The sequence below is a fragment of the Dermacentor andersoni genome, chromosome 1, assembly GCF_023375885.2.
Source record: "Dermacentor andersoni chromosome 1, qqDerAnde1_hic_scaffold, whole genome shotgun sequence".
In the NCBI taxonomy this organism is placed as follows: Eukaryota; Metazoa; Arthropoda; class Arachnida; order Ixodida; family Ixodidae; genus Dermacentor; species Dermacentor andersoni.
In genome coordinates, this window is record NC_092814.1 from 52854573 (window position 1) to 52926343 (window position 71771).

The 71771-nt window shown below is 47.3% G+C and overlaps 10 non-coding genes across 10 annotated transcripts; all 10 read left to right on the forward strand.

The window, feature by feature from the left end:
- Positions 1 to 11828: 11828 nt before the first annotated feature.
- On the forward strand, positions 11829 to 11901 carry TRNAR-ACG (transfer RNA arginine (anticodon ACG)). The gene has a single exon. It is a non-coding gene; the product is annotated as a tRNA-Arg (tRNA).
- A 4792-nt stretch (positions 11902 to 16693) lies between these two features.
- TRNAR-ACG (transfer RNA arginine (anticodon ACG)) lies at positions 16694 to 16766 on the forward strand. The gene has a single exon. It is a non-coding gene; the product is annotated as a tRNA-Arg (tRNA).
- A 69-nt stretch (positions 16767 to 16835) lies between these two features.
- On the forward strand, positions 16836 to 16908 carry TRNAR-ACG (transfer RNA arginine (anticodon ACG)). Its single transcript has one exon. It is a non-coding gene; the product is annotated as a tRNA-Arg (tRNA).
- A 69-nt stretch (positions 16909 to 16977) lies between these two features.
- TRNAR-ACG (transfer RNA arginine (anticodon ACG)) lies at positions 16978 to 17050 on the forward strand. The gene has a single exon. It is a non-coding gene; the product is annotated as a tRNA-Arg (tRNA).
- Positions 17051 to 17119: 69 nt separating this feature from the next.
- On the forward strand, positions 17120 to 17192 carry TRNAR-ACG (transfer RNA arginine (anticodon ACG)). The gene has a single exon. It is a non-coding gene; the product is annotated as a tRNA-Arg (tRNA).
- Positions 17193 to 17261: 69 nt separating this feature from the next.
- On the forward strand, positions 17262 to 17334 carry TRNAR-ACG (transfer RNA arginine (anticodon ACG)). The gene has a single exon. It is a non-coding gene; the product is annotated as a tRNA-Arg (tRNA).
- A 69-nt stretch (positions 17335 to 17403) lies between these two features.
- TRNAR-ACG (transfer RNA arginine (anticodon ACG)) lies at positions 17404 to 17475 on the forward strand. The gene has a single exon. It is a non-coding gene; the product is annotated as a tRNA-Arg (tRNA).
- Positions 17476 to 22450: 4975 nt separating this feature from the next.
- On the forward strand, positions 22451 to 22523 carry TRNAR-ACG (transfer RNA arginine (anticodon ACG)). Its single transcript has one exon. It is a non-coding gene; the product is annotated as a tRNA-Arg (tRNA).
- Positions 22524 to 27957: 5434 nt separating this feature from the next.
- Positions 27958 to 28030, forward strand: TRNAR-ACG (transfer RNA arginine (anticodon ACG)). The gene has a single exon. It is a non-coding gene; the product is annotated as a tRNA-Arg (tRNA).
- A 12034-nt stretch (positions 28031 to 40064) lies between these two features.
- Positions 40065 to 40137, forward strand: TRNAR-ACG (transfer RNA arginine (anticodon ACG)). Its single transcript has one exon. It is a non-coding gene; the product is annotated as a tRNA-Arg (tRNA).
- The last annotated feature ends 31634 nt before the right edge of the window (positions 40138 to 71771 follow it).

A 71771-nucleotide genomic window follows, 5' to 3' on the forward strand; every position in this document is an offset into this window, starting at 1 on the left:
ATTCCGCGGTCTCCGCGAGATGCCGCGACGAGCCCTCTCGCCATCAAAACGCCCTTGAAACTTTGTGCTCGGTGAGGCTCCTTGCGTTATGTGACTCCAGGTGCATAGGCGTTGCCACGAAATTCAGCCCGAGTTCACAATCTTCGCGCCGAAATGTCTTTTCGAGCATGAAAAAGACATTCTAGACAAAATCCAGAATGATTCCCGGCGCCGGGGGTTGTTTTGGTCGGCGGTGCATGGACAGCACGAAAAAATTTGGGGGGGGGGGGCTGAAGCCCTATATGCCCCCCCCCCTCCCCCCTGGCTACGCCCCTGATCGCTAGGTTTTATCAAACCCCACTTATGAAGTGCGAACTCGGAGTCCAAACTCTTTGCTTGCACTTCCCTGATTAGCTCCAAACTGGAACAGGCTTTCATCTCGTCGTAACCATGACGCTTTTTTCTCCCGGCCAAACCATTTTCTAAGCTCCTTTGTTTTTTTAGTGACTTCTAAGAAATGTACATCTGCAGGTATCAGGGGCGAAATTGGCGCTCGGGACGCAATTCCCGTTTGCTCGGAGGCTATACCGACTGACATAGCCGTGTTTAAACCCGCTGGCGTATCTCGGGCTTGGTATGAGGCCTTTTCACGTTAACGTTTTCATGCAGTTAACTAAATGGACTAAGCTCCAGGGCCGGTATTTTGTAGCGATGCCTTTTCCAATTCTATGCTTTTTCAGGCTTTTCGTGCTTGGCCAGTGGTCAGAGCGACGGTCTGCCAACATTATCAACGGGATCAGGCGGCCATGTGTGGTGGATGATAAGAATAGCGTAGAGTAGGGCATAAGGCATCGCTATAAAATAGCGGCCCAGTAGCAAAGCTTTTGTGACTAAAACATATCTGGCTGCTTACTTTGTGCATTCTTTTTTTGTTTTTTGTTTTTTTTTTTGCTCGCTCGCTCGTTGCTTTCATGCCTTGAAAACTTGCTTTGAAGTTGGCCTCTCAGAAATTGAAGTTTTTAGGGGTTGGGAGGCCAGCACTCGTTTCTAGACCTGTGCACTGCTTAGCTCATGACATTGGTCGTGGCAGGTGTGTGCTCATTCCTTTCGGCTAAAGTTGTTGTTTTTCTGATGTTCTTTGATGTTATTTCTCGATCAGGCGTATCGCGAGAGGTCTATTATTGGAGCCTCCATCAGCGTGAGACGTTACGCGGTTTTTGACGACACAGCAGTTCCCACACTTGGACGCCCATCTCAACAACACCGATTGCTCCCATTAAAGAATATATTTATTCGACAATGTATTTGTCTTGTGGTGCAAGGGCCAATGATGGCCCAAGAGCACTAGCTTATTTATTTAATTGTGCTGAAAAATACGCAACTTCTTCAGTGTCAACCAGGAAAGTGGAAAAGCGTAATGAGAGGTCGTTTACCGTGCGACCCAACCGGTATTGATTGGCGAGACAGGTGGAACGCGCTACCAACTAAAGGGAGATTAGCAAGATTGAGTGTTGTGTCCTCGTCACGATGCCGTAATTGCCGGTCGCGAGAAACACAATGGCACGCTCTGCGTGACTGTGCAGTTATAACGCGTATCTGTTGCGCGTTCAGTGTGCACACAGACGCGTGTGCCGATGGAAACTGCGCTCGTCGTTAGAAAAGTTGCATGGTGCTCGCGCAGCCGCAACGTTTCCTTTGCGGCGGCATTTCTTCCCTGCGTCCAGCGCTAAGCCAAAGTGAGCAATGTATCCTATCGTTTAACTCATTCCAAATCCGATAACAGATCCTTTTGAGTTTTTTGGTGTTTTGCTTGTGTTGGTTCTTGCACAGCAAGCATAGCAATCTGTATACGAACCTCTCCCAAGCAACGCACCCCTGAAAAGTCGGACGCCTGGTCGGGGGGTTGCTTGTACCCGTCTTATAAGCTAATGGATGTCCGGCGGTCGGGATCGAGCCATGCACCTCCCTTTCATGCGAGCGGGGCGCCCTACCCACTGGGCCAGGGCTGCGGAGTCTGGAGAAACGTTGGTCTCAAGTTACAGACAGGATCAATTAGCTGTTGACGGTTAATAACGTTCCTAACAACTCTGGTCAATCAAATTAATATTTCGCGCGGAAAGATGCACTTTACAACCTCTTTCATACTACTCGAACGGTTGATCAGTCATTTCTCATGCGTAGAGTAATAATGACTGTGAACCAATAAGTTTCTTCTGTGGGTTGAAACAACTATCTATGTTTCTCTTCTTCAGTTGTATCCTTGTGCTTTAGTGCGGAGTCGTGACTCTGCTCAGGCGTTCGCACCACCTGCAGCTCTTGCTCCTGATTGGTCCAGTGTGGAGAGCGTATATGTGCTTTGCTGAGCACTATTACCTCGAGGTCAGGTGTTTGCTTGCTTGCTTCCTTGCGTGTGTGCGTGCGTGCGTGTGTATTTCTGTGCGACAAGTGTTATATTATTGCGATAGCAAATATATAGACACTCCAGGAGCATTTATGCCGTCGGCGTCGCCGTGATGTTCCGCGTAAAGTCCAAGGGCGATAAAATGTCACAGTGCGCCGTATGTTGTATGTGCGAGTGAAAGCGTACCAGGGTGAGCCGGCGATCGCGCCTCAATCTGGCGCACGCAAGGGAGGAAAGCGGGAGGAATCGCGCTGTCTTCCGTCGCGCGCAAGGCTTCGGGGGCAGGGTAGCTAGGAAGGGGGGGGGAGGTCTACTCCGGGCGGCCCGGGCGGCCGCGCGTTCCCGCTCGCCCGGGCCGCTGTATCTTGAAAGCCATCTGCGACGTGGACACAGTCCGCCATGCGCTGTGTTTTCGCGACTTAGTTCGCGTTGATGCGAGAGGCAGCACGAAAGTCAATTCGCTCGCTTCTGCTGCCGCGCTTCCTCACTCCTGCATTTTGATAGCGAGTTTCCGCGGTCATCGAGTGAAATGGGTTCAAGCTGGCTTGTGCGCGCGTGACACCATGCTTGTTAATTTATTTAGTATGTATATGTGTACAAGTTTATACGGCCGATAAAACTACTCTTAAAAATAAGGTCGTCATATTATTTCACTGACTAGATACTAACACCTTGTCACAAAAAGCACTACCTTCTTAGTAATTTCAGGTAGTAAAATGATGGTTAGTACTTTTTACTGCCTGCTGAAGCTAGAAAAAGGCACTAACTCAGTACTAAACACTATCTTGGTAGCGCGGTTACGAACGCTACTGAAATATAATTACCAACAATACAATGGGGCATATTCGATTTAAAAGTCGCGCTTACATTGTCATATGAAGTCGGTGGTATTGTAAAAGCATAAGAAAGTAGAATAACAAATATTGTCACGTGGTGGTGACGTTAAGAACACAGTAGCAATACTGTGAAAGGCAAAACTAGATTTTATTGGGCGAACCTGTGCCCACAAAACAGGCTACACTTACAGCACAACGAAAGCGGCGAACACAGTCGGCGATCGTCGAAAAATCTGATCAGCGGGTCAAGCGCGTCGGCTTTTATAGAGCAGTCGTCGAATGTTCCAGGCTAATCGTTCGGACCCGCGTGCCTTCCACAAAGTTCTACACCATTCGCGTCACGCGATGAAATTAGATAACATAAGGTTCGGCGACAACAGACAGCGGATAGAAGCATCGATAACTTTCCAGAAACTTCGGATACATGCAGGCGCGTCCCACGCTGAGCGATTATATTTGTTAGGCGGCGAAACGTGGTTGCCCGATAAAGATAACTACACGTGTCAATACCCCCCTCTTAAAAAGCATCGTCCCGATGCTACAAATATAAGAGAGCGAAACACAAAAGGACACTTAATAAACATAAGTAACAAAACAACGAAAATAAACAAAGTCCAAAGGTCAGTTACGCGAAGCCCCAAAGTTCATTAACGCTGGTAGTACGGCTTGAGTCGCACAACGTGGACTATTTCAGGTCGTGAGCGGCGCCGCTGTGATAGCGAAATGCCGTCCGGCACGACCTCATAGTCCAGCGCGCCAATACGTCGGATGACCTTGTAGGGTCCGAAATAGCGTCGGAGTAGTTTCTCACTGAGTCCTCGTCGGCGTATCGGGGTCCAGACCCAAACACGGTCGCCAGGCTGGTACTGGACGAAGCGTCGTCGGAGGTTGTAGTGTCGGCTGTCGGTCCTCTGCTGGCTCTTGATTCGCAGGCGGGCGAGCTGTCGGGCTTCTTCGGCGCGCTGGAGATAGCTGGCGACGTCAACATTCTCTTCGTCAGTTACGTGCGGCAGCATGGCGTCAAGCGTCGTCGTCGGGTTCCTGCCATAAACCAGCTTAAACGGCGTGATCTGTGTTGTTTCTTGCACCGCCGTGTTGTACGCAAAGGTTACGTACGGCAGGACCGCGTCCCACGTCTTGTGTTCGACGTCGACGTACATTGCTAGCATGTCGGCGAGGGTCTTGTTCAGGCGCTCCGTGAGACCATTCGTCTGCGGATGGTAGGCAGTTGTCCTCCTGTGGCTTGTCTGGCTGTACTGCAGAATGGAGTGGGTGAGCTCTGCTGTAAAAGCCGTTCCTCTGTCGGTGATGAGGACTTCTGGGGCACCATGTCGCAGCAGGATGTTCTCGACGAAAAATTTCGCCACTTCGGCTGCGCTGCCTTTTGGTAGAGCTTTAGTTTCAGCAAAACGGGTGAGATAGTCCGTCGCCACGACGATCCACTTATTCCCGGATGTTGATATCGGAAACGGCCCCAACAAATCCATCCCGATCTGCTGGAATGGTCGGCGAGGAGGTTCGATCGGCTGTAGTAATCCTGCTGGCCTTGTCGGTGGTGTCTTGCGTCGTTGACAGTCTCGGCATGTCTTGACGTAACGGGCGACGTCGGCGGTCAGACGCGGCCAATAATACCTTTCCTGTATTCTCTGCAGCGTCCGGGAGAATCCGAGGTGCCCAGCGGTTGGATCGTCGTGTAGGGCGTGCAATATTTCTGGACGCAGCGCTGACGGTACAACAAGAAGGTAGCTGGCGCGGACTGGTGAGAAGTTCTTCTTCACGAGCAGGTTGTTTTGTAGCGTGAACGAAGACAACCCGCGCTTAAATGCCCTAGGGACAACGTCGGTGTTCCCTTCCAAATACTCGACGAGACCTTTTAGCTCCGGGTCGGCTCGTTGCTGTTTAGTGAAGTCTTCCGCGCTTACTATCCCAAGGAAGGCGTCGTCGTCCTCGTCGTCTTGCGGCGGGGGATCGATGGGGGCGCGCGATAAGCAGTCGGCGTCGGAGTGTTTTCTTCCGGACTTGTATATTACCGTGACGTCATATTCTTGTAGTCTGAGGCTCCACCGCGCCAGCCGTCCTGAAGGGTCCTTTAGGTTAGCTAGCCAACACAATGCGTGATGGTCACTGACGACTTTGAATGGCCTGCCATAGAGGTAAGGACGGAATTTAGCTGTAGCCCAAATGATGGCGAGGCATTCCTTTTCAGTCGTAGAATAGTTGCTTTCCGCTTTTGACAGCGACCGGCTAGCATACGATATCACTCTTTCAAGTCCTTCTTTCCTCTGGACTAGGACGGCACCGAGGCCTAGGCTACTGGCGTCAGTGTGGATTTCGGTATCGGCGTCCTCGTCGAAGTGTGCAAGTACCGGCGGCGACTGCAGGCGTCGTTTGAGTTCTTGAAATGCCTTGGCCTGCGGCGTATCCCACTTGAACGCGACATCACATTTGGTTAGATGTGTTAGCGGCTCCGCGATGCGTGAAAAGTCCTTGACAAAGCGCCTATAGTAGGCACACATGCCAAGGAATCTGCGCACTGCCTTCTTGTCGGTTGGCTGCGGGAACTTTGCGATGGCAGCAGTCTTCTGTGGGTCGGGGCGTACTCCTGATTTGCTGATCACGTGGCCTAGGAACAGAAGCTCATCGTAAGCGAAGCGGCACTTTTCCGGCTTCAGAGTGAGCCCTGATGACTTGATGGCTTCTAACACTGTCGCAAGCCGCCTAAGGTGGTCGTCAAAATTTCCGGCGAAGACAACGACGTCATCCAGGTAAACAAGGCACGTCTGCCACTTCAGTCCGGCTAACACCGTGTCCATGACGCGCTGAAACGTTGCAGGCGCCGAGCACAGTCCGAATGGCATGACCTTGAACTCGTAGAGGCCGTCTGGCGTGATGAAGGCAGTCTTTTCGCGGTCTCTTTCGTCGACTTCTATTTGCCAGTAGCCAGACTTGAGGTCCATCGACGAGAAGTATTTAGCGTTGCAGAGCCGATCCAATGCGTCGTCTATCCGTGGAAGGGGGTACACATCCTTCTTCGTGATCTTGTTTAGTCGACGATAATCGACGCAGAAGCGTAGGGTTCCGTCCTTTTTCTTTACCAGGACTACAGGAGAGGCCCACGGGCTTTTCGACGGCTGGATGATGTCGTCGCGCAGCATTTCGTCGACTTGTTGCCTAATAGCTTCACGTTCTCGCGTCGAAACTCGGTAAGGGCTCTGGCGTAGTGGTCGAGCGCACTCTTCGGTTATTATGCGATGCTTTGCGACTGGTGTTTGTCGAATCCTCGATGACGTCGAAAAGCAGTCTTTGTATCGCCGTAGAAGACTTCTGATCTGTTGCTGCTTACTCAGAGGAAGACTTGGATTCACGTCGAAGTCTGGTTCGGGGACAATGCTCATCGGGGTAGATGCGGCTGAATCCGAGAGGACAAAGGCATTGCTGGTTTCCACAATTTCCTCGATGTATGCGATTGTCGTGCCCTTGTTGATGTGCTTGAACTCTTGGCTGAAGTTGGTTAGCATAACTTCCACTTGCCCTCCGTGGAGTCGAGCGATCCCTCTTGCGACGCAAATTTCACGGTCGAGCAGTAGATGTTGGTCGCCCTCGATGACGCCTTCTACGTCAGCGGGTGTTTCAGTGCCGACGGAAATAATAATGCTGGAGCGCGGCGGGATGCTCACTTGATCTTCGAGCACACTCAAGGCGTGGTGACTACGACAGCTCTCCGGCGGTATCGCTTGATCTTGCGACAGCGTTATCGATTTCGACTTCAGGTCGATGACTGCGCCATGTTGATTCAGGAAGTCCATGCCGAGAATGACGTCTCGTGAACACTGTTGGAGGACAACGAAGGTGGCAGGGTAAGTCCGGTCATGAACGGTAATTCTTGCCGTGCAGATCCCAGTCGGCGTAATCAGGTGTCCTCCAGCGGTCCGAATTTGAGGGCCTTCCCATGCAGTCTTAACTTTCCTCAACTGGGCGGCGATGGGTCCACTCATGACGGAGTAATCGGCTCCTGTGTCTACTAAAGCGGTGACTGCGTGGCCGTCGAGAAGCACGTCGAGGTCGGTGGTTCTCTGTCTTGCGTTACAGTTAGGTCTTGGCGTCGGATCACGGCTGCGTCGTGTTGAACTGAAGTTGGAACGTCGCGTCGTCAAGTCGTCTTTCATCGGTGTAGTCCTCGCTTCCTGATTTCGTCGGGACGGCGGCGTGTCGTTATGTCGTCGAGGTAGTTTCGTCGGTGTCTTCGTCGGCGGCGGAGGATCTTCGTCAGTTCGACGAACAGCAACCTCACCTCCATCGGTTGCTGCTTTTAGTTTTCCGGATATGGGCTCGCTGACCGGCCCCGGGCTGGGCCAGTGTATGGTCGGCGCTGCGGCGACAGGTAGCGGCCTGGTGATGGCGAACGCGACGGTCGTCGAGAGCTCCACTGAGTAGCGGCGAGGTAGTCCGCGATATCGCGAGGGCGTTCACCTTGCTGCGGGCGCGGAGCGTTGACGGCGAAACCTCGCAGTCCCATCTCCCGGTATGGGCATCGGCGATACACATGGCCGGCTTCTCCGCAGTGATAGCAGAGCGGGCGGTGGTCGGGGGCTCGCCAAATGTCCGTCTTCCTCGCGTAGGTGCGCTGGGCGACGGGTGGGCGTGCTGGCGGCGGCGGCGGCGGCGGACGACGGAATTGCGTCGTTGCAGGGCCCTGGCGTGGTCGCGGAGGGGGACCTTGACGGCGTGCGACGGCGGCGTATGTCATCGCTTCTGGCTGGGGCTGCGGTAATTGTGGTTGCAGCTCGGGAACTCCAAGCGACCGGTGCACCTCTTCTTTCACGATGTCGGCGATCGAAGCCACTTGAGGCTGCGACGAAAGCAGGACCTTGCGCAGTTCTTCGCGCACAATGGCCCTGATGGTCTCCTGAAGGTCGACGGAATCGAGTCCTTGGATGGCGTGCTGCGGCGTGAGCCCCTGGCGGTTATATTGCCGCGTGCGCATCTCCAGAGTTTTCTCGATCGTCGATGCCTCTGCGGAAAACTCAGCTACGGTCTTCGGCGGGTTACGAATGAGTCCTGCGAAAAGTTCTTGCTTGACGCCCCGCATTAGGAAGCGGACTTTTTTCTCCTCTGACATTTCCGGGTCGGCGTGCCGGAAAAGACGGGCCATCTCCTCCGTGAAGATCGCGATCGTCTCGTTTGGCAGCTGCACTCTGGTTTCTAGTAGTGCTTGGGCTCGCTCTTTTCGCACGACGCTTGTAAACGTTTGCAAGAAGCTGCTTCGGAACAGGTCCCACGTCGTTATGGTGGCTTCTCGATTCTCGAACCAGGTCCTGGCGGCGTCTTCCAGTGCGAAATAGACATGCCGCAGCTTGTCGTCGCTGTCCCAACTGTTAAACGTAGCTACCCTCTCATACGTCTCGAGCCAGGTTTCCGGGTCCTCGAATGTTGATCCGCGGAACGTCGGAGGTTCCCTGGGCTGCTGCAGCACGATGGGGGACGCTGGGGCTGCCATTGGGGTTGCCTTGTCCACAATCTTCTTGGTCTTCTCAGGTAGAAGTCCGTGCTCCGGGGGCAGCTGTTGAAGACGGCGGCTTGCTCGATGCTCCGGGACTACGTTGGTGTTCACTTTGCGGTCCGGGCTTGGATCACGGCTTGTCGGGGGCGTCCGGTACATGAACGAAAGCACCTCCACCAGATGTCACGTGGTGGTGACGTTAAGAACACAGTAGCAATACTGTGAAAGGCAAAACTAGATTTTATTGGGCGAACCTGTGCCCACAAAACAGGCTACACTTACAGCACAGCGAAAGCGGCGAACACAGTCGGCGATCGTCGAAAAATCTGATCAGCGGGTCAAGCGCGTCGGCTTTTATAGAGCAGTCGTCGAATGTTCCAGGCTAATCGTTCGGACCCGCGTGCCTTCCACAAAGTTCTACACCATTCGCGTCACGCGATGAAATTAGATAACATAAGGTTCGGCGACAACAGACAGCGGATAGAAGCATCGATAACTTTCCAGAAACTTCGGATACATGCAGGCGCGTCCCACGCTGAGCGATTATATTTGTTAGGCGGCGAAACGTGGTTGCCCGATAAAGATAACTACACGTGTCAATATATGAAAAAAAAAAGGAACTGCATCATTTCTCTATATATTAAGGCATCAATTAATGGTATATATACATAATGTTTAATAAAAGGAAAATGAGACATCCACCTAAGCGTAGCTAAGTGCTACAGAGGAAATCCATACGGGTTCCTTTGTAGCACTTTTACGTCAAACTCTTGCCTTTGCTTCTGAGTTGTTGAGAAATTCGACTTTGTCTGCCGTCTGCTAGCCGCCTGGTTAGCTCTGATGGTAGAGCGGCTGCCCCGGAAAGACGGTGGTCCCGGGTTCGAGTCTCGGACCCAGGACGAATTTTTCTTCAGCTGCGAAGCTTTTCTTTCGAGCAACCCGTATGGGTTTCCTAGCACTTAGCTACGCTTGGGTGGATGTCTCATTTTCCCTTTATTAATTACCTCTCTCCACCTTGCGGGTTTCCGCAGAACTATTACGTCATACATAATGTTTACCAGAGACAACTAAGACGCACTGACTCAGAGTAATGTAATGAATATCTCCAACAAGCCACGATAAGCAAGAACACACATACAGAACGATAACGGTGCTACGCAAAACTTGCTCGAACAGCAACTTAGAGTATTTATAACCCTATAGTTCGAGGGAGCACATGTTGCACCGGTGAGCGCCTATCGGTACTTGGTTTAATAATCAAAGATTTGTGCACTAATTTCTAAATCCTACTGTATGCATATATTTGTGCTACGGGGTCACACATAATTGTTAGTCCAGCATAATGAACAACACTACAGTTTATCTCAATTTTGCATAAGACTGTCGCAATCACAGCATAATAGGCTACGGCCAGACGAGGTAGTAGTTGCTTAGTATTTACTTAGTAAAAACTACTAAGAAGCCTTTCTGGCTAGTATACAGAACTAGTAAGAAGGTAGTGAAATATTTAATCTAGTAAACGCGTGCATTTACTAGCTATTTACTAGCTTTATTTTTAAGAGTGTACTATCCTTACTTCGTATAGCTGTTCACTAATTGTTTGCTATCACAATTGATCGACGCTTCGCCTCGCGGCCGGAACCAACATTTTTTTATTCCCCCGTGAAAATTTGTTAGGGAAGTACTCTACCCTTCACCACTATAATTTCCAAGTGAAAAAAAAGAAAAAAGGCTTAGCGCCCACAGATAGCAAAGACGAGCCTTATACCAATATACCGTGTTATGGCCTATACGCAATATGTAATGTAATGCAATTGCACACGACTAACACGATATTCTGTGGTCGAACACTGCAGTGGTACGTGAAGGGGGAAGAGCCATCGTCTCGCGATACGCAGTCGGCAGCAGAGCGGAGACCGGTAGTCGCTGTAAGTGCCTGTGTGTGTGCGTGTGTGTGCGTGCGTGTGCGGGCGTTGTGTGTACGTGCATGTGTGTTTTCGTCCGTGTTTTCGTCCGTATTTTCCTTGCACATGTACCGTTCATGGAATGGAATGCCAACGTGTCCAGGCTGCCTCACTGCAGTATAAGGTGACACCCTGCAGCTATAGTGCCCAGCGCTCTGCAGCCTCTGCAGTCACCCATACAACGCAAACGGCCCGATCTAAAGTCCCTCAATGGACGTGCGTCTTTCAACTGCGCTTGTTGCGCGAAGCGAGCGAACCACTAATCAGGAGCATCGGCGAAACTGGTTGTCGCGGCCAGAACGAGTCCCGGTTGTGCTTCTCTCAGCGCCACCGAAAGCGGCGTTGTTTCCATGTGTGTCGGAACCACTGCTGCGAGAGAGGCCGTCTGGCAGGGAGCCTAACGACTCTCTCCGCTGTAAAAGCGGCACGCTGCACCAAGAGCCATTGTGGTCCGTGCGGATCCTCGAAAGCGCGCACTCGGGGCCCCCAGCGTGGTGCCCCCGGAAACGGGTCGACCCGCAAGGATACAGACGGTGTGTCGTCGTAGCCGAAATGACCCCGAGGCGATCGTGACCCGCGGCGGAGGCGTCCGCTTTCGGTCGCAACAGTTTCCTGGTCTCCCTCATGCTCGATATCAACTGCACTCGACCATGGATGGCCGTCGGTTCTCTTGTGCGCGGCGGCCTGTCGTGCCTTTCGAGTCTTTCTTTTTCCACTTGACCGCAGTTTCCCCTCTGCACTTCGACACGAATACGTAAGGGATAGCTACTAACGCAAGGATGCAAATCTAAGTGTACTATAATCTCTCTATGCATAGAAAACCGCGCGGCCAGTGGTCGTGTAAGACACAATGTTGTTTCGTGCACAGAGATTCATTTAAGACGGGAGGAAGTAGGTGCAAACGAGGAAACAAAGCTCTAAAGTGGAAACGGGCAAATTTTGTGTAGAGAGAGGAATATACCTGGGGTTGGGCAAATTTAATGTCTAGACTTACGACAGTGCTTCAAAGATGAGCAGTACTATGAATGAATTCATGATATGGCGGTATCCTGCCAGATATATCACTTTCCTGACACGCACGCGCGTACGCAGAGTACTGCTTCCGGAAGAAGTGTTGCCAGCACCACTTACCCGTCTCCTTCCCATGCGGGCCTGTGGCGCAACGGATAACGCGTCTGACTACGGATCAGAAGATTCCAGGTTCGAATCCTGGCAGGCTCGGCGAAAACTTTTGCTGTAAAGTAGGCTTGATCGAAACGCCAGTAACGCGAATCTTTTTTTTTTTTTTTCTCATTAAGCGAAAACATACTTTGGCATAACGCCGTAAACAAAATGCGGTGCATTTGTACTTTCACTACGCGGTGTTCACACCGCATGTCACTCTAGCCAAACACTATAGCTCTGCGGCAGGTCTGACGGGAAGCTACGCGAACTGGATCAAAAGTGCTATGGCGGCCCATGTTTTCCCCTTATACCACATATTGGCATAAGACTCGTCTTTGCCCATCAGTGCCTCGCCACGCTGTCGATCGCTTGTCTGCGTCGTAAATCGACGGAAGCGATAACTGTATGCAAACTCGTTTTACACAGCTTTCTCAACGATCAACATGGCAACGATGAACTTGAAGTGGTTGCTTTTCTGTGCGCGCCTACTGCTCATTTTGGTGAACATTCAGATTTTACAGAAGCCCATATATGAGCATCTATGACATGGCCTGACCACTTCATGCAAAACTGGAACTGGTTTTGGGCGGCGTATAGGGGAACCTGTGTGATATTTTTGGTACAACCGCGTCCTTCAAAATGGGGGTATATTCTTGGCCCGCAAGGACTTGAAAGATGCAGAAAATGGTTTCAACCAGGACTCTGTAGCATCGGGAATGTTGTACGCGCTTCACTTATTCAGCTGCAGTCAGGTACGTAACAATGAGCTGCGGAAAGCCAAGGGACAACCCTGGGCGTACTGTGAGAGGGGGTGCAGCTCCGCCGAGTGCTTATTTCGGGAGCTCGGCTGGAGCTGCACATATGTACAGTCAACCATAAAAGCATTACGGATCACGGGATCTCGGGAAACGTGGAATTTTCGAGCAGCCCGTAACAGTGGTCGGTAAAACCGAACATCGCAATGTTGTTCACATGTACTGGTATAGCCTCTAAATGCGAACACTAGGCTGCGTTGTGAGGCTGCGCAGATGTTCAGCTTTTTCTCAGATATCGCGTTTAGTAAAATTTTGCGGTTCAGTGTACATATACATGCGGATATGTGTGCACATAGCTCAAAAACACGGCGCGTCTTCGTATCAGCATCGCATGAACTTCAGTCACGTTTAAAGTGAGGCGATTACCTACATCTCTATGAAGCTCATTATGAGATGCTTTCAAAGATACCGACATGCATACGACTGTGGTGCATCACTGTACAACGAAATGATAATTAAATTTGGTAAACTTTTGATCTTGGGATATAGACATTTTTACGGCGCCATATGACGCCTTCTAGTGTAGCCGAGTGCCTGAATCACAGCAAAAGGGGAATGGGCTTGTGCTAAATCTATTGGCTGGATATGATGACATATGGCACATGTGAAGAGACGTGTGGGTACACATGAAAAATTATTGCTCCGACACGATATTCGATATCAGCGTTTATCTTGCAGTACCTGCAGTAAGAGGAAGGAGCGCGTTCGCGTTTGGCACGGACAGTGCTTCTTAGCAAATAAATGATTCATAGATGAATGAATATTTTTACTCATTGAGCTACTGAGCCTTCTAAAAAAAAAAAGACATGTGTTTAGCTCCGATTGGAATGCGATAAGCCGAGAACATTCCCCGTGCAAACACATGTACTCATGTTGTGGAGAGCACAGAGATTAAAAAGGCATTGTTTCAGTGGAAATGTTGTTCTGAGCACGTGAAGCATAGTGAAATGTACCTAACCGACTGCTGCTTTGTTGAAGCACGAGGTACTTTGGGCGCAAAACATTAATTACAATTATCCATATTTACCCTTATGAATAACACGTTGACTGATTAGCTCATATAACAATAGCGTATAGCTTAGTGGGCAGACCTTCATGTACACGTAGCTTTGTCGTCGCCGCTTATGCATCTCCGGAGACTATCGCTCCTTTGCATTTTCAGAAGAACCGATGGTTGCGAGAGGCGATAAAACAATGGATAGATTAAAACAAAAAACAGTGTTCTCCACACATTGCTGGCGCACTTTTTTATTTTGCCTAATTACACAATTAGTTATTAGTAACTTCTCAAATATTACAATCAGAGCAGAATTGTCAATCAGAAAGTTATAGGCCATCATGAAAAATTCCGGATTCAACTTTCTGTTGCTCAATACGTGCTACATAAAAGTTTTTTCCAAGCGTCAAAGAAAACCCGAATAACACAAGAAAGTGCAGCGCGACTAATCGCGCGGCACATTTTGCGTGCTTTTGCGGCCTTGCAGCCTTACACGAATTCATGTAATTCATGTAATTGATGTAAATTCATGTAATTCACGCCACGCAGGGCATGCTGTGGACCTCGGTGCAGTATGGTTTACTGCAGTCGCACATTCTGCCACGTAAAGCGTTCACAAAAATATTAGCGACTGTTTTCAGAGTATCTCTCGAATTCATGTTAAATAAAGGTTTTCTTTTGTTGAACGTGCTTAGCCTGCTCTATTGTGAGCGGTATGGTGTACCACCTTTACAACAAAGCGACTTGTATAACAAACTATTTTGAAGGTCTCGAGAACTTTGTCATAAAGATGTTTGACTGTAATATACGGGGTGATAATCTTTAAGTTTCCCGCTATTTACAATAAATCGCCTGTTGCAGATAGCAGAAATCTGGTCCTTGAGCTGGTTTATTCAGAGAGGCGGACATTACTAGCACGATAAATCAGAACACATATTTAACGAACTAACAAAATTAACTAATGATCTTCTTAATTAATTACTTTACGGCGCATATTGCAATTTGCGAAATGTAGCCGGTGAGTTTTCAAGGCATGTGCACTTGGATGGAATTTCCAGAATGACACCAGTTTGGAGATATGCGCCATCAAACTTGCCGTGAAAGTGCACTCTTGTTCGGCCTACCTTTTAAATAAAACGCTCTTTCATGCATTGATGCACAAAAGTAAATGGAACGCCCCTGTATTTCGTCCCATACTTTGGAAAATAATCTCTTGGAACTGGTGTCGCATTAGTTAATTATTGTTTATTAGTTGAGTATGTGTTTCGATTTCTCATGCTGGTAATGTACACCTTTTCGAATAATCCAGGTGAAGGGCAAGAATCACGCTACCTGCCAAGGCCATTTCTAAATATTCCGGAAAACTTAAAAATGACCACCTCGTAGAAGCACACCGCGAGAAAGCGTGCATACACAGAGCCCTTGGAGAAGCACCCTAACAAGAGCGCGTCATCTAGAAACTGACGGAGACCAAGGACACTGGACCAAGTCAGCGCTCTGCAGGGTCACGTGTTGGGCCCTACCTTTTTTAAGCGAGAAAATGTACGGAGAGTTGCCTTGCGAAGGCTGTGCAGCTCGACGTGCTCTCTCCTAGTTTCCTTCCTTCCTTCATGAGGCCGCATCGAAAGGTATGAGGATTACGGCTGCGATAATGATCGTGAGAGAGCATAGGAATCTGACGTTCTTTGTTCGAGCAGTCCTCTGAAAAAACTCCGTGTCCTTCCACTGTGGGAAGAAGGGTGACCAGCGAAGCTGCGTATGTGGGCCCCTTAATGGCGAACTGCACCTCCGCCGGCCCGGTATTGCACAATCTTCGGGATCGGCCCACGTATGGGGAGTGCTTAACACCTACTTCACCTCCGCAGTGGGTCGGCCCGGTATTGCACTATCTTCGGTATCGGCCCACGTATAGGGAGTTTTGGTACCCGCCGTGGTTGCTCAGTGGCTATGGTGTTGGGCTGTTGAGCACGAGGTCGCGGGTTCGGATCCCGGCCACGGAGGCAGCATTTCGATGGGGGCGAAATGCGAAAAAAACCCGTGTACTTAGATTTAGGTGCACGTTAAAGATCCCCAGGTGGTCGAAATTTCCGGAGCCCTCCACTACGGCGTGCCTCATAATCAGAAAGTGGTTTTGGCACGTAAAACCCCATAATTTAATAGGGAGTTTTGGGTGTACACACTGACACTATCCTGAAGGAACTAGCCCTTAACAGTTTCGCTGCCTTCACAGCTTCGCTGTAAAATTGGTCACGTGTTTGTGTGTCTTAATTAATTAATCAATGACGACGAGCGCGGGAGCAGTGGCACGAGCGCGTTCGCGCGGTAGCGCCGAAGGGCACCAACGAGCCAGCTGTGGATGAACACGACGACGCTCAAGCCAATTCTGATAATGATAGTTTTAGGTTAACAGATGTACACGATCCTGGATGGAGTAGGTCTTAACAGCTTCGGTGTAAAAAAGCCAGCGAAAGCATGACCACCAGCAAGCAAGCCAGCAAGGCGATCCCTGTGGAAGTTACTTAGTGCGGATTATGAGTGCAATTAGGGTTCGAGTAGTAGTTTTCTTTTTTTTGCACCCCCACTGGGGGGCTTGCGTATTCGGATCAAACCTAACGTTTTCATTCTAACCAATTTTAAGACTCAATTTCAATCTTGGCAACACCGCTTAGAAGGCTGAGGTTGTCCTGGGCTTGTGGCGCAACGGATAACGCGTCTGACTACGGATCAGAAGATCAGAAGCGTGTCCTGGGCCTGCTTTGGGCAAGCGTGTCCTGGGCCTGTGGCGCAACCGTGGGTATTTAAAACCGCTTCAGCTGCGCCCACGGTTGCGCCACAGGCCCAGGACACGCTTGCCCAAAGCAGGCCCAGGACACGCTTGCCCAAAGCGGGCAAGCGTGTCCAAAGCGGGCAAGCGCTTGCCCAGGCCCAGGACACGCTTGCCCAAATCGGGCAAGCGTTTTTAATTACTTTATGTAGTGTGGATTTGTGATTGTATCGCTTTGTTTCAATCCTGAGAAAGGTAATAAATAAAAAAAATGGGCCTGTGGCGCAACGGATAACGCGTCTGACTACGGATCAGAAGATTCCAGGTTCGAATCCTGGCAGGCTCGTTAAATTTCGTCGTGTCCTTTCTTTCCACCTATTTTTTTAAGCATTGCAATTTAGACGAACGCTGTCCTGGGCCTGTGGCGCAACGGATAACGCGTCGGACTACGGATCAGAAGATTCCAGGTTCGAATCCTGGCAGGCTCGTTAATGTTTTTCATGTCCTTTCTTTCCCCCTATTTTTTTCAGCATTGCAATTTGGGCGAACGTTGTCCTGGGCCTGTGGCGCAACGGATAACGCGTCTGACTACGGATCAGAAGATTCCAGGTTCGAATCCTGGCAGGCTCGATAAATTTTTTCGTGTCCTTTCTTTCCCCCTATTTCTTTAAGCATTGCAATTTAGGCGAACGCTGTCCTGGGCCTGTGGCGCAACGGATAACGCGTCTGACTACGGATCAGAAGATTCCAGGTTCGAATCCTGGCAGGCTCGTTAAATTTTTTCGTGTCCTTTCTTTCCCCCTATTTTTTTAAGCATTGCAATTTAGGCGAACGCTGTCCTGGGCCTGTGGCGCAACGGATAACGCGTCTGACTACGGATCAGAAGATTCCAGGTTCGAATCCTGGCAGGCTCGTTAAATTTTTTCGTGTCCTTTCTTTCCCCCTATTTTTTTAAGCATTGCAATTTAGGCGAACGCTGTCCTGGGCTGTGGCGCAACGGATAACGCGTCTGACTACGGATCAGAAGATTCCAGGTTCGAATCCTGGCAGGCTCGTTAAATTTTTTCGTGTCCTTTCTTTCCCCCTATTTTTTTAAGCATTGCAATTTAGGCGAACGCTGTCCTGGGCCTGTGGCGCAGCATTCTGCTTCCGGCTCCCGAGCTGAACGGATCGCGGGATCATGAGCTCCAGTGGAGCGGCTTATGCGGCTGTTAGCCGCGGCAACAGGCTTTCGACATCGGAAGATAAGGACTACCAGATTATTTTGCCTCGCCTACCTACAGGACGCATCGTGTTAAACACAGTTTTTTTGCACGGCGACACTCGTGTTCGCCCGTTTCGCGTAGAGGATTTTCGGGACGCGCTTCAAGCTCTTGGTATGCTCTCTGGCGTCGTCGCCCTTGGAGCGTACCAAATCAACCACGTATGGGCGGTGACGATGAAGACAGCCGAGATGGCCCAAAAGCTGGCTGCACTGAAGGAGCTTCAGGTCAAGGGGCGTCGCTGCCTGGTCATCGACCCTAAAGAACAGCAGGTGAAGCTTCGTCTTCACTGGCTTCTTCATGGTGTGGATGATGAAGACGTAAAGACTGCGCTGGCTTCCTTTGGCAAAGTCACGGAAGTAACCCGGGAGCGCTGGCGGGTGGATGGCGTTTCCGACAAGGGCTCGACGACCCGAGCTGTGCTGCTGCAGCTGAAGGCTGGACTGAAAGTCGACGACCTGCCCCATCAGATCCGCGTCGCCGGCGAGCTTGCGCTGGTCGTAGCCCCAGGTCGCCCCATGCAGTGCCTGCGCTGCCGGGGCTCTGGTCACGTTCGTCGAGAATGTAAGGTTCCCCGTTGCTCCCGGTGCAGGCTTTTCGGACACAACGACACGGACTGTGTACGTTCATACGCAGCAGCCGCGGGGTCGGCGGAGAGCGAGCCGTTGACATCAGACCACATGATGGACGTGACCGAGGCCGAGGATGCGGCCAAGGGAGCTGGAAGCGGCAATGCGGTGGCAGAAGCGAGCGGGACGACGACGCCGACTAAAGGAGGACCGAATAATGTCCCTCCTCCCGACGAGCCAGAAACCGCACTAATCAGCGTCAGGGTGACCCAGAAAGAAAATGAGAGCCGCCAGCCGGCTACTGATACTACGGAGGCAGCGGAAAACGACAACGCGACCCCTGCTAGCGCCCGCGTCGAAAGCGTCTCGGCACCGGTGAAGAGGTCCCTGCAGCAGGAGGAGAAAGTTGACGGAAAGGCCAGCGGTGACTCCGAGGCGCCGCCCGCTAAGACGCTACCCGGCAGGCGCTCCACCCTCAAGCCTAAGCCTAACCTGGAGGCTGACCGTAGGCTAACCCCGAAGCCGACCAAGGACGACCTCGGACGACGGCCACCGGATGGCCACGGAGGCGTCTAGCGGTCAGCTAGACGTTAAGGTGAGCACCATGCTCCGGGCCTTCTCCCCTCCCGTTTAAATCAGTAATGGCTACCAACCCGTCGCTTAGCCTCGGCACGCTAAACGTTCGAGGTCTGGCCGCCAAAAGGAAACAGAGTCAGGTGTATCGACTGCTAGTGGACCACGACCTCGACGTTTTAGCAGTGCAAGAAACCAAGGTAGACGGCGAGGAGGAGACCGGGAGCATGGTGCAAAGGTTCACGTACAACTACTATACGGTAGTGAGCCACGCCTTAGGGACTTCGGCGGGGTGTGTCTTGTTCGTGAGGAAGCTTCCAGGCCTGGTTATAGACGGTTACTTCTCGTGCTCTTCCGGTCGACTTGTCGTTTGTGATTTCAGCTATTGCGATGTCCAATGGCGCGTGCTGTGTATTTATGCGCCTAATACGGTGCAAGAAAGGGTAAATTTCTTTTTGAACTTGAAGCACCACTTCTGTGCACAAAATGATAGCCTGTGTTGGGGACTTCAATTGTGTATTAAACATCGAAGACAGGTCTACGCGACGCGTAATTTACGACAAAAGCAGCGATATCATGGCGCAGATCATACATGAATTTGCATTAGAGGATATCGCTCAGTGTTTCGGGGCTGACCGAGAAGTGAAGTACACCCACTTCCAGGGAACAAGTCATGCACGATTAGACCGTATCTACCTGTCATATCATTTAGTAGAAAAATGCCAGTGCTATGCAGTTACTGCCGTATCCTTTTCTGACCACTGCCTGGTAAAATGCAGGGTGGGCCGCAAAAAAGAACGAAACGAATTCGTCTGGGAACTGTGGAAAATGAATGCTGAGCTCCTACGGGATGATACCTTTAACGAGACGGTAGTGAATGCTCTGAATTCTTTTGGAAAAGACAGTTCTATGAAATTGGGCGAGGAGTGGGAGCTGTCGAAACAAACTATTAAAATCAAGGCAATTGAAAGAAGTAGCGTACTACGATATGAAGAGAAGGCAAGAGAAAGGGATTTAAAAACATTACTGGAAAAATTTGTGACGCTCGAATGCATGCAACCCGGAGCTTATCAAGAAGATATGCGTGCTATTAAGAAAAAGCTCGAGGTTTTCGATGAAGAGCGTTATCGAGGCGCGCTCGTGCGTGCGAGAGCAGAAAGACTAGCATGCGGGGAAATGCCTTCGAAAAGAGCACTGGGATTAGAAAAAAAGCACTCCAGACGCAAAAAGATTGAGGCCATCCAATATAACGGGGTGGTAGTAACTGATACGAAGAATATAGGGCGTGCTTTCTTTGAACATTTCCAAAAGCTTTTCGCATTCAGGCCCGTCAGCATGCAAAGATTCAAGGACTTATTTTTGCAGCGAATGCCACAGCTGTCGAGTGACGTTAAAGAAACGTTGGAAGGACGAATAACTGAACAGGAAGTGATAAAGGCCATCGAAGACCTGAACCCTGGCAAGTCACCAGGTCCAGACGGTCTTTGTGCCGCTTGGTACAAATCGTTCAAAAGCCACCTAGCTCCTATCTTGACCGCAATTTTCAATGAAGCATACGAAATGAAAATATTTCCACCATCTTTCGGCCAGTCCCATACAGTACTAATACCTAAAACAGAAGAGACCGAGAAGCTCAAGCAACTTTCCTCCTATAGACCCATAGCGCTTACTAACTGCGACTACAAAATACTGATGAAGGTGCTGGCACGGCGTATGCAGTCAGTCATTAAGGAAGTAGTCGGCCACACCAAACGTGTGGCATTCGCGGAAGAACCATCTTCACTAACATTCACAAGATGAAGTGTGTGCTGGAGTGTTGTGATGCCATGTGTGATGCAGTAGCGATCCTCCAGCTTGACTTGGAGAAAGCATTTGATTGCGTTTCACACGAGATATTGCTCACCATCCTTGAACATGTTAATTTTGGCCACATAATCACTGAGGGGGTGACCATGGCGTACCGGAGTTGCTATACGAGACTTATAATTAATCAAATGCTGGGGGCCCCCATTAACGTGAAGCGCTCCGTTCGCCAGGGTTGTCCACTCAGCCCACTCCTGTTTTGTGTTTACATAGAAACGCTATGTCAGGCCATCATTGAAAATGAATACATTAAGGGATTTTGCCTCCAAGCAGCAGAGGTGAAGTTATTGGCATATGCTGACGATGTGGCCGTATGTTGTAAAGATACGCAAAGTGTATTGAACGCTGTGAGTATCGTCAGACAGTTTGGTAATGCCACTAATAGCTTCGTGAACTGGCAGAAATGTTTGGGGTTTTGGCACGGGGGATGGGCGTCCACCCCAGACCACTTTTCGAACGTCACCTGGGTCACGACGCCAGTTAAGTACCTTGGCGCACCCCTTGATGCCTACAAGGACAGTAGCGAGTACTGGAAGGAGCGGACAAAAGAATTAAAAGAAAAAGCCGACCGATGGAACGCCGGTCACCTGTCAATGTTCGCGAAAGCAACAGCGTGCAACATGTTTCTCGTAACAAAGATCTGGTACGTAATGCAGGTCCTACAGTGCTCTCGGATTAATGTGCAGAAACTGCACCGCGTGTTCGCTGTTTTCGTGTGGGCATCGAGCTGGGAGCGATGTAGCCGAGATAATCTCTTTCGGCGCGTGAAGGATGGTGGTCTCGGGTTGGCGCACCTCTTCTTGCGTCAACTAGTAAACAGGTTCTTCTTTTTTCGAGACACAAATGACCCATTTCTACGCACCGCTATCCAAATGAGGTTGTCAAGATCACTTCCCGAATTCGTTGTAGGCACCGAAATAATGCCAGGACCAGTTCGTGGTTTCTTTAGGGAAATAATTCAGAGTGTTTCCTTTTTGCGTGTTCGTTTTTCTAATGCATATTTGTGGAGTGTAAAACGGAAAAAGTTATATCGTGATTTATGTGACAGTGTATTGCTTGTACCCATGTACAGAGCCCTGTACAGTGGAGGCCCAGGCCTAGATGTATTGAAAAGGGTGAAGAAGATGCCAGTTCAACCAGCCACTAAATCGTTCTTCTTTAAATTACACACAGGTACTCTACCTGTTAAAATCTTTCTTGAACAACGTGGGTTCTACATGCCATGGGGAACCCACTGCCTTATATGTAAAAAAGAAGAAAGCATAGATCATGTCTTCATCCACTGTTGGGAAGGGGTCTTTTTCTGGGACGTGTTACAAAGGACTCTAAAAAAAGAGCTACCTATAGATCCCCACGGAATCAGGTTTCTGCCAGTATATGACGACGAAGGTTTCCCGTACGACCTGATCATGCTTACGGGCCTCCACTGTTTATGGCGCGCAAGAATGTCGGGTTACCATTGTGACCCGGATGCCCGACCGGCGCGTCTGTACTTTTGTGAATCCATGCAATGGTATGTGGAAGTGCAGAAGTTGCAACAGCCTGTTCCTGAGTGGCTGTCGAGGTTTGAACCCCTTACAGCACTAAAGGAATTTTAATCCGACAACGTCGTGCCACAGTAGCGGACGGCAACGAATGTAAATATTACTGTTCTTTTTTCTGTTTGTGTATTCATTCGTATTTGCTTCTTTGGTCTTTGTTTATATAATTTAGGAATTTGTGTTGTGATATGTCGAGAACTGGCAATAAAGAAAAAAAAAAAAGGGCCTGTGGCGCAACGGATAACGCGTCTGACTACGGATCAGAAGATTCCAGGTTCGAATCCTGGCAGGCTCGTTAAATTTTTTCGTGTCCTTTCTTTCCCCCTATTTTTTTAAGCATTGCAATTTAGGCGAACGCTGTCCTGGGCCTGCGGCGCGGATTATACTTCCGGCCGTGATAGCAAACGGACGCGTGTGGAATTTTCACCGCCGGAGCGGTATCAGCGGCCCAGTCGGGCCGCGGAAACAGGTTTTTTGCTGATGAAGCCCTGGACTATCAAGTTATTCTGCCGTCGCTGCCAACAGGTGCGTCTGTAGCGAATACTTTTTCCTCACGGGGATTTGAAAGCCAGGCCTTACCGTGTAGAAGACTTTCGGGACACGTTGGTTCATCTCGGAGTGCTTCCTGAAGTGATAGCTTTAGGGGCGTTCCAGATGAACCATGTTTGGGCCGTCACTTTTAAAAGTGCAGAAGCTACGAAGAAGATGGTAGAAATTGGGGAAGTTCTGGTCAAGGAGAAACGGTGCCTTGTGGTTGACCCCGAAAATCAAGAAGTGCGCATCAAGCTCTCCTGGGTGCTACATAATGTTCCGGACGAAGAAGTGCGCTCTGCTCTAGCACCGTACGGGAAAGCAAGCGATATCTACAAGGAGCGCTGGCGAGTGCACGGAATAGCAGACAAAGGCTCGTCTACGCGCACGGTTGGTCTGAAGCTCAAGCCTGGTGTAACTCTAGAAGATTTACCCCATCAGTAGCGCGTTGCAGGAATCATGGCTCTACTCGTTGCGCCGGGACGCCCACCGCTATGCTTGAGGTGCCATGCCACAGGCCATATCAGGCGCGACTGCCGGGTACCGCGTTGTGCCAAATGTCGGCGATATGGCCACGATGAAAGCGTCTGCGTGCGAACCTACGCAAACGTGGCCGGAGTCAAAGCAAGTGATGAACTGTCGACGGAACATCTAATGGACGAGGCAGACGCGGCCGAAACTACCCCCGAGGCAGACAGCTCACGAACTATTGGTGCAGCAAACGTGTCACATGTGAAGCAAAAGGCTGCAGTCATTATTGCGGAAGACACAGCCATCGCTTCAACAGAGGCTGTAGAGACACAGGCGATGGGCGCTCCAACGAGCCAACACATTGCACCTGGCGCGAGTGTCGAGCAAAGCCCTGAGACTACAGACGTCATTATGGCAAGTACCAGCAGCCCTGCACCAAAACGACTCCATGAGGACGGCAAAGAAGGGCACAAGACCGACCAGAATGCAACGGATGAGCCGCCTGTGAAAACGACACCCCATCGAAGGACTACATTTAAACCCGCACCGAAAATACCGCTCGAGCCACGGCCCGAGCGGAAACCGCCGGCCCCGCCTGCGACGTGACAAGGTGTCGAGCTTTCTTTTTTTCCAACCGGACACTATCAGCGGAAGGGACTGGAAAGACAGTGCGTTGACGTCGTCACGGCGAAGTCTAAATTCTAATCAAAATGGCTGGAACGACTGGGATTTTCTATAAAAAATGTGAGTGTTTTGCCGTCTTGTGATAAGCAAGGGATACTATGCGGTTTGTGTTTATAAAAAAAAAAATGGCTGTTACTCTCCAAACGCCTCTTTATGTAGGCACTCTTAACGTGCGGGGCCTGTCGACACGGAGAAAACAATACCAGCTGAGTCGACTTTTTATGGAAAATGAATTGGACGTAATTGCCATACAGGAAACGAAGATCGAAAGTCAGGAAGGAACAAACCGCATGGTTGAACCTTTTAGGGCGTACTACAATGTATGCGTTGCGCATGCAGTAGGTACAGCCGGTGGTTGTGCGCTGTTCTTGAAGCACTCCACAGGTATATCTGTTGATAGTGTGTACGCGTGTGACACTGGACGACTTATTGTATGTGACATAACGTTGCAAGCCCAGAAGTTCCGAATAGTTTGTTTACATGCCCCAAATGCACCAAGTGAGCGCAGATTGTTTTTTGAAAGTGTTGAACATTATCTGAATTGTGACAGGGCAATTATAATGATGGGGGACTTTAATTGCGTATCCAGAGTAGAAGACAGGACAAGAGATGCACCGATACGAGATGCGAGTGTGTCGGTACTAAATGCGCTGACTGAAGGTCACCTGTTAGAAGATGTAGGGTGCTTCCTGTCAAATGGCACATTGCCTCGGTTTACCCACTACCAGGGGGACAGCCACGCTAGATTAGATCGTATTTATGTTTCGGCAGATTTGGCACCCGTCTGCAATAAGTATGACATTAAAAACGTTTTCTTTAGCGACCATAGTTTGGTTGTGTGCGCACTAGGTCCGAGGAAACCGGCGAAATTTAACTGGCAGCTGTGGAAATGCAATGTTAAACTCCTCAATGATGAGGTATATATGAAGGAAACAAAAGAAAAAATTGGAGACCTACTGGCAAATGAACCGGAGTGTTATGCGGAGGCATGGGAACATTTTAAGGAAAACGCAAAAATCTCAGCCATCGAAAGAGCCGGGGCATTGCGGAGGAAGCAAAACAAAGAAGAAACTGAGCTCCAAAGCCAGCTTGATTTTTATTTGAATGCAGAAGCTAGAGCCCCGGGTAACTTTGCCAGAGAAATAAAAGAAATTAAAAGCAAACTAGAAATTATTAATACAGAAAAGTACAGGGGCGCAGTTGTACGAGCGCGTGCGGAAAAAATGTATATGGGTGAAACCCCGACCAAACGCGCTCTATCAGATGAAAAAAGCTATGCGTCGCGCAACGAAATAAAAGCGATAATGTACAGAGATGAAGTTGTGCAAGACGAGGAACTGATACGTCGCGCATTTGTTGATTATTATCGGGATTTAGTTGGCCACGAACCACAGATTGTGGAAGGTTTTCAAAGCGATTTCTTGAGACACATGCCAAAACTTGAAGCAGAAGTTAAAACGAATCTCGAAGCACCAATCAGCGTTGCAGAAATTGAGGGGGCAATTGATGAATTGAGTGCAGGGAAATCGCCAGGCCCTGATGGTTTTGGCTCAGAATTCTACAAGGCTTTTAAAACTGAGATAGCAGTTGTCCTGCATAACGTAATAAAGGAGGCATACAGAACACAGAAGTTGCCTCCTTCTTTCAGGCAGAGCCATGTTGTACTTTTTCCAAAAACAGAGGATCCAGCTGCCTTGCTCTCTGTACGAGCGTATCGACCGATAACTCTAACGAACACGGACTACAAGATCTTCGTTAAAGTTTTGGGTAGGAGACTGCAAAGTGTTATAACCAGGCTTGTGGGGCCGCATCAGACTTGCGGCATAAAAGGAAGGTCCATTGTAACAAACATACACGTGGCTAGAACCGTCCTGGAGTGCTGTGATGCGTACTGTGGTAAGGTCGCCATGGTACAACTGGATTTAGAGAAGGCATTCGACAGAGTTGTGCATAAAGTCCTTTTCAACATTCTAGAACACATCAATGTCGGGAAGGTCCTATCAGAATAGAAATGTGTTACGCAGACATTTCTAGCAGGATAAAAATTAATAAATCATTAACTGCCAGTTTCCAGATAAAGTCCTCTGTTAGGCAGGGATGCCCTTTGTCTCCTTTACTGTTCGCGCTGTACCTGGAACCTTTCTGTTTGAAAATCATGTCATCGAGTGCAATAAGAGGTTTTAGGTTGAGCACAAGCGAGGTTAAGCTATTTACGTACGCTGACGATATTGCAGTTTTCTGTTCTGACCAAGAAAGTGTCAGGAATGCCATCAGTGTGGCGAAGAGTTTTTGTAAAGCGACCGGAAGCGTTATCAACTGGAGCAAATCTTTGGGCTTTTGGCATGGGGATTGGGACGACACCCCGGACATCTTTGAAAGCATGCAGTGGACGGTTTCGCCAACGAAATACCTCGGGGTGCCTTTAAATCACTACAAAGACACTAGTGATTATTGGAGAAATGAAGCGGAACAAATAAAAGAAAAATCGACAAAATTTGGAGGGAGAGACTTATCTATATTTGCAAGGTCAACAGTATGTAACCTTTTTCTTGTAGCCAAGATTTGGTACGTTCTGCAAGTACTGTGTGCGACGAGAGCAAGCATTCAAAGACTCCACAGGGTGCTAGCAGTGTATATATGGGGATCAACTTGGGAACGTACAAGCCGTACAAATTTATTCCGGTCAGTGAAAAGTGGCGGACTGGGCTTGGCGCATTGGTTTCTAAAACAGGTAGTGTCCAGATTTCTCTTTATGCGAGAGCAAAGCAATGCTTTCCTACGTACTGTGTTTCAAATGCGATTGTGTGACGTTATGCCAGCGTTTATTGTGTCGTCTGATCGGGTTGATGGGCCGAAAGTACGAGGCTTCCTGCGAGAAGTCGTCTGGTCTTACGAGTTCCTCGCAGCATGGTTCTCATTACAGTATCTAAGCAATGTCACACGAAAGAAACTGTACAAAGATGTTGTTGATGTATGTATGCCAGAACCACTGTATCGCACCATGTTAACAGGAGCAGGCAAAGACGTACTGAAAAGGGTGAAGCGGATGCCAGTACGGTCCACGGTGAAAACGTTCTTCTTTTACTTGCACACCGGAACTCTGCGCGTTAAACCGTGGTTAGAGCAGAAGGGTATCTTCGTGCCTTGGACGATAAACTGCTTATTGTGCAAGCAACCAGAAACTATCGACCATATTTTTCTTGATTGCGTAGATGCCACCTTCTTATGGGACATACTGCAACGTACTTTAAAAAAAGTTACCGATTACCCCATATGGCATCCGCTTCCTCCCAACCGATAATGATGAAGGGGTGCCGTATGACATGTTTATGGCTTTATGTCTTCACAGCATCTGGAAAACAAGAATGGCAGTGTATCATGCAGATATGAACGCCCAGCCAGCCAGAGAGTACTTCAAAGAAAGTATCGCGTTTATTCGTGAGATATATAAAGCACAGATTGATCCACCAGCATGGATGCCTGTATTAGATGCTCTTGTCAACCTGAAGCGGTTTTAAATACCCACGCTTGCCCAAAGCGGGCAAGCGTTTTTAATTACTGTATGTAGTGTGAATTTGTGATTGTATCGCTTTGTTTCAATCCTGAGAAAGGTAATAAAAAAAAAAGGCCTGTGGCGCAACGGATAACGCGGCTGACTACGGATAAGGAGATTCCATGTTCGAATCCTGGCAGGCTCGTTAAATTTTTTCGTGTCCTTTTTTCTTATTTTTTTAAACGTTGCAATTTATGCTAACGCCGACCTGGGCCTGTGGCGCAACGGATAACGCGTCCGACTACGGATCAGGAGATTCCAGGTTCGAATCCTGACAGGCTCGTTAAATTTTTTCGTGTCCTTTTTTTCTTATTTTTTTAAACGTTGCAATTTATGCTAACGCCGACCTGGGCCTGTGGCGCAACGGATAACGCGTCTAACTACGGATCCGAAGACTCCAGGTTCGAATCCTGGCAGGCTCGTAAAATTTTTTTTGTGTCCTTTTTTTTTCTATTTTTTTAAACATTGCAATTTAAGCGAACGCCCCCCTGGGCCTGTGGCGCAACGGATAACGCATCTGACTACGGATCAGAAGATTCCAGGTTCGAATCCTGGCAGGCTCGTTAAATTTTTTCGTGTCCTTCTTGTTTCTTCCTATTTTTTTAAACATTGCAATTTAGGCTAACGTCGTCCTGGGCCTGTGGCGCAACATTCTGCTTCCGGCTCCCGAGCTGAACGGATCGTAGGATCATGGGCTCCAATGGAGCGGCATATGCGGCTGTTAGCCGCGGCAACAGGCTATCGACGGAGGATGATAAGGATTACCAGAGTATTTTGTCTCGGCTAACTACAGGACGCATCGTTTTCAACACACTTTTTTTGTACGGCGACGCTCGTGTTCGCCCGTTCCGTGTAGAAGTTTTCCGGGACGCGCTTCAAGCTGTTGGTATGCTCTCTGGCGTCGTCGCCCTTGGAGCGTACCAGATCCACCATGTATGCGCGGTAGCGATGAAGACAGCCGAGGCTGCTCAAAAGCTGGCGGCACTAAAGGAACTGCAGGTGAAGGGGCGTCGCTGCCTGGTCATCGATCCCAAGGAACAACAGGTGAAGCTTCGTATCCACTGGCTTCTGCATGGGTTGGATGACGAAGACGTTAAGACCGCACTGTCCTCCTTTGGCAAAGTGACGGAAGTGACCCGCTAGCGCTGGCGAGTGGATGGCGTTTCCGACAAGGGCTCGACAACCCGAGCAGTACTGCGGCAGCTCAAAACTGGGATGAAGGTTGACGACCTGCCCCACCAGATACGCGTCGCCGGCGAGCTCGCGCTGGTGGTAGCCCCAGGACGCCCCATGCAGTGCCTGCGCTGCCGGGGCTCTGGACACGTTCGACGCGAATGTAAGGTTCCCCGTTGCTCTCAGTGCAGGCGCTTCGGACACAACGACGCGAACTGTGTACTATCGTACACAGTAGCCGCGGGTTCGGCGGAGAGCGAGCCGTCGACATCAGACCACACGATGGACGTGACAGAGGCGGAGGAAGCGGCCAAGGGAGCTGGAAACGGCAACGTGGAGGCAGAAACTAGCGGGACGACTACGCCGACCGAAGGAGAACGGAATAATATTCCTGCCCCCAAGGAGCCAGCAGCTACACTCAAGAGCGTGGGGATGGACCCGCAAGGAGAGCCGCCAGTCGGCTACGGATACTACGCAGGCAGAGGGAGACGACAACGCGACCCCTGCTGGCGCCCGCGTCGAAGGCGTCTCGGTACCGGTCAAGAGGTCCCTGCAGCAGGAGGAGAAAGTCGACGTAAAGGCCTGTGGTGACTCCGAGCCACCGCCCGTTAAGACGCTTTCCGGAAGGCGCTCCACCCTCAAGCTCAAACCGAACCTGGAGGCTGAACGTAGACCCACCACGAAGCCGACCAAAGACGAACTCGTGCGACGGCCACCGGATGGCCACGGAGGCGTCTAGCGCTCAGCTAGACGTTAAGGTGAGCACCATGCTCCGGGCCTTCTCCCCTCCGGTTTACATCAGTAATGGCTACCAACCCATCGCTTAGCCTCGGCACGCTAGACGTTCGAGGTCTGGCCGCCAAAAGGAAACAGTCAGCTGGTTTACAGACTACTAGTGGACCACGTCCTCGACGTTTTAGCTGTGCAAGAAACCAAAGTGGACGGCGAGGAGGAGACCGGGAGCATGGTGCAAAGGTTCGCGTATAACTATTATACGGTAGTGAGCCACGCCTTAGGGACTTCGGCAGGGTGTGTGCTGTTCGTGAGGAAGCTCCCTGGTGTTGTCATAGATCGTTACTTCTCGTGAACTTCTGGTCGACTTGTCTTTTGTGACTTCATCTATTGCAATGTCCAATGGCGCGTGTTATGCGCCTAATACTGTGCAAGAGAGGGCAAATTTCTTTTCTAGTTTAAAGCATCATTTCCATGTGCACAAAATGATAGCCTGTGTAGGGGATTTCACCTGCTTATTGAACGCTGAAGATAGATCTACGCGACGGGTAGTTTATGACAAAAGTAGTGATATCCTGGCACAGATTATACCTGAATTCGAATTAGAAGATGTCGCTGAGTGTTTTCGGGCTGACCGAGACGTGATGTGCACTCACTTTCAGGGAACAAGTCACGCACGATTAGACCGTATCTATCTTTCATACGATTTAGTAGAAAAATGCCAGTGCTATGCAGTTACTGCATTATCATTTTCTGACCACTGCCTGGTAAAATGCAGGGTGGGCAGCAAGAAAGAACAAACTCATTCGTCTGGGAACTGTGGAAAATGAATACTGAGCTGCTACGGGATGAAACTTTTAACGAAAATGTAGTGGCTGCGAGGCGGCGGCGAGGCAAGCCCTCGACGTCCCTTCATGGGAGGCTTAGGCCTGGCCATCAGAAAGTGCTGGTTGTACAATAAAGTTTATTCCTCCTCCTACTCCTCCTCCTCCTCCTCCTCCTCTGAATTCTTTTGCAACAGACAGTTCTATAACGTTTGGCGAGGAATGGGAGTTGTTGAAGCAAACCATTAAAATGAAGGCAACTGAAAGAAGTAGCGTACTGCGTTGTGAAGAAAAGGCCAGAGAAAAGGATTTAAATACATTGCTGGAAAAATTTGCGAAGCTCGACTGCATGCAACCGGGTGCTTATCAAGAAGATATGCGCGCTGTTAAGAAGCTCGAGATGTTCGACGAAGAGCGCTATAGAGGCACGCTCGTGCGCGCGATAGCAGAAAGACTAACATGCGGGGAAACGCCAACGAAAAGAGCACTGGGTCTAGAAAAAAAGCACTCCAGGCGTAAGCAGATTGAGGCCATCGAATATGAAGGCGTGATAATAACCGATAACAATAATATAGGGAGTGCTTTCTTTGAGCATTACAAAAAGCTTTTTGCATTAAGGCCTGTCAACATGCACGATTTCAAGCATCTATTTTTTGCAGCGAATGCCACAGCTGTCCAGCGAAGTTAAAGAAACGTTAGAACGACCAATAACAGAACATGAAGTGATGAAAGCCATCGAAGACCTGAATTCTGGCAAGTCACCAGGTCCAGACGGTCTTTGTACCGCTTGGTACAAATCGTTTAAAGGCCACCTAGCTCATATCTTAACCGCAGCTTTCAATGAAGCATATGAACTGAAAATATTTCCACCATCCTTTGGCCAGTCCCATACAGTACTAATACCGAAAATAGAAGAGACCGAAAAGCTCAAGCAACTTTCCTCCTACAGACCCATAGCGCTTACTAACTGCGACTGCAAAATATTGATGAAAGTGCTGGCACGACGGGTCCAGTCAGTTAAGGAGGTAGTCGGCCCACACCAGTCGTGTGGCATTCGTGGAAGAACCATTTTCACTAACATTCATAAGATGAAGTGTGTGCTGGAGTGTTGTGATGCCATGTGCGATGCAGTAGCGATCCTCCAGCTTGACTTGGAGAAAGCGTTTGATTGCGTTTCTCACGAGATATTGCTCACCATCCTTGAACATGTTAATTTTGGCCACAAAATCACTGAGGGGGTGACCATGGCGTACCGGAGTTGCTACACGAGACTTATAATTAATTAGACGCTGGGGGCCCCCATTAACGTGAAGCGCTCTGTTCGCCAGGGTTGTCCACTCAGTCCACTCCTGTTTTGTGTCTACATAGAAACGCTATCACAGGCCATCATCGAAAATGAATGCATTAAGGGGTTTCGTCTTCAAACCGCAGAGGTGAAGCTATTGGCATACGCCGACGATGTGGCTGTATGCTGTAAAGATAAGCAAAGTGTATTGAATACTGTTAGTATCGTCAGAAGGTTTGGTACCGTCACTAATAGTTCGTGAACTGGCAGAAATGTTAGGGATTTTGGCATGGAAGATGGGCGTCTACACCAGACCTCTTTTCGAACGTAAACTGGGTCATGACGCCAGTTAAGTACCTTGGCGCACCCCTTGATACCTACAAGGACAGTAGCGAGTACTGGAAGGAGCGAATAAAAGAACTAAAAGGAAAAGCCGACCGATGGAACGCCGGTCACCTGTCAATGTTCGCGAGATCTACAGCGTGCAACATGTTTCTCGTGACAAAGATCTGGTACGTAATGCAGGTCCTACAGTGCTCTCGTATTAATGTGCAGAAACTGCACCGCGTGTTCGCGGTATTCATATGGGCATCGAGCTGGGAGCGATGCAGCCGAGATAATCTCTTCCGGCGTGTGAAGGATGGCGGTTTGGGGTTGGCGCACCTCTTCTTGCGTCAACTCGTGAACAGATTTTTCTTCTTTCGAGATACAAACGACCAATTTCTTCGCACGGTGATCCAAATGAGGCTGTCAAGAGCACCTCCCGAATTCGTTGTAAATACCGAAATAATGCTAGGACCAGTCCGTAGTTTCTTTCTGGAAATAGTTCAGAGTGTTTCTTTTTTGCGTGTTCGCTTTTCAAGTGCATACTTGGGGAGTGCAAAACGGAAAAAGCTATATCGTGGTTTGTGTGACAGTGTGTTGCTTATACCCATTTACACAGCCGTGTACAGTGGAGACCCAGGCCTAGACGTACTGAAAAGAGTGAAGATGATGTCAGTTCAACCAGCCACGAAATAATTTTTCTTTAAATTACATACCGGTACTTTACCTGTTAAAATCTTCCTGGAACACATTGCCTTATTTGTAAAAAACAGGAAACTAGAGATCATGTCTTCATCCACTGTTGGGAAGGGGTCTTTTTCTGGGACGTGTTGCAAAGAAATCTTAAAAAGGAGTTACCGTTAGATCCCCACGGAATCAGGTTTCTACCAGTAAAAGACGACGACGGTTTCCCGTACGACCTCGTCATGCTTACGGGCCTCCACTGTTTATGGCACGCAAGAATTGCGGGCTACCATTGTGATGCGGATGCCCGACCGACACGTGTATACTTCCGTGAATGCATGCAGCGGTACGTGGAAGTGCAGAAGTTGCAACAGCCTGTCCCTGAGTGGCTGTACAGGGTTGAACCCCTGACGGCACTCAAGGAACTTTAATGAGACAACGTCATGCTACAGTAGCGGACGGCAACGCATGTGTATAGTACTGTTTATTGTTCGGTTTTTGTATTCATTCCCTTTTTTTGTTTGGTCTTGTATATTTTTTTTTGCATATATTTAAGGAATGTGTGTTGTTGTGATATGTCGAGGACTGGCAATAAAGAAAAAAAAGGGCCTGTGGCGCAACGGATAACGCGTCTAACTACGGATCAGAAGATTGCAGGGTCGATCCTGGCAGGCTCGTTAAATTTTTGTGTCCTTTTTTCCCTATTTTTTAAACATTGAAATCTAGGATACGGAACATATTTCGCGAAAACAAATAGTTGCACATATTACAACAAACAAATGAGCAAGCGAAAATGTAAGAAATCAGCACATCGTTTTTAGCCGTCAATACCAACTCGCACAAAACAACGGTTATGGAATGACCACATTAGTCGTGGTTCAGCAGCCGCGTCTGGCCGTGGTAACACGTCTTCTGTCGCCCCACCGGGCTATCGGTATGTACTACCGACTTTGCCATCAGGCGAAACTGTGAAGGAGTGTTTGTTCTTACCCTGGGACGTTGCCGGGAGACCATACCGCCTCGAAGGTTTCCGTGACCCGCTGCAAGAACTCTGTGCACTGAAAGACGTGACCGGTACTGGGCCCTTCCAAATGACACATATGTGGCTCATCAAGCTACGAACTCCAGAGGGGAAGGAAGTGCTGGTTAAAGCGGGTGGCCTGGAGGTTAAAGGGCGCTTTTGGGCCGTCATTGACCCTGTGCAGCAAGACATCACACTCAAAGTGCACTGGGTTCCATTCCACGTTACCGGGGAAGCATTGAAGAGGGCTTTCGACCGCTATGGCGAAGTGAAAGAAGTACGACAAAAGGATTGGAAGGTGAGGTGCTTCGAGCAAGCCGAGTCTACCACGCGTATTGTGCGGATGACGCCCCGAGAGAACTTAACACCGGACGCTCTGCCCCATTTGTTCAAGATCTTTGGTGGCTCAGTGCTGGTCGTCGTCCCCGGGAGAGCTCCAATTTGCCTTCCGTGTCGACGCAAAGGACACATTAGAAGAGACTGCAGAGTGCCAAGGTGTCTGAGTGCCGAGAATTCGACCATGAAGCACATGATTGTGTGTGTACGTATGCAAGAATTACTGGCAGCACGCAACTTGACGACGAAGGTCTCGAATTGATCGAGGAGGAGGAGGTAACGGAGAAACTGACAGCGTCCTTGGAAACTCCGATTGAACAGGTGGCAAGTGTCGTGAAAAAGGTGGCAACGCCATCCGCGTCGACACAGGACGCCACAGCAGGAAGAAAGCAGAGAGAAAGAAGAATGAACGAAGAAGAGGAGACACCGCCTGCACACGAAGAAACTGACCATGGGTGTGACGCGTTTAACGTGGAGATGGACGCGGAGCTAGAGACGCTATATGAGACGCCGGATGAGACGGCCACTGTGGAGTCTGCCACGCATTCCAAGCGGCACCGAAGTGATGCTCCAGACGAGGAGACGCCGGCGGACAATGTTCAACGCCTGAAGCCGCAGTGGATGGTGGTCTGGTCGACCCGGGCCAAGAAAGGGAAGTACGCCCCAACGCAAAGGTGAGCGTCGCTCACCCGAGAAGAACAGGCGACGCAATGGCCAACGCGACTTGCGTCACGGGTGCCCGTTGAAGCTGTCGTGCCGACAGGTATGATCGATTTGGGAAGGTTGCTATTCTCTGGGGGCCTTACCGTTGTTTTACTCTTGCTGTTTGAAACGGCTATGTCGTTAGCTCCATTGCGCGTAGGAACGCTCAACGCTAGAGGTCTCAGGGCGAGACGGTGGCAGCGTCAGCTCCGACACGTAATGTTGGAAGAAGATTTAGATATATTGGCGATTCAAGAGACTAAAATAGAGATTGAGAGTCAGAATGACGGTATGGTTGCACAGTTTAGTGACCGCTATACTGTATGCGTTAGCCATGCTGTTGGCACAACAACCGGTTGCTATGTGTTCATTAAGAAAGGTGTAGGTATAGTTGAAGAAACAGATATAAGTTGTCAGAGTGGACAATTCGTGCTGTGCAATTTTGTATATTACAACATAAAATTCCGAACATTATGTGTGCATGCACCAACGAAAGTGAATGACCGGCTAAGTTTCTTTCAAGAAATATCGCAATATGTGAAAACAGACAGATGTTTGATAGTGTTAGGAGATTTCAATTTAGTTGTTTTCAGCTCGGACGACCGTTCGAGTGATGGATACTGGGCTGATAAGAGCGTTGTCTTTCTGAGGGGCGAGGGGGGGCATTGGAAGAGCTCTGTTGGAGGACATTGCACATTGCGCGCATGGAGGCAATAATCGGCATTATACTCATTTTCAAGGCAATAGGCATGCAAAGTTAGACAGAGATTATCTTTCGCAAGAAATCGCCACACTGTGCGATGATTACAAGGTGCTGAACCTAGCATTTACCGACCATTGTTTAGTAGCCTTCACGATAGGGAAAAAGATCACGGCAAAACCTAGAATGAAATGGGAAACATGGAAACTAAACGCGAAACTCTTAAAAGACGATCAATTTCTAGAAAGTGTACGCACAGAAATTGCTAAAGCAAATAATGACTGTGAAAAATGGTGGGGTGAGCGATGGGAGCGATTTAAAGAATTCGTAAAAATGAACGCCATAGAGCGAGCAGTACAAATACGTCTTGAAGAGCGCCAAGAAGAAAACCTTTAAAGAAACGCTTCAGGAATTGGTGGATGCTGAAACTGCAACGCCAGGCACCTTTATGGAAGAAATAAGGGAAACAAAGAATAAAATTGAGGCTTCGACACGGAAAAATACCGTGGCGCACTTATTCGTGCAGGAATGGGAAAGATCTTGTCTGATGAAATGCCAACAAAGCGTCCTTTGGGAACTGAGAAAAAGTATGCGAGGAGAAACGAGATAGTTGAGATTAAATACAAAGGGAAAATATCTATAGATGCCGAAGAAATCAATTATGCGCTTAAGGAATCTTACAGGGAGCTCTTCAAGTGTAGAATACCGAGCAAGCCTGGGTATGAAAGCCATCTTCTAACCACTCTACCTAGGTTAGACGCCGAAGGAACTGAAAGATTATCAGAAGATATCACAGCAAAGGAGATCGAAATGGCCATTGAAGACCTTAACCCTGGAAAATCACCAGGACCTGACGGCTTAACAGCAGTTTTTTACAAAGCCTTTTGCTCGAAGATAGCCATCGTATTAGAACGTGTTTTTATGGAGGCGTATCAAGAAGGTCGTCTGCCACCGTCCTTTAAAAGGGCGTATACAGTCTTGATACTAAAAAGCGATGACGCGAATAAACTTAACAAAGTAACAGGCTATAGGCCAATTACGCTGACAAACGTAGATTATAAAGTTTTAATGAAGATATTTGCGCGGAGACTACAAGGGGTCATTGGTGCTTTAGTAGGACCGCATCAGACCTGCGGGATAAGAGGGAGGTCTATATTTACTTATATCCATGTGGCTCGCAGCATACTTGAAACTTGTGATGCAGATCTTAGGAAAGTCGCTATGTTACAAATTGATGTAGAATAGGCATTCGCCACAGTGTGTCACAATCTCCTGTTTACAATTCTTGGTTATGTGGGAGTTGGATCACGGATAACAGAGGGAGTTAAAGTGGCATACAATAATTGTACAACTAACCTCATTATCAACCATAAGCGGACTGAAAGGATTGAAGTGCGTTCCTCTGTTCATCAGGGGTAACCCCTGTAACCTCTTTTGTTCGCAATGTATCTAGAGGCTCTCTGTAAAATAATTATTGATAGTCCGGATGTGCGGAGTGTTAGCCTAGAAGGGTGTGAGGTGCGTTTATTAGTTTACGCTGATGATGTTGTTGTTTTCTGCGCTGATAAGGAGATTGTTCAAGTGGCCATGACAATTATGCGTGAGTTTTGTGACATGACAGACAGCAATATAAACCTGAATAAGTGGGTCGGTTTGTGGCATAGCCGGTGGCAAACAAAGCCGCGTGTTTTTGAAGGTATGCAGTGGACGCTCACGCCTGGGATTTATCTTGGTGTACCGTTAGGCACACATCGAGATACCAAAGATTTATGGAATGGCAAAGTGCAGGAATTAAAAGCTCAAACTGATAAGTGGGCCGGGCGTGACCTCTCCATATTCGCACGTGTGGCTATTTGCAGAATCTTCTTGGTGAGCAAGCTGTGGTATCTTATGCAAGTCCTGAGCTGTTCCCGATCCAATTTTAAGAAATTCCATGGAGCATTTGCTGTGTTTGTGTGGCAGTCTGGATATGAAAGAACAAGCAGGAACAATTTGTTTCGCAAGTTGGGTCAGGGGAGCTTGTCATTACCGAATTTATACTTAGACCAACTGGTTTCTAGATTTTTGTTCTTACTAGACGCGACCAATCCTTTCTTGCGAACAGTTATTCAAGTCCGATTGACCAATGTCTTATCTAACTTTGTTGTCTTGATGAGGGAGGGTGGTTGTTACGCAATGAGTAAATTTTTACGTGAGCTGGTCGTAGCATTTAGATTTTTAAACCACAACTTTTCCATAGAATATTTGGCTACAGTGAGACGTAAGCGGATAAGCCCGGATTTAATACACATTATGTTCCCAGAACCATTATATCGATTAATGTACCGCGAGCCAGGATAAAGATGTGCTAAAACATGTGAAACGAATGATTGTACCAGGGGGAGTGAAAACACCCTTCTTTAAACTACTTACTAATACCTTGCCTGCGAAAACATGGCCAGAAGAAAGAGGAGACTATTTACGTGTCGTAATTTACGTAATTGCGTGTCGTGCATCGAACCTGACATCCTGCGAACGGCAAATTCAAATTACATTAAACAAACTAAAGCAGTGGGCGTCTGAAAACGGTTTTCGCTTTTCAACTGAAAAAACTATTAGTGTTGTCTTTTCACAAAAAAGCGGCCTACAACCAGATCCCATGCTTAAGCTACAAGAAGCCACACTACCTGTAAAACAAGAACACAAGTTTCTGGGTGTTCTATTTGATAAAAAGTTAAACTTCCTGGCACACATAAATAGCCTTAAAATTAGAGCGAACAATGCTCTTAACATCCTCAAAGTCCTGTCCCGGAAGCGCTGGGGCTCCGACCGTGAATGCCTGCTACGCATCTACCGTACTTTGGTGCGCAGCATATTAGATTATGGTAACATCATATACGGTTCAGCTAGACAGTCCTACGTCCGTCGACTTGATCCAGTTCATAACCTTGGACTGCGACTGGCAAGTGGCGCTTACAGAACATCGCCTGTCCAGAGTTTGTATATTGACTGTAATGAACCTCCTCTACAGCAGCGTAGAGTGCTACTAACTTGTTCTTACGTACTCAGAATCCAGTCCTCACCACAACACATATGCTTCAACATTGTCGCACAGTGTAACTCAGGTTTACACTATACAAACAAACCAAACATGATTAAGCCGCTTGTCCTACGGTATGAGGAATATATTCGCGATTATAACAGTCCTCGCGAAGTCCTTCAGGTTGCGAGAAAACCCCAGCGTTTGCCGCCGTGGCACGTTTTCGCACCGTTATGTGATTGGACATTGACACATTTAAAGAAAAAAGACACCCCACATGAACACATTATACAAGAATTCCGCTTTCTACAGGACAAATATGAAAATTACACAGAATTTTACACTGATGGCTCTAAAACAAGAGAACACGTGGGTGTGGAGGCCGTAACAGAACATTGGGAAGTAAGTATTCGTTTGCCACAGCATGCCTCTGTCTACACAGCTGAAGTCTATGCAATATGGACTGTGGTTAAAAAGATCATCGCTGAAAAACACGAAAACACAATCATATACACTGACTCATTAAGCACGCTGGAGGCTCTTCACATGAAATCCGAATGTGAACCCCTGATAGGGGATATCTTAAACATGATTACAATAAACAAATACGGCACGTCAATTAGGTTTTGCTGGGTACCAAGCCATGTTGGTATACCGGGTAACGAAGCAGCGGATAGATGCGCATCAATGGCAGAGCACAAAGACATCATAAACACAACACTTCCATACAAAGATAGTATCCGTGCCATTAGGAAGGCCTTAACGTCAAAGTGGCAACACGAATGGGACCATTGTACAGAAAACAAGTTGCATCTTATTAAACCTGTAATTGGCGAGTGGAAATCATGCAATCACCAGCAACGGTTCTACGAGGTGATCTTGTGTCGACTTCGAATTGGACACACACATCTGACGCACAATTTCCTCCTCCGAAAAGAAAACCCGCCAACCTGCGAAAAATGCCTTGAATCTCTTACAGTCATACACATCCTAATAACATGTCCACACATCGACACACTGAGACGGAGGTTTTTACACAGCCTGTATAATTTGCACGCGCCATTACACCCTGCCCTATTACCAGCAGATGACCCCCTAGTGCCATTTGCTAACTTGTTCGACTTTTTAGAAAAAAAAACTGGTGATTTACACCAACTATAATGTAATACAGGTTTACTTACTCTAATGTTGCGTTTAATTTTGTCTTGTGTCTGGCGCAGCGTGGCCTTAGTTGCCTTTGCGCCATTAAACCCAAACTAACCAACCAACTAACCAACCAACTAACCAACTATTTACCATGGGGGGCTAACTGTTTGATTTGCAAGAAACCAGAAACTATAGAACACGTTTTTCTAGACTGTTGGACTGCGGTATTTTTTTGGGATATTATGCAAATAACTATAAAAAAAGAATTGCCGTTAACACCTCATGGTATTCGTTGTCTAGCCACAGTGCAAGACAGTATACGTTATAACATGTTCTTTCTTGTCGGCCTTCACAGTATCTGGAGAAACCGCATGGCTGTAAGGAACTGTGATATAAATGTGAGAACAGTAAATTCCTACTTTGCTCAAAATACGAGTAAACTGCGGGAAGTGTTTCAGAAATTAACGTATGACGATGAACTGTTGGTATTGATGGATGCCGTTGCCAAAATGAAAGTTTTGTAATCTCAACCGCAAGCTGAAAGCGCAGCGGTGGGAAAGTGAATATTGTCAGATGGTGGCAGCAGTGTGGTATTGATGTATTTGCCGATTGTCTGTAAATAAAAAAAAATTAGAAGGACGAGGCCGGCCTGGGCCTGTGGCGCAACGGATAACGCGTCTGACTACGGATCAGAAGATTCCAGGTTCGAATCCTGGCAGGCTCGTTAAATTCTTTCGTCACCTTTCTTTCCCTATTTTTTAAAACATTGCAATCTAGGATACTGCACATATTTCGCGAAAACAAATAGTTGCACGCATTACAACAAACGAATGAGTAAGCAAAAATTTAAGAAATCAGCACATAGTTTTTAACCGTCAATACCAACTCGCACAGAACAACGGTTACGGAATGACCACATTAGTCGAGGTTTACATGGTTCCAACAGCGAACATGATTTTCGAACAGGGTCCTTCGAAGTGTATCAGCGGCCCACAATATTAACCGTGGAGGGCTAACTGGCAGAAAGGCGGTCGAAGGCTGCACCCAGTATACAAGGTCAGCGGCCATGAAATTTTATGTGACGTCGGAGTGCATAGCACCCTAGCGCACTTAGCTCCATAGTGTGACCATAATGCATGGTCATTCACAGCGTGTCAGCATTTTAGCACTTTTATTTTCCAACTGCTCAAGATTTCAGCGAACAAGGGTACAAAACTTTCGTAATGCGAATATATATATATATATATATATATATATACACACACACCCCGGAAGAAAGTGCCACGAAAAAGGAAAAGAGAAAAGTGATCAGAAGGTTTGCAGTATCACGCAAACAATAAGAAAGAATATAACGTAGAGACGGCAGTTATAAAGTTCACATACAGATTTTCATCATGTCAGAAACGGTCGTAGTTTGCGTCCATTTATTTCTTCTACATTTGCACTTATATTCGTTTTCGCGTGTTTCTGTTTGGGCTCCCGTAGATCACGAGCGTGTATTCACAAATGCTAAACTGCAAGTATTACAAGTGCGGCGGCAAAAGGGACGCGCGAAGTGTACAAACAATGTCTTCGCTGTGTACAAGTGTACACAGCGAATGTACCGAAGTGTTCAAACGCGAAGTGTACAAGTGTACAAGTGTACGCGAAGTGTACAATCAAGATGCATTCGCTGTAGCTTAAAGCAGGCATCGTATCAGCGCTTTTCAAGCATAGAGCAAGGCTGCTTCCAAGGTCGCCTATTTTACGCGCGGCTCAGAACCATATTGTTATTCAGGCCCGTCTTGCCACTCTGAGGATTTGTCCTTTGAGAGAAAGTCTCTGCCAATGCACCATCCTCACACCCGATGTCTCAGCCTTGGGCGGCGCATCAGTATCAGTTCCGTCTCGCTCGGGAAGACTTTTCCGATGCCTGAGGCAGGCAGCTGCAACCGTAAGCTGTACCTCTGCCCATACGCGACTCGTGAATTCCCGATAAGCGCTGAAAGCTTTCGTTTTATCATTTTCTTTTTTTTTCACACTACTTCTAAATTCTGTTCAAGTTCGCCGAAAATACATCGTGTATCTATAGCCGCATTGATGGCCGCATGTTTACGGGAGACTCCGAAACCACAATGTTAGAACCACTGAGAAATACTATGTTGTGCCACCTCTAGCGATCGGCAAAACCCGTATATCGCGGATAATTCAAGCATGTGTTCAGGCACGTAGGATCGTCTGGGCTGGAATTCTCCGACATAAGGTGGTGACCTGACAGCCAGCGGGGTTATCTGACTGAGCTAGCTTGGATGCTCGGTTGCCACAGTCAGAAGTTCGAATCCTCGCGCGTTATTTCTTTCTTTTTCTCCCTGAAGGTGGGAAACTCGAATTCACCTGCCCCAGTTGAGTAGTGCCTGACACCGTAAAAAACGCCGAGAGCGAGTGAGGCTATACTAATCCAGGTACAACCAAAAAAAGGAAGATCCACTAAGCTTCAACAAGGCACTCCCTCACCAGAACAGGAATTGGCCTCCCTGGTGCAGTATTCGGCCACTCTCTCCCAAATGAATCATTCGATTTAACAATGGCCCTCAGACCCCAGCAGCTGCGGAGCACCTGACCAAGGCGGCGGTCAGACCTGTAAAGCAGCCGAGGCTTCTAAGAATCTCTGGCCCCGGACAGGCCGCCACTGTAAACTGACCCTTGCAACGTTTCACACCCGAGCCCTCTCGAGTGAGGCTAGCCTAGCAGGGCTCTTTGAGGAAGTATCAGGCATTGTTTGGGATATCATTGGCCTTAGTGAGGGTAGAAGAACTGCTGAGGCTTATACAGTGCTGACATATGGCCACATCCTCTGCTATAGAGGACTACAAAATAAGAAGCAATACGGAGTAGGATTCCTAATCTATAAGTACATAGCGGGCAACATTGACGAATTCTACAGCATTAATGAGAGGGTAGCAGTAGTCGTAATCAAACTTAATAAGAGGTATAAATTAAAGCTAGTGTAAGCCTACGCTTCAAGTCCAGTCACGACGATGATGAAGTAGATCAGTTTTATGAAGATGCTGAATTAGCGATGAGAAAAGTGCAAACTCAGTATACTGTAGTAATGGGCGACTTCAATGCAAAAGTGGGGGGGGGGGGGAAGAGGCAGTTGAACAAGTAATTGGCAACTACAGCGTCGATTGCAGGGACGCTAGAGGAGATATGCTGGTAGAATTCGCAGAAAGGAATAAGTTGTGAATAGTGAAAACCTTTTTCAGGAAGCGTAGCAACAGAAAGTAGACCTGGAAAAGCCCTAATGGTGAAACAAAGAAATGAAATTGATTTTATACATGCTGCCAATCCCAGCATAGTGCAGGATGCTGATTAAGTGTTAAACAGGGTAAAGTGCAGTGATCATATGTTAGTGAGGTATGCAATCACTTCAATTTGAAGAGAGAAAAAGTAAAATTGGTCAAGAAGAAACAAGCCAACCTAGACGCAGTAAGGGTAATAGCAGACCGATTCAGGTTGGCACTTGCAAACAATATATGCAGCCTTAGAACAGAGAGATGAAGATGACATAGAGGCAATGAATGAAACCGTAACTAGGCTGGCTTCAGAGGCAGCAATTAAAGTGGGAGGTAAGGCACCAAGGCAACCAGTTCTCCCAAGTAACGAAAGACCCAATAAAGAAACGACAAAGAATGAAAGGGTCCAACTCGAGAGATCAGATAGAATTCGCGGAACTGTCAAAACTAATCAACAAGGAGAAAATAAGGGACATTCGAAATTATAACGTGAGAATGGCTGAGGAAGCAGTGAAAAATGGACGCTGCCTGAAATCAGTGAGAAGGAAACTAGGCATCGGACAAACCAAGATATATGCACTGAAAGATAAGCAGGGTAATATCATCACCAATCTCGAATATATAGTAAAAGCAGCGGAAGAATTTTATACTGACCAGTACAGTACCCAGAGGAGCCATGATACCTCCATTCGAAGTAGTAATGAACAGGATACAGAAATTCCTCCTATAACTAGCGATGAGGTCAGAAGGGCCTTGCAAGACATGAAACGAGGAAGAGCGGCAGGAGAAGCTGGAATAACAGTCGATTTAATCAAATATGGAGGAGACATAATCCTTGAAAAACTAGCGACCCTTTATAGGAACTGTCTATCGACTTCGAGGGTCCCAGAGAACTGGAAGAATGCCAACGTAATACTAACCAAAAAAAAAGGGGGGGGGGAGACGTTAAAGAATGGAAAATTTATAGGCTCATTAGCTTACTTCCAGTATTATATAAAATATTCAGCAAGATAATCTCCAACAGAATAAGGGCAACACTGGACTTTAGTCAACCAAGGGAACAGGCAGGTTTCAGGAAGGGATACTCTACAATGGAACACATCCATGTCATCAATCAGGTAACCGAGAAATTCGCAGAGTACAATCAGCCTCTCTATATGCCTTTCATAGATTACGAAAAGGCATTCGAATCACTAGAGATAGCATCTGTCATGGAGGTATTATGTATTCAAAAAGTACAGGACACTTACGTAAATATCTTGGAAAGTATCTGCAGAGATTCCACAGCTACTTTAGGTGTCCACAAGAAAAGTAGGAAGATACCTATAAAGAAACGGATCAGACAAGGAGACCCAATCTCTCCAATGCTATTCACTGCGTGCTTGGAAGAAAAATTCAAGCTATTAAACTGGGATGGCTTACACTCTAAAAAAAAGTTTACCCCCTTTGGATTGTATTTTGTCCCCAAACAATAATCGTCATCTGTCTTGCCCGCATTTCCTTTCTTTAACGCTGTGAACCCGGTCCTTCCTAGTCACGAACGCCTTGCGCATTATCAGCTTGACACAACATTCTCGACAGGAAAGTAGCGAGCGCCGAGTTTTCAAGAGAGGAAACGCATGCAAGGGAGATAACGATTATTGTTTGGGAACAAGATAAGCCCTAAAGGGTGTAAACTTTTTTTAGCGTGTAGGAGTAAGGGTCAACGGCGAATAGCTCAGCAACTTTCGATTTGCAGATGACATTGTCCTGTTCAGCAACCAGGCACGTACCCAGGATTTTGTTTCGGGGGGGGCCCACCACCTCCACCACCATCATCATCATCATCATCATCAGCAGCAGCAGCAGCAGCAGCAGCAGCCCGTTTTATGTCCACTGCAGGAAGAAGGGATCTCCCTGCGATCTCCGATTACCCCTGTCCTGCGCCAACCGATTCCAACTAGCGCCCGCGAATTTCCTAATTTCATCGCTCCACTTAGTGTTTTGTCGTCCTCGATTGCGTTTCCCTTCTCTTGGTACCCATTCTGTAACCCTAATGGTCCAACGGTTATCTAACCGGCGCATTACATGACCTGCCCAGCTACATTTTTTCCTCTTGATGTCAATTAGAATATCGTCTATACCCGTTCGCTCTCTGATCCAAACCGCTCTCTTTCTCTCTTAACGTTATGCCTTCGATCGCTCTTTGCGCGGTCCTTAACTTGCTCTGAAGTCTCTGCCCCATATGTCAGCACTGGCAAAATACACTGATTGCACACCTTACTTTTCAATAATAATGGTAAGCTTCCAGTCAGGAGCTGGCAATGTCTGCCGTATGCGATCGAACCTATTTTTATTCTTCTGTGCATTTCCTTCTCATGATCAGGGTTCCCTGTGATTAATTGACCGAGGTAAACGTACTCCTTCACAGTCTCTAGTGGCCGACTGGCGATCCTGATCTCTTGTTCCTTTGCCCGGCTATTTATCATTATCTTAATCTTCTGCATATTAATATTCAACCCCACTCTTACACTCTCTCTGTTAAGGTCGCCAATCATTTGTTGTAACTCCTCTGCATTGTTGTTGAATAGAACAATGTCATCGGCAAACCGAAGGTTGCTGAGATATTTGCCGTCGATCTTTACTCCTAAGCCTTCCCAGTTTAATAGCTTGAATTCTTCTAAGCACGCAGTGAATAGCTTTGGAGAAATGTCTCCCTGTCTGACCCCTTTCTCTATATCTATCTCCCTGCTTTTCTTGTGTAGAATTAAGGTAGCTGTAGAGCCTCTGTAGATATTCTTACGCGAAGGACGAGTCAGTAAGACGAGAAACTATTTACAGATTATATTTACAACAACGGTTGCAGCGCTGACCGGTTAGATTCACAGCGCGAGCCCAGTTCGTTCTTCCTCCTCTTTTCTGGAGTGATGGAGCCTACGCACCTCGTTCAAACAAATACCACACGCATGTAGCAATATTTTCCAAGCTTTTTACGTAAGCGTTCTGTACTCCTTGATTACGTAGTGCCTCTACGATTGCTGGTATCTCTACTGAATCAAATGCCTTTTCGTAATCTATATAAGCCGCATAGAGAGGCTTATTGTACTCTGCAGATTTCGCGATAACCTGATTGATGACATGGATGTGATCCATTGTAAAGTATCTCTTCCTGAAGCCAGCCTGTTCCCTTGGTTGACAAAATCCAGTGCTGCCCTTATTCTATTAGAGATTATTTTGGTAAATATTTTATATAATACTGGGAGCAAGCTAATGGTCCCCTATGTTTCAATTCTTTAACGTCTCCTTTTATGTAGATTAGTATAATGTCTGCATTCTTCCAGTTTTCTGGGACCCTTGCAGTCGATAGACACTTCGTATAAAGAGCAGCCAGTTTTCCAAGCATTATGTCTCCTCCATCTTTGATTAAATCGACTGTTATTCCACCTTCTCCTCCCGCTCTTCATCGTTTCATGTCTTGCAGGGCCCTTCTGACCTCATCGCTAGTTATAGGAGAGTTTCTGTATCCTGTTCATTACTGTTTCTAAGTGAGGTATCGTGACTCCTCTGGGTACTGTATACAAATCAGCTTAGAATTTTTCCGCTGCTTTTACTATATCTTCGAGATTGCTGATGATATTATCCTTCTTATCTTTTAGTGCATACATCATGGTTTGTCCTATGCCAGGTTTCTTTTTTACTGATTTCAGGCTGCGTTCACTTTTTACGGCTTCTTCAGTCTTTCTCATGTTAGAGTTTCGAATATCAGTTATTTTCGCCTTGTTGATCAGTTTTGACAGTTCCGCGAATTGCGTAACGCTGTGCGGCCGCCAGTCCCATACAACCACGTAGAGCGCAGGACTCTGCGATTCTAGACGTACTGCGCTCACCGCGAAAGGTTAGAAAAACACCCACATAAGCACAGCAGAGAAGTGGCTACGTGAGGCGGTTCGACCGATAACTGTAGAAGCGTCATTCAAAACAAGTAATTGTTCTCCACTTCCGGCGGCGTTTTCTCTATTTCCTTTTTAAATAAAAAGATGTTGATCCATAAATATTCTCATAAACAACGGTTAACTTCTGTATTATTTGCTTTTGCTTGCAGTTTGGTTGTTGCCTTGGCTCTCTGCCTTAGTAGATCGCTTAATTTCTCAACTCCTTGCGATTTTTGTTTCCAGTTGCCAATTTTGCACGAAAAGTGCTATACAATTAGGGAAAAACAGACGACGTAACGGGCGACAGTCATCTTGCTTATGGGTTTAAGGGTTATTGCAGGGTTTCATGATGGACGCTCTTTCACATTATTTTATTTCCCACCTTATCTAACCCATATCACGTGTATATGGTTCCGGGCATCTTCCAGCGTCGCGGCGAGCCGTAACTCAAGGAAATAATGAAGCAAAGGGATAAGTTAAGCGCAATGGGCGTTTTCTCCGGCCGCAACTCGTTCCATGAGAGTACAGACCAGCTGAGTAACAGCCGCATCCCTCTCCTGGTCCCAGGATCAGCCTAAACAAAGAAGGTTGAACTAAGAAAAGAAACAGCTATGCGCGTGACGGTTGAATAGATGGTGACAACTGAACGCATCTCGGGTTAATCGCGCGGGTGCGGAATCTATGAGAAAACCGTCCTTCACATTACAATAGATGCCGATAACTACCGCCATCTAAAAGGAGTGAAAAAGGCAGCATAATGCTGACTGATGAATAGCTGCCGAGTCTCAACAATGATCTGGCGGCGCTTTAGGAACGTGTGAGGTGTGGTGGCGTGGGTGGGGAGGGGGGGGGGGGGAATGCCACTTGATTTCGGGGGGGGCCCGGGCCCCCCCGGGCCCCCCCTTGGGTACGTGCCTGTCAGCAACACTGGGGACGAGTTACAACAAATGATTGATGATTTTAACAGAGAGAGAGTATAAAAGTGGGGTTCAAGATTACTATGCAGAAGACAAAGATAATGATGAATAACCGGGCAAGGGAACAAGAGTTCAGGATCGCCGCTCAGCCTCTAGAGTGTGCAGAAGTACGTTTACCTGGGTCAATTACTCACAGGGGACCTTGATCATGAGAAGGAAATTTACAGAATAATAAAATTGGGTTGGAGCACATTCGGCAGACATTGTCAGATCTTGACTGGAAGCTTACCATTATCATTGAAAAGAAAGGTGTACAATCAATGCATTCTACTAGTGCTAACATATGGGGCAGAAACTTGGATACTGACGAGGAACTGCTCGAGAACTAGTTAAGGACTACACAAAGAGCGATGGAACGAAGAATGTTAGGCGTAACGTTAAGAGACAGGAAGAGAGTGGAGTGGATCTGAGAGCAAACAGGGATAGCCGATATTCGAATTGACATTAAGAGAAAGAAATGGAGCTGGGCAGGTCATGTAATGCGTAGGCTAGATAACCAGTGGACCATTACGGTTACAGAATGGGTGCCAAGAGAAGGGAAGAGCAGTCGAGGACGGCAGAAGACTAGGTGGGGTGATGAAATCAAGAAATTCACTGGCGCAGGACAGGGGTAATGGGAGATCGCAGGGAGAGGCCTTCGTCCTGCAGTGGACATAAAATAGGCTGATGATATATATATATATATCAATATTGAGAATGAAAGTGGACGAAAGGATAACTTGTCGCCGGCGGGAGTCGAACCCACAAGCTCCTTAGCTCTCAACTTCACGGGCAACGTGACGCCATCGGGCCGAAAAGGATGTTTCACGTCCACCCACCATGGCCATGTGTGGCGCTGGCTAACACTCTCAGGCTAGATCTAGTACACATAAATACCCAAAATAGTGGATAGATTGATGGTCATCCCCGTAGCACAATCGAGGGTGCTATTCTCGACACGTATGGCGGCTGCACGGCCGCCATTATCCGCCATGTTGACTTTCTGATTGGCTGTGGAGAGCTCACGTGCCTTGAAATTTGCGCCGGAAAACGGAAGTTTTGCAAAATGCAATTTCGCGTTTTCATCAAGGTGACGAAACGTGACGTGGAGCTGCAAATTTTGTTGACTAATACATTTTCTTGGTCTTTGACAGCTATATTGCGACGTTAGCGCTTCAAAATGAAAGTGAGTGGTAGCGTACAGAAGCCAGTGCAATGCATCTACAATTTCGCGAATATGTGGTGGCGATCCAAGATAGCCGCCATGCCAGCTTGCTGATTGGCTGAAGGAATATGCTGTGGGGAGCGCCACAGGAAGGGTCGTTTCGTAAACGTCAATTTGACGTTGGGTGACGTTGCGGTGAGCCGCCATTGTAGAGATATTCCGCCATAATTTGTGATGCGACGATCCGCGCGAATTATGCTAATGAGCAGCCATATGCAATGGCGGCCGAAAGGAATGCGTATCACCACATTTTCGCCGTCGTTTGGCGCCATGAAAATATTTTCTTCATAACGCGTGCTCATAGTAATTGCATCGCTCTCGGGCGATGTTGGCATTTGTGTTTTGGGCCATCATTTTTTAAATGAACGCGTTTATACAAAATAACATTGGTTGAACATAGCAAAATTTCTCCAACGTTGTCCACTTTTCGCGGCTGCGTTTGTTTGTAATCAAGATTAATGCCTTTTCGCACAATCAGAAGTTATGACAACGGCGTCTTTCTAATTTGTAAAAAGAAATGTACGCAAGGCGGCGCCTTGAAGTTTCCTCCCGCGGTGCGAGTAACCAGCGAAGTGAACAAGAGATGGCAGCGCCGGTGCTTGCGTCGCGCACGCGGATATCTCTGGCGTGCGCAACGCTATCGGTGATATTGGGCCTTTCTCAGTCAGCCGAGTCGGGCTATGTCACTTACGTTTCAAGAGATAGCGATAACGTGGCCTAGAACATGCGCGCATCAACACTGGTAGATCGCGTATGTGGTCTCAAGGTAGAAAACAAGCGCGTTGACGCCAACATGCGATGACTCATTCCATTTCCCGGGGACACGCATCCTAGCTAATGAAGCGGACGACGGCTTGTACTCAACAGACGACGGAAGCGAGAAGCGTTTTCGACGGAATAATCATGCGCTTTGAGCTAGCTGCTTTATTTTTACTGCGGAGGAAAACTGTTTTGCTTTACCGAGAACCTTATACGTTCAGTGCCTTCATTTCAGTTTCTTGGGCAAAACGTCAAGTTGGCGTCATGTTACGAAAGCAAAATGGGGCCATCAGCGCCATTTTATTCGCGTCGCGTCTACGTCACGCATCGAAGAAAATGGCGGGATGTCAAGAATAGCGCCCGGTATAGCGCACCGTACGCCTAATGCAGAGGTTGTGGGCTCGGTTACCACCTGCGGCAAGTTATCTTTTCGTTATTTTCCCTTTCCCTCATTATTTCCTACATTTATATTTCAACCACCGCTGATTACCTCTTACGCTGTCTTCGCATGTGGTCGGGCGTCGCATTTACCAATGCCGTTTCGTTCCTAATACGGATGGCCAACAATGCGGCGTGCAATTTGTGCGGGCGATGAGACTCTAGAGCATCTTTTGTGTCACTGCCCATCCTTTGAGACTCAATGACGAACTATACGAGCTAAACTCAACCTGTTAGGTAATCTTATTTTGTTATAGCGCAAGCTTGACACGGACAACAGAAGGCACGTCTGACACACACAGCGCTACTTTCAACAACAGATTTATTTCTCGTTCTCGTCGCTATATATACACCCTCGACCCGTCATACAGCACGTGTAAAATTTTTGGAAAAATAAACAAAAAATATAAACTGGGAACCAACGTAGGCAGTTTCTTGACTCACATATTCACAGACATGTACACGTTCAACGCTAACAAAGATAATTCAGCTCTTTTGAAGATAATGAAATGGAAGGTTTACTGACGCGTGCGTCGCCGAATGTTGATATATGTCTGGCTTCTATTATCAAGCGCGTCATTTCACACCTGCTTCTACTCATGATGACCGCTTCTTTAAATCTTGGTTTGCACTTGCATCTCTGGCAATGGATGGCAAGAAAGCCGTCAGCGGCCAAGTTCTTAACTTTGTTATTGTGTTCTCGTAGCCTGTCATTTATGCATCTGCCTGTTCGACCGATGTAGGATCGTCCACACCCAAGAGGAATACGGTATACCGCACCGGCGATGCAATCAATGAATTTGTTTTTATGTTCCTTTTCGCATGCGCTACGTGGGATTCATTCTGGCCTTGTGTTTTTACAGAGGCTGACCAATTTATTAGGTGCCGAAAATACAACGTTGATGCCGCTCCTTCCAGCAATCTTCTTTATTCTATGGGAGAACCCGTGTATGTAGGGGATGACGGCAACCTTTCTTTTGTTCATGTCAGTGCTCGACACGTGCACCTGCTCCGAACTGCTTTGCTGCGCCTTCTTAAGCAGTCCTTCTGCGACTGACACAAGCACGGGGTTCGGGTAACCAGCGCAGCTTAACCGCGAGGTTTGCCGTTCGAAGTTATCGTGTATTAGGTGTTGGCATGATTTTTTCAGTGCTTCGCTGAAACACATCTTCGCGATTCCCCTCTTCACAAGCTTTGTATGCGCGGAATGAAATGGTAAATGTGGCTTACTTGCCCTAGGTTCGTAACACCAGCTGGTTTCGTTATCGGTGAGCACAAACTTGATGTCAAGGAATCTAATCCTCCCGTCACATGGCATTTCAAAGGTCACTTCTAGTGGATTTAGACAGTCACGAATAGTGGTTAAAACAGGAGCACATTCATTAGTAAAACAAGCGGATGAACAGTCAATGAGAACTAAAAAGTCGTCGACATATGTAAAAACTTTTACAACCTTAGATTCGTGAAGGCGCTGTGACAGGTCTCTGTCAAGTTTAGCTAAAAACAGATTACTTAGCACTGGTGCTAGGCAAGAACCTATAATTACTCCTTGTTTCTGTAGATACAGGGTACCTTTGTTATCGATAAACGTAGATGACAAATAAAACATAAGTAATTCTAAAAAATTGTCAATGGATGTACCTGCTTCCGTGCTAAGCCTAACGGCACCATATGTATCTATGCAACTGTCAATACAGGTTAATAATTCTGATTGTGGCAGAGAATAACAAAGGTCTTTAACATCGGCAGAGAAGGCCTTTAAACGTTGATTTTCATGAGCTCTTACAAAATTTAAAGCCTCCTCAGAACTTTTTTGTCAGGAAGGGGTCACTGATCTCTAGCAAGTTTAGTTTTTCTTGAAGGTACATGGCGACAGATTTCTGCCACGTGTCCCTCTCAGAAACTATCACCCTGAACGGTACACCTTCTTTGTGAGTTTTAGCGCTGAAAAATATTTCGAGACAATCCTTCTTGCTTTTTTTGATGCTGTTCATCACACTTTGCAGATTCATCTTTTTACACAATTGTTGTGCTTTCGCTCTGACCTTATTGCAAGAGACGTCATTTCTTTCATTAAAAACTGCCGAAATAGCGTTTATAGCTTTCTCATTGAATTCTTCATGCTAAAAAACTGCGAAGTCGCCTTCTTTATCAGCTGGCAGCACACACAGATCATGCTGTAACAAGTATGATTCTACATGTTTCACAGGTAATTTCTGACGTGGAGGCTTACAACTTTTTAAGGCATCGACACCTTCAGAGTTGATCCTCGCGGCCTCGTCCTCTGGAGCACGTCTGGAGACCTGACGCACATTGATTGACACATTGACGCAATTCATTGATTGCATCGCCGGTGTGGTATACCGTATTCCTCTCGGGTGTGGACGATCCTACATCGGTCAAACAGGCAGATGCATAAATGACAGGCTACGAGAACACAATAACAAAATTAACAACTTGGCCGCTGACGGCTTTCTTGCCATCCATTGCCAGAGATGCAAGTGCAAACCAAGATTTAAACAGTCATCTTGAGTAGAAGCAGGTGTGAAATGACGCGCTTGATAATAGAAGCAAGACACATATCAACATTCGGCGACGCATGCGTCAGTAAACCTTCCATTTCATTATCTTCAAAAGAGCTGAATTATCTTTGTTCGCGTTGAACGTGTACATGTCTGTGAATATGTGGGTCAAGAAACTGGCTACGTGTGGTTCCCAGTTTATATTTTTTGTTTATTTTTCCAAAAATTTTACACGTGCTGTATGACGGGTCGAGGGTGTATATATAGCGACGAGAACGAGAAATAAATATGTTGTTGAAAGTAGCGCTGTGTGTGTCAGATGTACCTTCTGTTGTCCGTGTCAAGCTTGCGCTACAACAAAATAAGATATTCCGTACCAACAAGTACCTATTGCTATCCTCATCGACTGTTAGGTAATAGAGCGCTCTCTGGAGAAAAGATCCTTGGACCATGGCCTATGCATTGTTACATGCAAAAGGCTACAAAAAGTCCTTCTGCACTTCGTGAAGGGCACTGGATTGTACGAACGCTTACGACAGCGGAGAGAGAGAGAGAGAGAGAGAGAGAGAGAGGCAAACAAGCTTTAATGATATGCTGGAGATGTTAGCCTGGCTGTTCGCCTGACATGCTACTCCAGGTGCTAGGTGATAATTTGCGACAGCGGAGATTCCTCTTCGACTGAGTGTGAATGACTGAGCCTTATTAGTTTTCTGTTCTCTCCTTATCTCTTCTTCTTTTCCCCTCCCCAAGTGTAGGGTATCCAACAGGGCACCACCTTTGCTAACATCCCTACCTTTCTCTCTCTCTTCGACTTCATTGACTGTGTGATTAGAAAAAATCGAGCACCTCGGTTTCCCTTCTTCTCGCGCGCACGCAACACACACACACACACACACACACACACACACACACACACACACACACACACACACACACACACACGCACACACGCACGCGCACACACACACGCACGCACACGCACACACATGCACACACGCACACACATGCACACACGCACACACGCACACACGCGCGCGCGCATATGTATATATCTATGTGCTCGACCTTCCTTATAATCACTAAGCCACGGCGCCGTTTCTATACGCGTAATTTTGACATTGTAACGGACGAATGAAAGCGGACGAATGAAAGCGGGCGAAAAAAAACAACCTGCTGCTCGTGGGAGGCGAACCCTGCTCGCACTGAGTGGCTTCGCCTTCCGATGGCGGCAAGTTGTTTTTGCGTCCCCTTTCATTTCCCTTTAGCTTATCATTCATACACTTCAATTAAAACTACAAATAATTTTCCCTATGTCTCCCTTGGCTTCATTATCTGTTGGCTTCATATGATATAAACAAGAAGTTGACATGTGTAGGCCCACAACAGCGAAGCCACTGGCAAAGGCTCCATGAATGCGACGTTTCGTGAAATTGTGGTAAATATTTCTTTAGCTTTTGTCCTTATATATACTTTTGATTTCTAATGGATATTTACTCCACCTTTTGGCACGTGCATATTGAAACAGTCGCCTAGCTGGCACGATGCTTTTGGTGGCGAAAAGAAAGAGAGAGAGAGAGAAAGAGAGAGAGAGAGGGGCAAGGAAATGCCGGGAGGATGACTTTGTCCCGTTTACTACCCAGCAGGTGGGAAGGAGGAGTTAAATAGTCAGAAAGAAAGAAGACATTAATCTAGATCAACCACACGCGACCGTATTGAGTACCCGACTGTAGCCACCCTGCACATTGTGTAGTGGTGAGTACCTTTGACGTTATGTGAGTGCCCTTCGTGTAGCACCGACTGTGCAAGTTTTAACGGGTGTCTGTACGTCAGAATTTCACATGATCTCACCTGATTATCTCTGCGTGCGCAAATTAAAACGATACGTTCTCTCGTGCCGTTGCCGTATTCTTGGTCGTTCACTTTAGGGGATACTTTCACTTTTATACGACGTAACGTCCAGCTTGGTGCGACTCACTCGATCGACCAGCGTTCTGTCTGCTGGTTAGCCAATCAGCGAGCATTGAAGATGACATCCACGAAAGTGTTCGAGCGAGAACGCGGCCCCGACTTGCTACTATCGCCAAGCGCTCCGCAACGACATAACCCTTTCGTGCTGGCGTACCTTCGGCTATGCGCGAATCACTCTCTGCAGACGCATATCGGCGCTCAGTGCTTGCGCGGTAGAGACCACCTTCGCCCACAACGGGTCGCACGCTGGCACTGCCGCCGTGCCCGCGACCCTTCCGCCGGTGCGACCGGCCGCAACCTGCTCCGGCCGCTGCCCTCCCCCTCCCTCTCTCTCACAGACTGTGCGTAGACGCGAGGCTGTACAGCAAAGCCCGTCGTGTCCGCCGATCGCGCCCGCTTCCCTCGTTTGTTTTCGATCCGACGCGGTTGGCCAGCCTCCGGACAACGAGCGCTGTTCTCTCCCGCACGCTCCGCTGCTGCTGCTGCTGCCCGGCTAACAACCCTCGCGTGTAGAAACGTCGAACTCGGCTTGATGGCCCGCGCGGCGCTCTACCGGAAAAACGCTGCGTTTCGGCGGCCGCTCGCCCGGCGCCGTAACTGTTTGCTCTCCTTTTGTTGTCTCTCCCCCCACTTCTCGTTGTGTTACACTTTCCTCCTTTTGTCTTCTTGCTGCTCTTTCGTGCTCCGTTTTTCGGAGGAGAAAGAACGAAGAAGAAAAGGCCTGGGGTTGGAAGGCAGGAGAAGGGTGCAGTGGGTGGTGGTGGGGAAGGTCCTCTCTTTGGCATTGCTGCTCGTCGCTTCCGGGACGCGCCGCCTCATTCTTCTGGCTTCGCGAAGTGCGACGGAACGCGCTCATGATCGGCCCCTTCGGCGAGAGACGTCCAGACGACACCATTACGCGCGTGCCCCGGAGCGAACGGCTTAATCGGGAGCAGATAAGAATAACAATAAAGGAAGCCGGATCAAACTAATATGCGCGCTCTGCAATTATATCGAGGCACAGAGGCAGCCAGGTTGCAGCGAACACTTACCTCCCCCCCCCCCCCCACCCTCTTGTTACAACGAAACAAAATACCCGTCTCGAAGCGTCGCGTCATCGCCTACGTTACTTCGTTGTTCTTAAATTGCTTTGGTTGCTGAGTGGCTGGCTATCGTCAGTTATTTTCCTCGAAGCACGACTTTCGCATTTGACATGTCCTGCTCGCATAAGATATTTACCCTGTAATTTTCCTTTCCTGCAGAAGCATCTGTGGTGACCTGGGCAAAATTTAAATGAGGGTAGTCGCTGGTATGGCCAGCTCATTCTACTAAGTTCCCATTATTACCTCTTTCACTATAATTTTTAAACAGATTCATGAGTGCAGCTCGAATCGCCGCGCAACTGGCCGCTCGAAGCATTTTGCGTGTATTTCCGGGCTTCTTTCACGCTCAGAAAAACACTCTTATGTAGCACGTATTGAGCAACAGAAAGCTGTACCGGGAGTTTTTTATGTTGCTCTACAATTTTCTAACTGCCATTCTTAATCTAATTATAATATTTAAGAAGTTGATTAATTAATAAAGAATAATTATCTAATTAGGCGGAACGAAAAAAATAATTTGAGTATCTCCAAGTGACGGCAAGCAAGATTACCTTGGTTCTGTCCAGCTACGTGGCATTTGCATGTTTTTAAACTCTGACTAAAATTAGCTGGGACACCCTGTATACGCGTAATATATTGCGTTAGTTATTGTGCTCTGTTATGTATCATGTCTATTTCATTTTGTATTATCAACTATCTGCATTTGTGTATTGGGTGTTGTAGGTAAAAGAATAAATAAATAAATAAATAATAAAAATGGTCATTTAGTATTACCTGCAATTTCAGTATTGCTGTGTACGACATCAAGTTTTCTACTTCAAGTGAGAATGCACTTGATTTCAGATTTCCTACAAAATAACTGACAAGTAGTGTAATTGAACTGTGTTTTCAGACCACGGAATTGTAAAAAAAAGGGGGACTGTGTTTATTCACTTTTTTTCCTACAAAGGTGCTTTCAATATGAATTTTGCACGTTCTGCGGGAGACAACAATAACTGCGGATAACTATCTAGTTGGGATAAAATATTATGCGGCTTCATGACTGAGAAGAGTCGCTATTTAGAGCCGTCTCACACGGTAAATTACGGAAGCGCATCACGCTCCCTATACTTTCGACAGGCGACAGTAAGTGGGTCCATTTCACTTATCTATCAATCATTTCATCTTTAATTTGTTCGTGGTTCTTTTAACGCTATTGACGAAACCGTTAAGTAGGCGGATCACTTCGACCCGCAAGTACTCATTCACTCGCGTCTTCGACCCCATGATCATCAAAAATGCACCACTATTCCCAGCGGGTATACATCAGTGCACCGGAACGGCTGCTATGAAGTTTCCCATTTCACTCTCGGTGGCGCGGGAAATAGCTACGCATACTTTCCCGCTGAAAACGGGTGTCTTTCATTGAAACTGAATAAACGATGGGAGGGCAGGCAGCCTCACGCGCGCTCTAAATGAGACATTTACAGTATTTCGTATCGGTTTCGGGAATTCTCATTATGTCCAGCGCAAAGGATCGTGTTTCGGGACTGAAAAACAGCTCTATTACAAAGCTTCCAACCTGGTTTATGACGTGGAACGTACGAGCAATCGGTGTCCGAAATAAGAGAGGCGTTTCGTCATACTCTGGATAAATGGCCCAATATCATCTTTCAGTGGCTTCCGGTTTACTGTGACATCGCACGTAATGACTTTGCCAAAAAGGTTGCCAGGCCATCCCATGTCACCGAGACTTTTCAAATTACTTTGGCGGGACGGGCGCTGGATGAGAAGTTTGGCACAAAAACACAAGCTTTCTGCAGTTCTCCGAGCGTCTCTAATTGCCGGCTGCGCATCCTGGAGCCTTTGTTACGGTTGGAAGTGACAGCTACCCCCTTCCTGCTGCGTTAAAACGGCAGAGGAACGCGCAAGTGTCGTGGATGCCAAAGTATTATTCAGCATCTTTTGCGTACCTGTCCTCGCTATGACGTCCTGCGCCTCTGCTGCGTTAAGCCGGCAGGACTTCTGGACGTTTTCAAAGGTGAAGATTCTTGAACCACGGCTACAAACGTCGCTGCCCCCCCCCCCTCCCCCCAAAAAGAAAATATTGAGCGCTACTAGTTTTTTTACAGAAAAACAGCGCCAGAAAAAAAAGAAGGAACGAGACAAGAAAGAAAGGAGGACAGGCGCTGTCCTGTCCTGTCTGTCTTTCTTTCTTGTCTCGATTTTTTTTGCGTTGTTTTTCCGTAATGAAGTCATACCAACAAGCTCAAGTGCGGACCCTTCTAATGAAGTTTTTTAAGTGCGCCAGCCTGAGCGACCACTTGTAGCCCACATGTATATGCTCTTGAACGTTCGCAGTGTTCGCTTCTCCATTTCCCCTCTCTTTCTCTTCCCCTTTTCCCTGTGCTTCCCCGTTTCCGGGTCCCTGTTATTGCATCGCCAATTTACGAAGGACTGAGGGTTATTGCACTGTATTAATGTATGCTCGATCGTTTTCATGACTTGCACGCAACAGCAGCAAACATCGTCTATATTGTCAAACTTCTGTCTGTATCATTTCGTCTTCAGGCATCTGGCCGGTTATATCACTTTCACCCGAGTTGTCGAGAGCAATAGTTTTTCTTGATGTCTCCTTTGGCCGGCCCTGTGAAGGATCTAGTGGCCGTGCTTCACTGCAGGTGTCGACGCCTCCCATAAGGCATACCGGCGCAAGGCACTTTGTACTTGTCCGCGAATTCCGGCGCGGAGGAAAATAGCGCGCGGGGGCTTTGAACATTGTTAGAATCGGTCGCTGGCGGCGTTGAAAGCAGGAAACTGCGCTGTCGTCCCCGCGAGCAAGATTAGGGTCGGCTAGATGTGGGTGTATCCGTGGGCGGATTAAAATCAACTGGGCCACTTGCAGGAAAATCTTCGCGTGCTCTTTCGTAGAGTCTGATCAATCGACAGGCGTCCTGCGCAGGACGGCGCGTTGAAAAGTGATCGCGTGGCGTAAGCTGTAAGGATAACGTACAGAGCGCCGGAAATGCATAAGCGTATTTTGCACTCTGTCATTGTAATACAAACGCGATTATTCTGCACGTGCAAGCGCGTCATTCTCGTTTCGCGCGTGCGTCATCGTACACGAGAGTTGCCACAATGAAGAATTGTGCCTATCTGCTACAGCCGAGAATGTTCCAACACATTAAGTTCGATGTGGAAAAAAATGTCCGCTCTAGGTTTTGTGAATACTGATGATAAAGCTGCATTCTATTCTACATCTGCATCGCAGGCAGCTAGTCGTTTCAGGTGAAATATTGCTCAGCTTCAAGGCTTCAAGCCAAGCGATCGCGATCACCCGAGAGAACACGGAGCTAAATATGCCGATCGAACTACATTTTTCATTGGGCGAATTGCGAAGTGAACAATATTTGCAGTTATAAAAAATATTTATTACACCCTCTCCGCCCTTATAGGAGGCATTAGTGAACACCCAACCCTTTTCACTGAAGAACCGCATTGCCGTCCACGCGGATATATACCCGTAATATCATACACTGACCAAAAGCAACGCGGCATAAAAGCATTACTTTAAGTACAATTATAAGGAAAGCGTTCAGCATTCCTGCAATTTCTGCGCCGGGAGCAAGTGCCACGTCAGGTTATCCAAGTCTCGTGATAGCTCAACGTTCGACTCCTTTTTGAGTTTACCTCATATTTTCGCACCCGTAGACACGAAGCCTATTAGCGTCGCTTTGTAGCAATTGTCGTTTGTCTGCAACCGTATGCAAGCGCACACGAGGAAATGAGTCACCATGTTCGGTCAGCTAGGCTCCGTGCATGGTGCCAAATTTTTTATCTATGGAAAAAAAAATATTGATGAAAATTCATAATATACCAATCGGTTGCTTCACACGTACGAGGACGCTGTACGCTTTAATACTACGTGCTATCGTCGGATAAAACGCCTGTAAAGTGTTGTTGTAACCAGGGGCGCTATAACGTAAAACTATTCCAAACTTTTCTATTCCAATTCTGCAATCAGCCCACCGCGATTGGTCATAAACTTTTTTGGACCCCCCCCCCCCCCTTCACCTGTCTGTCCTGCGACGTCACAAAAACCGCGATAGCTCCCCATCTGATATGACGTGTACACACTGATTATGTATAGTTTGACCGAACAAAACAAAAATAGTTATTTCTGATTCGACTCCTTGTTGCCGTTAGCACTCGGCTATTGGTCAAAAGTTTTCGGGCTGCACCCACTTGCCTCTCACTCACCTGCTACTCACCTGCCTCTCACGCGACGTCACAAAACCGCAAAAACTTACCGCGTCAAAGTGACGCGTACGCGTTAAAGATGCATCAATATGCCGAACAAAACTGAATTTTCTTCTGAATAGCCGCAGGCTGCCCCGTTCTGAAAGGAATAAAATATGGCTGCCGCCGATCGCTCCGGCACTAGCTACTCGTCCCTGCCGGAGAGCATTGGTTTATTTGAGTGTAACAAAACTTTTTGCGTGGCCGTGTAACGTTTTCGATAACTTTTAGCACGTTTACGACCTCGTTCTGCCAACTCTTCTTTGCTGAGGATCGATTTTAGCCTCATTCTTAAGCGTCCGTCGCATGCCGCCGCGATTGTCGACGAGCCACCGCAAGCGAAGTAAGAGAAAGCGGACCAATCGCAGACGCCGGCACCACCCTCTTCATCCGGTTATTTATATTCAGTGCACTGGCTCGGCCCCATCGAATCCCTCTCCACTTGAGCATGCTCCTCGCCTCTTGTGAGCCAATTAGATAAGACAAGCCGCTCAGTGCAGGCAATGTTATTCGTTTTTCAAGCAAACAAAAGGGACCTCCTATGAACGAGAGGAGCATTTGATTTGTTTGTTCAGACAACCCTGCGGGTGACCGCAGGGTTAACGCAAATTTGACGTCAGGAGATTGGAATAAAAACATATTGGAATAGTTTTACGTTATACGGCCCCAGTGCTAAGCAGCGTCACCGCATTTTATACACACTTTGGCCTGGAACCTGGTTGGCTAAACATGTTGTGAGTAGACGTACTGATGTTGCGTGGCAACTTGCCTCTGCTTACTTCAACAGCGAGAAAGATAGAGAAGGTGCCTTTTTTCTTTGTCACTTGGTAACTACCTTACGAATTGCGAAGCGGTATCGGGGTCATTACGCTATTGATCTGTTGCACCTTTCTGCATTTCGTCTGTTAGAATGGCCTTGTTGGATCCAGACTTAAAATTCTGATAACTAAGCACTCATGTTATGACATTTTGTTTCGTAGTATATTGATTCGTATATAGTTGCTCTGTAGTTGAGGCCCTTACACTAAATGGCGTAATCAGAAAGGTGTTTCCGTGCTATAGAACGCCCTTAATCTGCTCCGCCACCCCTCCTTCCTTACCCTCGCCTTCAATTTATTATTTTTTTCAGCCCATGTGAAAACACCGAGAAACATCGTACAAGCAGGAAACACTTCCCGTAATGAACAGAATGCAGGCTTAAAAAAACGCGATGAAATTAAGCCTTGACTACGCACACTGTACTTGGGCTCAAATATACCAATGTGGTGTCCTTTTTATCTTTCTTTCACACTATTTATCTTCTATTAGACCATGTGATTACAAATCTCCTCTGCAAAGACCTTAGGACCATTATGAAACCTAAAATTGATGTTTGTATAGTTATACACCTGTACACACTGCAATCCATGTAAGAAGCCGACCGTGGCCGAGCTCGTAAACGAACACCCTATTTTTACCCACTACATGGAAGCCGCCAAGTGTACAACTCCGGCCAGCGCAAACGTTTCCGCGCGATATAGGGACAAACCCATCCGCCTACTTTCTTGTGCCGCTGGCGCAAGATGAAGCCACCCGCGTGTACCAGCATCGGCCGTCTATCCTGCTTCCGTGTGCATCTTCTTCCCTCCCAACGTGTAAACCACGCCGAGAAGAGGCGCGAGGCGTGCATGGCTCGTAAGACGCTGCAACGAGATGCGAACGGTGGCGGCAAAGGAGCCGGCGTCTAGCCGCCGTGCTTCCGTCTCGACGGACGCACTCGCGTTCGTCACGGCTCTTGTAAAGAGTGGCGGAAACGTGGGCGTGAACCTTGAAGTGGACTCCGTGTAGCGCCGAGGGTGATACTTCCTCGCGCAGGATCTGAGTGCAGGCTCTGGCCCGGGACTCTGCCTCCGTCCTCGGCCTGTGCTCCCTTTGCATCGGCACCTGCGTCATATAGCAGTACCGAAGTAGGGGCTTTCTCCACGGGTGCGCCAAGGGCGTCCGTGAGACGCAGCAGGAACTCGCCGCTAGGAGAGAGGCGGGGGGTGGGGGAAGTGCATGGATAGGGGCAGCTGGCGTGACGTGTGGCTGGTTCCTCGAGCGGTCCTGCCTTCTTGGGGTCGTCGTGCGTGTCGCGTTTTGTCTCATTCCACGTTAAACAGCGGCGGCCGCTTTTGCGAGCTTTCTCTTCGCGTACCAGAAAACGCGAGGAATGCGGTGGAGAATAAAGAAGGCGTGCGCGAGAGGAAGAACAATGGGCGCTGTGTAATGAGCAAGTTCAGAGTGCGCTGCAGCAGCTCGGCGTGGATTCAGGCTGTAAGGCGTGTGCGCGCGCTCACGGGTGTCTGTTTTAGCGTGGTTTGACAGGGAAAAACTAGATAAACAAAAACAAGTAAGGCCAGAACGGCACCTGTTACTGCATTTGCAGCGGAGGGAGCGAGATATAAACTAGGGCGAGTAACGTGTGCGGGGGTGCCGTATAGTTAGTCGGACGGGCTTTCGCGTCTGGTTAAGAGTCACGTATGACTTTTTTTTTTTCTTATCAAAAACAAACAAAAGGAAGAGAGAGAACAGAAGGCAGCTACAAGAAACCGGGCGGTCGTGGTGTCGCTCACAGCAAAACACCGGAATACCTTCCCGAAATGGGGTTGAGTCTCCGGTCTCCTTCGACATCGCCAGCGCTAAAGTGATTGCACGAAGTCTGCAGCTGACAATCTTTTTGTAACAATTCAGCGATGCAAAACTGACACGAGAGCGAGACGTTGAAAGTTGCATCGACCGCATAACTTATAGCTGCCTATTAATTGTCTTGGAAGAAGCTTTGCCCACGGTAATCTCCTATATACGTATATCTAACATCACAAACGAGAAGAAAAGAAACCGCGGGTCCCGATTTTTATTAGTCATATCATAAGAAGCCAACAAACAATGACGCCAAGGACAGCATAGGGGAAATTATTCGTAGTCCTTAAGTGAATTAAAGAAATGATAAAGAAACGGAAATGAAAAGTGCATGAAAAGCAACTGGCCGCAGGTGGGATACGAACCCACGTCTTCGCATTACGCGTCATTACGCGTAACTCTTACCAATTGAGTTACCGCTTCGCCGTTTTCCCATCCACTTTCTGCTGTATTTATATGTTATCTACTAGAACTAACCTTGGGAGTGTTAGTCAGCACCACCACTCATGACCTTGGCGGCGGATGTGGAACATCCATTCTGCCGCAGGCGTTGCGTCTACGTTAACTTTTTCAATCACCCTGGCACCGTATAACACCCGAACTCTCTCGAGTGAAGCTAGCTTAGCACGACTCTTTGAGGAACTAGCAGGCATTTTTTAGGATATCATTGGCCTTGGTGAGGTTGGAAGAACTGGTGAGGCTTATACAGTGCTGACTAATGGCCACGCCCTCTGCTATAGAGGACTGCCAGGTAAGAATTAAGCAATACGAGGTAGATTTCCTAATCCATAAGAACATAGCGGGCAACATCGGCGAATTCCACAGCATTAATGAGGGGCCAGCAGTAGTCGTAATAAAGCTTAATAAGAGGTATAGAATAAAGGTAGTACAATCATCATCATCATCATCGTCATCAGCCTGGTTACGCCCACTGCAGGGCAAAGGCCTCTTCAATACTTCTCCAACAACCCCGATCATGTACTAATTGTGGCCATGTCGTCCCTGCAAACTTCTTAATCACATCCGCCCACCTAACTTTCTGCCGCCCCCTGCTACGCTTCTCTTGCCTTGGAATCCAGTCCGTAACCCTTAATGACCATCGGTTATCTTCCCTCCTCATTACATGTCCTGCCCATGCCCATTTCTTTTTCTTGATTTCAACTAAGATGTCATTAACTCGCGTTTGTTCCCTCACCCAATCTGCTCTTTTCTTATCCCTTAACGTTACACCCATCATTCTTCTTTCCATAGCTCTTTGCGTCGTCCTCAATTTAAGTAGAACCCTTTTCGTAAGCCTTCAGGTTTCTGCCCCGTAGGTGAGTGCTGGTAAGACACAGCTATTATACACTCTTCTCTTGGCGGATAATGGCAACCTGCTGTTCATGATCTGAGTATACCTGCCAAACGCACCCCAGCCCATTCTTATTCTTCTGATTATTTCCGTCCCATGATCCGGATCCGCCGTCACTACCTGCCTTGAGTAGAGGTATTCCCTTACCACTTCCAGTGCCTCGCTACCTATTGTAAATTGCTGTTCTCTTCCGAGACTGTTAAACATTACTTTAGTTTTCTGCAGATTAATTTTTAGACCCACTCTTCTGCTTTGCCTCTCCAGGTCAGTGAGCAGGCATTGCAATTGGTCCCCTGAGTTACTAAGTAAGGCAATATCATCAGCGAATCGCAAGTTACTAAGGTATTCTCTATTAACTTTTATCCCCAATTCTTCCCAATCCAGGTTTCTGAATACCTTCTGTAAACACGCTGTGAATAGCATTGGAGAGATCGTATCTCCCTGCCTGACGCCTTTCTTTATTGGGATTTTGTTGCTTTCTTTATGGAGGACTACGGTGGCTGTGAAGCCGCTATAGATATCTTTCAGTATTTTTACATACGGCCCGTCTACACCCTGATTCCGTAATGCCTCCATGACTGCTGATGTTTCGACAGAATCAAACGCTTTCTCGTAATCAATGAAAGCTATATATATATAAGGGTTGGTTATATTCCGCACATTTCTCTATCACCTGATTGATAGTGTGAATATGGTCTATTGTTGAGTAACCTTTACGGAATTCTGCCTGGTCCTTTGCTTGACAGATGTCTAAGGTGTTCCTGATTCTATTTGCGATTACCTTAGTAAATAGTTTGTAGGCAACTGACAGTAAGCTGATAGGTCTATAATTTTTCAAGTCTTTGGCGTCCCCTTTCTTATGGATTAGGATTATGTTAGCGTTCTTCCAAGAATCCGGTACGCTCGAGGTCATGAGGCATTGCGTATACAGGGTGGCCAGTTTCTCTAGAACCATCCTTCAACAAATCTGCTGTTACCTGATCCTCCCCAGCTGCCTTCCCCCTTTCATAGCTCCCAAGGCTTTCTTTACTTCTTCCGGCGTTACCTGTGGGATTTCGAATTCCTCTAGACTATTCTCGCTTCCATTATCGTCGTGGGTGCCACTGGTACTGTATAAATCTCTATAGAGCTCCTCAGCCACTTGAACTATCTCATCCATATTAGTAATGATATTGCCGGCTTTGTCTCTTAACGCATACATCTGATTCTTGCCAATTCCTAGTTTCTTCTTCACTGCTTTTAGGCTTCCTCCGTTCCTGAGAGCATGTTCAATTCTATCCATATTATACTTCCTTATGTCAGCTGTGATTAACTTCGAAAGTTCTGCCAGTTCTATTCTAGCTGTAGGGTTAGAGGCTTTCATACATTGGCGTTTCTTGATGAGATCTTTCGTTTCCTGCAATAGCTTACTGGTATCCTGTCTAACGTAGTTACCACCGACTTCTATTGCACACTCCTTAATGATGCCCACAAGATTGTCGTTCATTGCTTCAACACTAAGGTCCTCTTCCTGAGCTAAAGTCGAATACCTGCTCTGTAGCTTGATCTGGAATTCCTCTATTTTTCCTCTTACCGCTAACTCATTGATCGGCTTCTTATGTACCTGTTTCTTCCGTTCCTTCCTCAGGTCTAGGCTAATTCGAGTTCTTACCATCCTATGGTCACTGCAGTGCACCTTGCTGAGCACGTCCACATCTTGTATGATGCCAGGGTTAGCGCAGAGTATGAAGTCTATTTCATTTCTAGTCTCGCCGTTCGGGCTCCTCCACGTGCACTTTCGGCTATCCCGTTTGCGGAAGAAGGTATTCATTATCCGCATATTATTCTGTTCCGCAAACTCTACTAATAACTCTCCCCTGCTATTCCTAGTGCCTATGCCATATTCCCTCACTGCCTTGTCTCCAGCCTGCTTCTTGCCTACCTTGGCAAGAAGCAGGCTGGAGAAAATACTGTTCTGGTGAGGGAGTGCGTTACGGGTTCTGGTCACCGGGATCAGGCCACACTACAGGACTGTTCATGCAATTTTATCAACACGCGGATTCCTTTTTTTTTTCTTTTTTTTGTACTGTGGAAAATTGCGCGGCATGGGGATTCGAACCACGGACCTCTTGCACGCGAGGCGGCTGTTCTACCTCTAGGCCACCGCAGCGCTGTTGCTGTGCGCGCACCGCTGCGCCACCGCTGCGCTGCGCTACGCTCCAACCTCCAGTCACGACAATGATGAAATAGAGCACTTTTACGAAGGTGTTGAATTAGCAATGATAAAAGTGCAAACTCAGTATACGGTATTGATGGGCGACTTCAATGCAAAAGTGGGGGAAAAGCAGGCTGGTGAACAAGCAATTTGCAACTACGGCGTCGATTCTAGGAATGCTAGAGGAGAGATGCTGGTAGAATTCGCGGAAAGGAATAAGCTACGAATAATGAACACCTTCTTCAGGAAGCGTAGCAACAGAAAGTGGACCTGGAAAAGCCCTAATGGTGAAAAAAGAAATGAAATTGATTTCATACTTTCTGCCGATCTCATCTTAGTGCAGGATGTGGAAGTGTTAGGCAGGGTAAAGTGCAGTGATCGCAGGTTAGTGAGGTCTAGGATTCACCTCAATTTGAAGAGAGAAAGAGTAAGATTGGTTAGGAAGAAACAGCACAACCTAGACGCAGTAAGGGTAAAAGCAGACCAATTCAGGTTGGTACTTGCAAACAAATATGCAGCCTTAGAACAGAGAGATGAAGATTATATAGAGGTAATGAATGAAACCGTAACTAGACTGGCTTCAGAGGCAGCAATTGAAGTGGTAGGCAGGGCACCAAGGCAACCAGTAGGCACGCTCTCCCAAGTAACAAAGGACCTAATAAAGAAACGACAAAAAATTAAAGCGTCCATTTCAAGAAATCAGATAGAATTTGCGGAACTGTCAAAACCGATCAACAAGGAGAAAATAAGCGATATTCGAAATCATAACGTGAGAAAGGCTGAGGAAGCAGTAAAAAATGGACGCAGCCAGAAATCGGTGAGAAGGAAACTTGGCATAGGACAAATCAAGATTTATACAATGAAGGATAAGCAGGGTAATATCATCAGCAATCTCGAAGGTATAATAAAAGTAGCGGAAGAATTCTATACTGACCATTACAGTACCCAGAGGAGCCACGATACCTCCATTCGAAGCAGTAATGAACAGGTTACAGAGGCTTGTTCTATAGCTAGCGATGGAGTTAGAAGGATCTTGCAAGACATGAAATGGGGAAAAGGGGCAGGAGAAGATAGAATAGCAGTCGATTTAATCAAAAATGGAGGAGACATAATGCTTGAAAAACTGGCTGCCTTTTCTACGAATTTTCTATCGACTTCAAGGGTCCCAGAGAACTGGAAGAATGCCAACATTATACTAATCCACAAAAACGGAGACGTTAAAAAATTGAAAAATTATAGGTCCATTACCTTACTTCCAGTATTATATAAAATATTCACCAAGATAATTTCCAATAGAACAAAGGCAACACTGGACTTCAGTCAACCAAGGGAACAGGCCGGCTTCAGGAAGGGATACTGTACGATGGATCACATACATGTCATCAATCACGTAATCGAGTGAGTGAGTGAACTTTATTGAGCTCTAGTAATTGTGTTTTTCTGCCTCTTTGGCGGATTCTTCAGGGGAGTCTTCCTCCTCGTGTTTTCCCCGCTGCTTCTTCCGTCGTATATCGCAATGATCGGCTGCCCTCAGTCCAGGGCTCCGGCGGCCTCTGCAGGCTGTCCGCCGTGCACGCCGCACTAGACCTAGCTGGTCTTCGCAGCTGTCGCTGGGCAGCAGTTCCTCCCATTGCTCCGCACTTGAGTGTGATATGATTGGGACTGCGTCAGTTTGTTGACGTGCCCATGTTATGTGGTATAATGTTGGTTTCTCATTGCACCATGGACATTTGTCCTTATATAGTGCGGCGTGGATCTTACTTAGCCTGTTAAGGATAGGATACGACCGTGTTTGTAGTTTTCTCCATGCGACAGATTCTTCCGTGCTAAGGGACTTGTGCGGCGCGGGATATCGCTTCCTGCTGCCTCTGTAATTGTCTGTAATTGTCTCTGTAATTGTACTCTCGGGGTACAGGCGTAGGTTCCTCAAGGCTGTCGACGTTGGACGCTTGGTAATTAGCATACTCTCGAGCTGCCCTGTCCGCCTCTTGGTTCTCTGCCACCCCCGTGTGTCCCGGTACCCATAAGATCTTGTGTGTGATCGCTTCATGTGGTTCTGTGCCACATGAAGCCATTGAAGTCATGCAGCGTTTCGTTACAAGACTGCACGGTAGTCGAGGCTGGAGAAGCGGTCGTTGCTCTTGTGGCAGCGGAAGGCTCTCGGATTGGACAGTCGCTAACAATACTCTCGGACTCGTAAACAGCCTGCCGCAACTACTTGCATGGTAGAATCAGTCACCGAGCACTCCGCATACTCTGCGTTTTTGTCAGTCTCCAAGTCTCTTCCCCATATGTCAGCACCGGTAAAATGCACTCATTGTACGCCTTCTTTTTCAATGATAGTGGTGAGGCTTCCAGTCAGGAGCTGATAATGTCTGTCGTATTCGACCCAACGCAATTTTATTCTTCTATGAATTTCCATGTCATGATCAGGGTTCCCTGTGATTAACTGACCTAGGTAAATGTACTCCTTCGCAGACTCTAGAGGCTGACTGGCAATTCTAAACTGTTGTTCCCTTGCCCGGCTTTCGTGATTATCTTTATCTTTTGCATATTAATCTTCAACCCCACTCTTACACTCTCTCTGTTAAGGTACTCAATCATTTGTTGTAACTCATCTGCAGCGTTGCTGAATAGAACAATGTCATCGGTAAACCGAAGGTTGCTGAGATATTCGCCGTCGAACCTTACTTCTAAGCCTTCCCAGTTTAATAGCTTGAATACTTCTTCCAGGTACGCAGTGAATAGCATTGGAGAGATTGTGTCTCCTTGTCTGACCCCTTTCTTTATAGGTATCTTCCTACTTTTCTTGTGGAGAATTAAGGTAGCTGTGGAATCTCTGTAGATATTTTCCAAGATATTGACGTAAGTGGTCTGTACTCCTTGATTACGTAATGCCTCTATGACTGCTGATATCTCTACTGAATCAAATGCCTTTTAGTAATCTGTGAAAGCCGTATAGAGAGTCTGATTGTAATCTGTGTATTTCTCGAATATCTGACTAATGACATGGATGTGATCCATTGTAGAGTACCCCTTGCATGAAGCCAGCCTGCTCCCTTGGTTGGCTAAAGTCCATTGGGGCCTTTATTCTATTGGAAATTATCTTGGTGAATATTTTATATAATACTAGGAGTAAGCTAATGGGCCAATAATTCTTTAACGTCTGCCTTTTTGTGGACTAGTATAATGTTTCCATTTTTCCAGTTTTCTGGGACCCTTGCAGTCGATAGACACTTCTTATAGAGAACCACCAGTTTTCCAAGCATTATGTCTCCTCAACCTTTGATTAAATGAACTGTTATTCTAGCTTCTCCTACCACTGTTCCTCGTTTGATGTCTTACAAAGCCCTTCTGACCTCATCGCTAGTTATAGGAGGAGTTTCTGTATCCTGTTCATTACTGCTTCGAATGTAGGTGTAGTGGCTCCCCTGGGTACTGCACAAGTGAGTATAAAATTCTTCCGCTGCTTTTACTATGTCTTCGAGATTGCTGATGATATTCCCCTGCCTATATCTTTCAGTGCGTACATATTGGTTTGCACTATGCCAAGTTTCCTTCTCGCTGATTTCAGGCTGTGTCCATTTTCTACGGCTTCCTCAGCCTTTCTCACATTATAATTTCGAATATCCCTTATTTTCGCTTATGATACTCACGAATATCACTTATATCACTTTGCGCGTGCGATGCATCGCACGCGTAATGCGAAGACGTGGGATTGTCCCCCACCTGCGGTAAGTTGTTTTTTCATCCACTTCCATTGCCATTAATTTATCATTTCTTTAATTCAATCAGTAAGTACAAGTAATTTCCCCTATGTTGTCCTTGGCGGCTTTGTTTGTTGGCTTCTCATGATATTATTTTCACCTTGTTGATCAGTTTTGACAGTTCCGCGAATTCTATATTATATCTTGAGTTGGACACTTTCATTCTTTGTCGTTTCTTTATTAGGTCCTTTGTTGCTTGGCAGAGCTTGCCTACTGGTTACCTTGATGCCTTGCCTACCACTTCAATTGCTGCCTCTGAAGCCAGCCTAGTTACGCTTTCATTCATTACCTCTTAGTCATTCATCTTCATCTCTCTGTTCTAAGGCTGCATATTTTTTGCAAGTAGCAGCCTGAATTCGTCAGCCTTAAGCCTTACTGCCTCTGGGCTGATCTGTTTCTTCTTGACCAATTTTACTCTTTCTCTCTTCAAATTGAGGTGAATCCTATCCCTCACTAACCTATGATCACTGCACTTTACCCTCCCTGTCACTGCTACATCCTGTGCTATGCTGGGATCGGCAGACAGTATGAAATCTATTTCATTTCTTGTTTCACCATTAGGGCTTTTCCAGGTCAACTTTCTGTTGCTACGCTTCCTGAAAAAGGTGTTCATTATTCGTAGCTTATTCCTTTCCGCAAATTCTACCAGCATCTCTCCTCTAGCCTTTCTAGAATCGACGCCGTAGTTGCCAATTTCTTATTCACCAGCCTGCTTTTTCTCCATGTTTGCATTGATCTTGGGTACTAGGCGCGAACACACACAAGATACAAGGAAGGAGACGGGACAGAGCGCCACTTACAACTGCTTTATTCGGAGGCACACCACACACTTATATACCCGTCTTAGACGCAAGGAACACGATCAGATCAAGATCGATATAAACGCGAAATGGTTAAATATTTCTTTTCAGCCATATTTAAAGATATTGATGGATCGCTGACGCACATGCTTCCTTTATTTACGATAAAGAAAGCTTCAATTACTTTCCGAGCTTTTTTATCTTTACTCTTTGCTAGAATCCGCGCCCCTGCAAAACTGAAGTCGCCCATTACTACAGTCTACTGAGTTTGTACTTTTCTGATCGCTAATTCAACATCTTCATAAAACTGATCTACTTCATCGTCATCGTGACTGAATGTTGGAGTGTAGGCTTGTACTACCTTTAATATTTACCTCTTGTGAAAGGGACACTAAACCGGAAGAATAAACCAGTTTAGACTAATGAAGCATTGTTTGAGAACCCTGCAGGCAGTCATTTAAAAAAAAAAAATAGTTTGATTCTTAGATGAGAAAATGAAGGTGCAAGTATCAGTATTTGAATTTCGCTCCGAAACCCCAGCGCCGGTACGTCAGTGTGACGTCAGGGATCCCAAAGTATGTTTTCGCATTTGGGCCGCGTTGGCTGAATAAAGGTTCCCGAAACTCGCCATGTTTAATATTCGGTTCCTTTAGAACACAATGTAGCCAATCTGTACCGCTATATATAGTTAGTAGGCCCTAGAAGATGCCATCAAAATCCAAGACGTCACAGCTCCCAGGTGCGTAAACTTAAGTAGGCGTCGCCACCCGTATTTCGTTCTTGCGCTTTTTCTGGCTTACCAAACGTCTTATCGTTGTAAGAGTGGTGTTTTTGGTATTGTAGAGCGGTAATTTAATGATGCAGAAGAAATTATTTTTCACTTTAGTGTCCCTTTAAGTTTTATTACGACTACTGCTACTCTCTCATTAATGCTGCCGAATTCGTCAATGTTGCCAGCTATGTCCTTATGGATTTGGAATCCTACTCCGTATTGCTTCTTATCTGGGAGTCCTCTATAGCTGAGGCCATGGGCGTTATTCAGCAATGTATAAGCCTCACCGGTTGTTCTAATCTCGCTAAGGCCAATGATATCCCAAACAATGTCTGATAGTTCCTCAAAGAGTCCTGCTAAGCTAGCCTCACTCGACAGAGTTTGGCTGTTAAAGGTTTC